The sequence below is a fragment of the Entelurus aequoreus genome, linkage group LG12 (assembly GCF_033978785.1).
Source record: "Entelurus aequoreus isolate RoL-2023_Sb linkage group LG12, RoL_Eaeq_v1.1, whole genome shotgun sequence".
NCBI classification, from domain to species: Eukaryota; Metazoa; Chordata; class Actinopteri; order Syngnathiformes; family Syngnathidae; genus Entelurus; species Entelurus aequoreus.
The window spans coordinates 61,407,930-61,469,789 of NC_084742.1; the positions used below are offsets into that span (position 1 = coordinate 61,407,930).

The 61,860-nt window shown below is 36.8% G+C and overlaps 3 protein-coding genes across 3 annotated transcripts; 2 read left to right on the forward strand and 1 right to left on the reverse strand.

Moving 5' to 3' along the window:
* The first annotated feature begins 2,617 nt into the window (after window positions 1–2,617).
* On the forward strand, window positions 2,618–22,603 carry optn (optineurin). Its single transcript, XM_062066351.1, has 13 exons — window positions 2,618–2,850; window positions 6,743–6,875; window positions 6,940–7,130; window positions 7,213–7,368; window positions 12,056–12,201; window positions 12,264–12,357; window positions 14,605–14,714; window positions 14,782–14,931; window positions 15,008–15,092; window positions 18,509–18,667; window positions 18,727–18,869; window positions 22,000–22,073; window positions 22,156–22,603. The coding sequence occupies exons 2-13, from the start codon at window positions 6,758–6,760 to the stop codon at window positions 22,266–22,268; spliced, it is 1,539 nt and encodes a 512-aa protein (XP_061922335.1). The 5' UTR covers window positions 2,618–2,850; window positions 6,743–6,757; the 3' UTR covers window positions 22,269–22,603.
* A 10,054-nt stretch (window positions 22,604–32,657) lies between these two features.
* LOC133661302 (CWF19-like protein 1) lies at window positions 32,658–50,263 on the reverse strand. Its single transcript, XM_062064433.1, is given in 15 exon segments — window positions 32,658–33,259; window positions 33,331–33,428; window positions 33,521–33,640; window positions 33,707–33,916; window positions 33,974–34,053; window positions 34,120–34,278; window positions 34,331–34,367; window positions 34,370–34,468; window positions 37,295–37,379; window positions 37,444–37,559; window positions 37,631–37,845; window positions 49,490–49,591; window positions 49,669–49,753; window positions 49,831–49,915; window positions 50,107–50,263. Coding segments are annotated over 15 exon segments (1,659 nt in total). The 5' UTR covers window positions 50,130–50,263; the 3' UTR covers window positions 32,658–33,114.
* Window positions 50,264–50,674: 411 nt separating this feature from the next.
* Window positions 50,675–59,870, forward strand: LOC133662910 (cyclin-D-binding Myb-like transcription factor 1). Its single transcript, XM_062067102.1, has 6 exons — window positions 50,675–50,757; window positions 59,074–59,189; window positions 59,259–59,342; window positions 59,417–59,502; window positions 59,587–59,692; window positions 59,779–59,870. Exons 2-6 carry the CDS (start codon window positions 59,081–59,083, stop codon window positions 59,868–59,870), a joined length of 477 nt encoding a protein of 158 aa, XP_061923086.1. The 5' UTR covers window positions 50,675–50,757; window positions 59,074–59,080.
* The last annotated feature ends 1,990 nt before the right edge of the window (window positions 59,871–61,860 follow it).

Sequence of the window (61,860 nt, forward strand, 5' to 3'; positions counted from 1 at the left end):
AATGTCATATCATTATTTTAACTAGTACCTCAGTGTTATTATAACTAGTACCTCAGTGTCATATCATTATTTTAACTAGTACCTCAGTGACATATCATTATGTTAACTAGTACCTCTGTGTTATTTCAACCAGTATCTCAGTGTTATGTTAACTAGTACATCAGTGTCATATCATTATTTTAACTAGTACCTCAGTGTTAGGTTAACTAGTACCTCAGTGTCATATAATTATTTTAACTAGTACCTCAGTGTCATATCATTATTTTAACTAGTACCTCAGTGTTATTTTAACTAGTACCTCAGTGTCATATCATTATTTTAACTAGTACCTCAGTGACATATCATTATGTTAACTAGTACCTCAGTGTTATTTTAACTAGTACATCAGTGTCATATCATTATTTTAACTAGTACCTCAGTGTCATATCATTATTTTAACTAGTACCTCAGTGCTATTTTAACTAGTACCTCAGTGTCATGTCATTATTTTAACTAGTACCTCAGTGACATATCATTATGTTAACTAGTACCTCAGTGTTATTTTAACCAGTATCTCAGTGTTATGTTAACTAGTACATCAGTGTCATATCATTATTTTAACTAGTACCTCAGTGTTAGGTTAACTAGTACCTCAGTGTCATATCATTATTTTAACTAGTACCTCAGTGTCATATCATTATTTTAACTAGTACCTCAGTGTTATTTTAACTAGTACCTCATTGTCATATCATTATGTTAACTAGTACCTTAGTGTTATTTTAACTAGTACCTCAGTGTTGTATCATTATTTTAACTAGTACGTCAGTGTCATAATCATTATGTTAACTAGTACCTCAGTGTTATTTTAAGTAGTACCTCAGTGTCATATCATTATTTTAACTAGTACCTCAGTGTTATTTTAACTAGTACCTCAGTGTCATATCATTATTTTAACTAGTACCTCAGTGACATATCATTATGTTAACTAGTACCTCAGTGTTATTTTAACCAGTATCTCAGTGTTATGTTAACTAGTACATCAGTGTCATATCATTATTTGAACTAGTACCTCAGTGTTAGGTTAACTAGTACCTCAGTGTCATATCATTATTTTAACTAGTACATCAGTGTTATTTTAACCAGTACCTCATTGTCATATCATTATTTTAACTAGTACCTCAGTGTCATATCATTATTTTAACTAGTACCTCAGTGACATATCATTATGTTAACTAGTACCTCAGTGTTATTTTAACTAGTATATCAGTCTTATGTTAACTAGTACCTCAGTGTCATATCATTATTGTAACTAGTACCTCAGTGTTATGTTAACTAGTACCTCAGTGTCATATAATTATTTTAACTAGTGCCTCAGTGTCATATCATTATTTTAACTTGTACCTCAGTGTCATATCATTATTTTAACTAGTACCTCAGTGTTATTTGAACTAGTACCTCAGTGTCATACCATTATTTTAACTAGTACCTAAGTGTCATATCATTATGTTAACTAGTACCTCAGTGTCGTATCATTATTTTTTAACTAGTATGTCAGTGTCATATCATTATGTTAACTAGTACCTCAATGTTATTATAACTAGTACCTCAGTGTCATATCATTATTTTAACTAGTACCTCAGTGACATATCATTATGTTAACTAGTACCTTAGTGTTATTTTAACCAGTATCTCAGTGTTATGTTAACTAGTACCTCAGTGTCATATCATTATTTTAACTAGTACCTCAGTGTCATATCATTATTTTAACTAGTACCTCAGTGTTATTTTAACTAGTACCTCAGTGTCATATCATTATCTTAACTAGTACCTCAGTGTTATTTTAACTAGTACCTCCGTGTCATATCATTATTTTAACTAGTACCTCAGTGACATATAATTATGTTAACTAGTACCTCAGTGTTATTTTAACTAGTACATCAGTGTCATATCATTATTTTAACTAGTACCTCAGCGTCATATCATTATTTTAACTAGTACCTCAGTGTTATTTGAACTAGTACCTCAGTGTCATACCATTATTTTAACTAGTACCTCAGTGTCATATCATTGTGTTAACTAGAACCTCAGTGTCGTATCATTATTTTTAACTAGTACGCCAGTGTCATATCATTATGTTAACTAGTACCTCAGTGTTATTATAACTAGTGTCATATCATTATTTTAACTAGTACCTCAGTGACATATCATTATGTTAAATAGTACCTCAGTGTTATTTTAACCAGCATCTCAGTGTTATGTTAACTAGTACATCTTGGTTCACATCATGTGGATGTGAACCAAGCACTAACTTATATATCATGTGGATGTGAAGCAAGCACTAACTTATACATCATGTGGATGTGAACCAAGCACTAACTTATACATCATGTGGATGTGAACCAAGCACTAACTTATACATCATGTGGATGTGAACCAAGCACTAACTTATATATCATGTGGATGTGAACCAAGCACTAACTTATATATCATGTGGATGTGAACCAAGCACTAACTTATACATCATGTGGATGTGAATCAGTATCACGGGTGTGTGTGTACAAGTCTGTTTCCTTATGACGTCATTTTAAGGAAATGGAAAGCCTATTTCACACCGGGCTGTGTTAGCACGGAAAACAAGCAAACATGCCTTCAAAATAAAACGTCAGAAGGATGGTTCGTACGACAGTGTTTTATTTTGAATTGGTTTCAAACCGGAAACGCTTTTTCTTTTCAAATGAGTCTTGAAGCTAACTGAGGAGCAGAAGCGGGCAGGTCGAGCTAGGTCTGTCAACATCAACAACAGCTCGTCGTCAATCCAACTAAAGTGCGCTTCTGTGTTGGAGACAAGACAAGATTGAGATCTCATCGCAGGTTGGTTCAAATCCCTCAAGTCGTTCCATGTTTTGTTGTGACGCAGTTTGGTGGAGATGTGAGTAGCTGGCTGGATCAAGGCAGAAAGAGAAAGTAAAGGTCATGTAAGGTGTTTAAAAAGACACAAACTACAATCACTTCTTCTGTGACGTGGCCTTCTGCTTTTTACTCGCTAAAGTCTCAACAATGTGAGTTGCTTTTACAGCGGCAACGTGTCATGTTGACGTAGAGTTCACCAATCAATTAAACAAAGTTACCTAAATCACGAGTGTCTCAAAGGGCTGCACAAGCCACAACCACATCCTGGGCTCAGATCCCACATCAGGGCAAGGAAAAACTCAACCCAATGGAATGTCAATGAGAAACCTTGGAGGGGACCACAGATGTGGGTGAGAAATGTTCAAACCGTGACAAATACAAACCCCGTTTCCATATGAGTTGGGAAATTGTGTTAGATGTAAATATAAACGGAATACAATGATTTGCAAATCCTTTTCAAGCCATATTCAGTTGAATATGCTACAAAGACAACATATTTGATGTTCAAACTCATAAACTTTATTTTTTTTTGCAAATAATAATGAAGTTAGAATTTCATGGCTGCAACACGTGCCAAAGTAGTCGAGAAAGGGCATGTTCACCACTGTGTCACATGGCCTTTCCTTTTAACAACACTCAGTAAAGGTTTGGGAACTGAGGAGACACATTTTTGAAGCTTCTCAGGTGGAATTCTTTCCCATTCTTGCTTGATGTACAGCTTAAGTTGTTCAACAGTCCGGGGGTCTCCCTTGTGCTATTTTATGCTTCATAATGCGCCACACATTTTCAATGTCTGGACTACAGGCAGGCCAGTCTAGTACCCGCACTCTTTTACTATGAAGCCACGTTGATGTAACACGTGGCTTGGCATTGTCTTGCTGAAATAAGCAGGGGCGTCCATGGTAACGTTGCTTGGATGGCAACATATGTTGCTCCAAAAGCTGCATGTACCTTTCAGCATTAATGGTGCCTTCACAGATGTGTAAGTTACCCATGTCTTGGGCACTAATACACCCCCATACCATCACACATGTTGCCTTTTACACTTTGCGCCTAGAACAATCCGGATGGTTCTTGTCCTCTTTGGTCCGGAGGACACGACTTTTACAGTTTCCAAAAACAATTTGAAATGTGGACTCGTCAGACCACAGAACCTTTTCCACTTTGTATCAGTCCATCTTAGATGAGCTCAGGCCCAGCGAAGCCGACGGCGTTTCTGGGTGTTGTTGATAAACAGTTTTCGCCTTGCATAGGAGAGTTTTAACTTGCACTTACAGATGTAGCGACCAACTGTAGTTACTGACAGTGGGTTTCTGAAGTGTTCCTGAGCCCATGTGGTGATATCCTTTACACACTGATGTGGCTTGTTGATGCAGTACAGCCTGAGGGATGGAAGGTCACGGGCTTAGCTGCTTACGTGCAGTGATTTCTCCAGATTCTCTGAACCCTTTGATGATATTACGGAGCGTAGATGGTGAAATCCCTAAATTCCTTGCAATAGCTGCTTGAGAAAGGTTTTTCTTAAACTGTTCAACAATTTGCTCAGGCATTTGTTGACAACGTGGTGACCCTCGCCTCATCCTTGTTTGTGAATGACTGAGCATTTCATGGAATCTACTTTTATACCCAATCATGGCACCCACCTGTTCCCAATTAGCCTGTTCACCTGTGGGATGTTCCAAATAAGTGTTTGATGAGCATTCCTCAACTTTATCAGTATTTATTGCCACCTTTCCCAACTTCTTTGTCACGTGTTGCTGGCATCAAATTCTAAAGTTAATGATTATTTGCACAAAAAAAAACGTTTATGAGTTTGAACATCAAATATGTTGTCTTTGTAGCATATTCAACTGAATATGGGTTGAAAATGATTTGCAAATCATTGTATTCCGTTTATATTTACATCTAACACAATTTCCCAACTCATATGGAAACGGGGTTTGTATATATGTCTATCTGCCATGAGGTGGACTCTTGTCCAGGGTGTACCCCGCCTTCCACCCCAGTGCAGCTGGATAGGCTCCAGCCCCACCCGTGACCCCAAAAGGGACAAGCTGTATAAAATGAATGGATGGATACATATACAGTGGTGGTCAAAAGTGTACATACACTAGTAAAGAACATCATGTCATGGCTGTCTTGAGTTTCCAATCATTTCTTTTTTTTTTTGTGATGTAGTGATTGGAGCACATACTTGTTCATATAAACATTAGAAAGGAATCATGCATGTTGCACCAGGTTCTACTCATACATAACAATGCCCAAGTTACGTCCAATGTCTTCAGATTAGCAAAATGCCACTTGGAAATATGCAAATTAGGGGTCTAGACACACCCAAAAATAAAAATGAGCATTCCAACACATTTTTAATTGTCAAAAACACATGAAATAGACAACAAGTTTACATTTGTAGCTCATCTGTTTCAAATGTTAGAGACAAAAGCTATTACAAGTGGCGGCCATATTTGATTGGCCGCTGTGGCGACCCCAAAGGTCACCAGCGGGGGCGCCCTAGCTAAATCATTTAAGTATGCCCTGAGCTACACCTGTGCCAAATTTGGCGCTTTTAGACAAAAGTGAACGAAAATATCCCTAAGGGCCTCCACTATACTGTTTTTTAGATGGCGTTAATTTGAGTTCTTCTCCAGTGTTGACACCTCATAGGTGGCGTTTTTCCTCATGTCCTCCGTTCTATGCCGTGTTTTGTTGTGTTATTGTCAATAGTGCTCTTTGTGTGTGTGTGTGTTTTCTTTTCTATTTTTTGTGTACTGCACTTTTTGTTTGCCACTTGCCTAAATAAGATAATGTGACAGACCAGAACTAGACTCCGACAAAGGAGAACCACAACAAAGATAATATGACAGACCAGAACTAGACTCCGACCAAGGAGAACCACAACAAAGATAATGTGACGGACCAGAACTAGACTCCGACAAAGGAGAACCACAACAAAGATAATATGACGGACCAGAACTAGACTGCGACCAAGGAGAACCACAACAAAGATAATATGACGGACCAGAACTAGACTGTGACCAAGTAGAACCACAACAAAGATAATATGACGGACCAGAACTAGACTCCGACCAAGGAGAACCACAACAAAGATAATGTGACAGACCAGAACTAGACTCCGACAAAGGAGAACCACAACAAAGATAATATGACGGACCAGAACTAGACTCCGACAAAGGAGAACCACAACAAAGATAATATGACGGACCAGAACTAGACTGAGACAAAGGAGAACCACAACAAAGATAATATGACGGACCAGAACTAGACTGAGACAAAGGAGAACCACAACAAAGATAATATGACGGACCAGAACTAGACTGAGACAAAGGAGAACCACAACAAAGATAATATGACGGACCAGAACTAGACTGAGACAAAGGAGGACCACAACAAAGATAATATGACGGACCAGAACTAGACTGCGACAAAGAAGAACCACAACAAAGATAATATGACGGACCAGAATGCGACCAAGGAGAACAACAACAAAGATAATATGACGGACCAGAACTAGACTGCGACCAAGGAGAACCACAACAAAGATAATATGACGGACCAGAACTAGACTGCGACCAAGGAGAACCACAACAAAGATAATATGACGGACCAGAACTAGACTGCGGCCAAGGAGAACCACTACAAAGATAATATGACGGACCAGAACTAGACTGCGACAAAGGAGAACCACAACAAAGATAATATGACGGACCAGAACTAGACTGCGACAAAGGAGAACCACAAGAAAGATAACATGAGACATTAATTAGTACCAGTACAACCCTAGTCCAGTGTGGGTGTGCTCCAAAGCTAAAATGTGTGTGAATTCTCCTGTCAGCATCAGCGCGTCCAGATGATGAACGGAGACGTCTCCAGTGGGGTCTCCAGTGGGGTCTCCAGTGGGGTGGACACGCTGGAGGAACCTCTGCAGCAGATGAAAGTCCTCATCCAAGAGAACAAAGATTTGAAAGGTGTGTCCCAGTAGACCTGTCCTATGAGTTCTGTGCACCCATTCACTTGTGTCCGTCCACCCAGAATCTTTACGTAAGACCAACCTGGTGATGAAAGAGCGTTTGGAGGGTCTGTCCACGTGGCGAGACAAGCAGCGGGAGGAGCACCAGCTCATGATCACCAGGCTGGAGGAGGCCGCGCTCCAAATGGAGGCCATGACGCTTCAAAACCAGGAACTGAGCCAGAAACTGGAGGAGGCGGGTGACGCCTCACAAGTGAGTGTGCTGGTGCCGTACTGGACCAGGTTCTGATTTAAACGTACTGGACCAGGTCCTGATTTAAACGTACTGAACACAGGTAGCCAGACCCAGTGCAGAGGCCGACGCCCTCCGTGCGCAGCTGGCCCGACTGCAGGCGGAGAAGAACGACCTGGTGGCTTTGAACTCTGAGCTGCAGCTGAAGGCCGACCACAACTCCCACGAGGACTCCTTCATCGAGGTCATCAAGGTGTCGGTGAGGAGGAAGTAGAAATCATCTTTCTGTACGGAGTTCACTTGCACATTTCAACTTGCTACATCAACATTCTAGTAGCTTCTACAGCAGGGGGGTCCAAACGCTTTGACTTGGGGGCCGCATCGGGCTCACAGATTGGCCGGGAGCCAAATACTTATTATATTTCATGAATATGATGGATGTATAATTATAGGATGGATGTATAATTATTATGATGGATATATTATGAATATGATGGATGTATAATTATAGGATGGATGTATAATTATAGGATTGATGTATAATTATAGGATGGATATATAATTATTATGATGGATATATTATGAATATGATGGATGTATAATTATAGGATGGATGTATAATTATAGGATTGATATATAATTATAGGATGGATATATAATTATTATGATGGATATATTATGAATATGATGGATATATTATGAGTATGATGGGTGTATAATTATAGGCTGGATGTATAATTATTTTGATGGATATATTATGAATATGATGGATGTATAATTATAGGATGGATGTATAATTATTATAATGGATATATTATGAATATAATGGATGTATAATTATAGGATGGATGTATAATTATTATGGTGGATATATTAATATGATGGATATATTATGAGTATGATGGGTGTATAATTATAGGATGGATGTATAATTATTATGATGGATATATAATGAATATGATGGATGTATAATTATAGTATGGATGTATAATTATTAGGATGGATATATAATTAATATGATGGATGTATTATGAATATGATGGATGTATAACTATAGGATGGATGTATAATTATTATGATGGATATATTATGAATATGATGGATGTATAATTATAGGATGGATGTATAATTATTATGATGGATATATTATGAATATGATGGATGTATAATTATAGGATGGATGTATAATTATAGGATTGATGTATAATTATAGGATGGATATATAATTATTATGATGGATATATTATGAATATGATGGATATATTATGAGTATGATGGGTGTATAATTATAGGCTGGATGTATAATTATTATGATGGATATATTATGAATATGATGTATGTATAATTATAGGATGGATGTATAATTATTATGATGTATATATAATTATTATGATGGATATATTATGAATATGATGTATGTATAATTATAGGATGGATGTATAATTATTATGATGTATATATAATTATTATGATGGATATATTATGAATATGATGGATGTATAATTATAGGATGGATGTATAATTATAGGATTGATGTATAATTATAGGATGGATATATAATTATTATGATGGATATATTATGAATATGATGGATATATTATGAGTATGATGGGTGTATAATTATAGGCTGGATGTATAATTATTATGATGGATATACTATGAATATGATGGATGTATAATTATAGGATGGATGTATAATTATTATGATGGATCTATTATGAATATGATGGATGTATAATTATAGGATGGATGTATAATTATTATGGTGGATATATTATTAATATGATGGATATATTATGAGTATGATGGGTGTATAATTATAGGATGGATGTATAATTATTATGATGATATATAATTAATTTGATGGATATATTATGAATATGATGGATGTACAATTATAGGATGGATATATTATGAGTATGATGGGTGTATAATTATAGGATGGATGTATAATTATTATGATGGATATGTAATTAATTTGATGGATATATTATGAATATGATGGATGTATAATTATAGGATGGATTTATAATTATTATGATGGATATATAATGAATATGGTGGATGTATAATTATTATGATGGATATATAATGAATATGATGGATATTTTATGAATATGATGGATGTATAATTATAGGATGGATGTATAATTATTATGATGAATATATAATGAATATGATGGATGTATAATTATAGTATGGATGTATAATTATTAGGATGGATATATTATGAATATGATGGATATATTATGAATATGATGGATGTATAACTATAGGATGGATGTATAATTATTATGGTGGATATATTATTAATATGATGGATATATTATGAGTATGATGGGTGTATAATTATAGGATGGATGTATAATTATTATGATGGATATATAATGAATATGATGGATGTATAATTATAGTATGGATGTATAATTATTATGATGGATATATTATGAATATGATGGATGTATAACTATAGGATGGATGTATAATTATTATGATGGATATATTATGAATATGATGGATGTATAATTATAGGATGGATGTATAAGTATTATGATGGATATATTATGAATATGATGGATGTATAATTATAGGATGGATGTATAATTATAGGATTGATGTATAATTATAGGATGGATGTATAATTATTATGATGGATATATTATGAATATGATGGATATATTATGAGTATGATGGGTGTATAATTATAGGCTGGATGTATAATTATTATGATGGATATATTATGAATATGATGGATGTATAATTATAGGATGGATGTATAATTATTATGATGTATATATAATTATTATGATGGATATATTATGAATATGATGGATGTATAATTATAGGATGGATGTATAATTATGAGGATGGATATATAATGAATATGATGGATATATTATGAATATGATGGATGTATAATTACAGGATGGATGTATAATTATTATGATGGATATATTATGAATATGATGGACATACTATGAATATGATGGATGTATAATTATAGGATGGATGTATAATTATTAGGATGGATATATAATGAATATGATGGATATATTATGAATATGATGAATTTATAATTATAGGATGGATGTATAATTATAGGATGGATGTATAATTATTATGATGGATATATAATGAATATGATGGATATATTATGAATATGATGGATATATAATTATAGGATGGATGTATAATTATTATGATGGATATATAATGAATATGATGGATATATTATGAATATGATGGATGTATAATTATAGGATGGATGTATAATTATGAGGATGGATATATAATGAATATGATGGATATATTATGAATATGATGGATGTATAATTACAGGATGGATGTATAATTATTATGATGGATATATTATGAATATGATGGATATACTATGAATATGATGGATGTATAATTATAGGATGGATGTATAATTATTATGATGGATATATAATGAATATGATGGATATATTATGAATATGATGAATTTATAATTATAGGATGGATGTATAATTATTATGATGGATATATTATGAATATGATGGATATACTATGAATATGATGGATGTATAATTATAGGATGGATGTATAATTATTATGATGGATATATAATGAATATGATGGATATATTATGAATATGATGAATGTATAATTATAGGATGGATGTATAATTATAGGATGGATGTATAATTATTATGATGGATATATAATGAATATGATGGATATATTATGAATATGATGGATGTATAATTATAGGATGGATGTATAATTACTATCATGGATATATAATTATTATGATGGATATATTATGAATATGATGAATATATTATGAGTATGATGGGTGTATAATTATAGGATGGATGTATAATTATTATGATGGATATATTATGAATATGATGGATATATTATGAATATGATGGATGTATAATTATAGGATGGATGTATAATTATTAGGATGGATATATAATGAATATGATGGATATATTATGAATATGATGGATGTATAATTGTAGGATTTATGTATAGTTATTATGATGGATATATTATGAATATGATGGATGTATAATTATAGGATTGATGTATGATTATTATGATGGATATATTATGAATATGATGGATGTATAATTATATGATGGATGTGTAATTATTATGATGGATTTATAATGAATATGATGGATATATAATTTAGAGTATCATTTTAAGAGTATGTGAAAGTTTGACTCCTACATTGTTTACTTCCCTGACAACTTCCTTAAAGTTTTGTAATCAATCATAAATATCAAGCAGCTAAAATGCACCAAACATGGATACGTGTGGAGAGTGTTTTGCATTTTTCCCATCATGCACTCCAATGGATTTAAATGGCTGTCATTCTGATGTTTTTATGGTGTTTGTACATTTTTCATAACCTCCACAATGTTCAGTGGGCAGGTTGTGTTATAAGTGAACATGTTTATTAGTGGCAGTTTTGTTTTTTTTGCGCCATGACTAGGGAAGGTTGTTTGGGTTGTGTCGTATAAGTAAATGCTGTGCTATGATATCAAAGTACTCTCCAGGGTCATTGATCTGATTTACTGACATTGTCCACAGCACATGTGTGGCATTCAGGGACCACCTGGAATTGAAAGTGAATGGTGCCAACTCATGACATGACGCCTTGTAGGCCAACTTGAAGGGACTTGAACTTTGGACACCCCTGATCTGTGATAACCAAGGGAACTCTGGAATGTTCTAATAATATCTGGACTGGATGTTAATTGGAAGAATTTGATCATTAGTTAATGGTGATTTGAAGACTTATTACAGTATAGGTAACAATTGAACTTGAATAGTGATTAGGAGTGGACATGAGAACTAAGCACTTTTTGTTTATTGCACTGGACAGAAGCCATGTTGCAATGCAGGTAAGGAGCCACCTGCCCAGGTGATGACTTGTCCATGACTTTCAGGACCAAGGTGTTGTCAGCAAACGCCCCGACGACGACACCCGGCTGGACAGCGAGGAGATGACGGTCAGCCACCTGCTGGCCTCCCTGCGGAGCGAGACGCAGCGGGCCGAGCGGCTGCAGGGCGAGCTGCAGGCCGCCATGGACAAGTAAAACTTACCCACAGACTCTGGCTTTTAGAGTACCCTGTCACGCTTTATACTCCCAACAGGAATACGGCGCTGGAGGAGAGCAGGAGTCTTGTTGCCGTAGCAACGCAGACATCCATGACCTCAGAGACCAGAGAGGATTCTGGGAAGGACAAGGTCAATTGTATTTTTATTGTGTATCTTTCAACGATTCCATCCCAGTCCTCGGGTGACGACGTGGCATAGGCCGTATAGGCAAATGCTAAGGGCGCCGTCCATCAGGGGGCGCCACGCCAGTGCCACAAATGTTGGAGAAAAAAAAAAAAAAAGTTGGTACTATTATTTCTAATTACAAAAAATAATCCCACGTTAATTAAAATGCAAAGTCAAGCCTATTTAATTGAAATATTATTTGTTACAACATTACGCCCCTTCCCCCCGCACGGTGCGCCCCCTCCCTTCCCGTATCATGACTCTTTTTGGATGTCACCACATCAAAAAATCAACACAAGATGTCAAAACGGCCAAAACTGTCAGGTGTCTAGGGAAGAAAAAAGAGAAAAGAAGAGGAGGAGAAACTAGAAAAAGACAGAGGTAGCAGGTAGGTAACGTTAGCCTACATGAAATTATTTGTCTGGTACAGAATGTGATAGTAACCTGGCTTTTTAGCATTAAGCTAATGTTACATGATTGGGCAATTGCTAATCAATAAATAGCTAGTTCTGTTTTAACGTCGTGTTAATATTGTGAAGGGGGCTAAATTGTTATGGAAAATAATAATGTAACGTTAGGTTATTACAGTACTCCCACCTTACATTCCTCAGGGACATTTGTATTAGATCTTTTAAGCAGGTGTTTTTTGTTTACATTGTTATTGCCTTCTGGTTAGCTAATGTTTGCCCTGCAGGTAATAGTCACTTTTCCACCCCTTTATATATTAGATATAGTTGTAAGCCTAGTTGTTAAAGTGCACATCATTAATGTTAATTAAGCAATATCATATGAGAGGGAATGCTGTTTTTTAATTTGAGCACTGCTGTGATTCGGTTAAAGATCATCATAACATAACATTCTCATATAATATGTTAATTTGCTTTCTTTAAGTAAAACAAAAGGTCAAAGACAAAGCTATTCGGTTTCTTGTGAGTATATACACTTCACTGCCGATGTGGGGGGGGGGGGGGGGGGGGCGCCACCTAAAATCTTGCCTAGGGCGCCAGATTGGTTAGGGCCAGGCCTGGGTGACGATCCGTTTCAGAAGTCATATTTGGTATCATAATTACAATGAAACCTTTAAAAAGCTCATTTAGGTTGCATGAAGATGGCCTCAAAAATGTTTTTTTAAATGGATTCTTAGGAAAGAAAACGTATTTTCTATTTGCGATAAAAAAAAAATCAAAATGATGAATCAATTTTGAATCAGGAAGAATAAAAATCCTCATTTTTTTGCTGCACCCCAAATTTTTAAGGCAGAAAAAAAATGTATTGCAGCTTTTTCTTTTTCATTTGTAACTTTGTATCCTCAACAAGATCAACCTACAATAACATGACTTTGTATTCTTATTTCAATTCTAAACATGTTTTGACCGACTTGAACCATTTGATACTGAAAAATAAAATAGATCAACTCCATCCATCCATTTTCTACCGCTTGTCCTTTCAATAAATAATCATACATTCAAATTCAAAAATAAGAATGAATAAAACAATTTTTGGGGATCAAAATGAAAAAGTCAGGACGAACGACTGCAATGAACACGTTTTGCTTTTTGAAGCATGTTCCCAGGGTCACACGCCCCAAAAACAAATGTCCACTGCAGAGGACACTGGTTCTCAGGAGCTGGGGTCAGTCAATATTTACAATATCTAAAACATAGAAAACTTATTTTAAAATATATAAGATAATCCTTTATTTACAGAAGGGAAGGGGTGAGAGGAAGAGGGTTTAATTAGTTGGCAATGCAGTTTGCCGAAAATAATGGAAAGCGCAAGTTGAAAAACCTATTGGGGTGTTACCATTTAGTGGTCAATTGTACGGAATATGTACTGTACTGTGCAATCTACTAATAAAAGTTTCAATCAAATAAAAAAAAAAAGCCACTCTACATATCCACTGTGGTCAGTTGAAATTTGCCACAAAACACATTTTAAGATATTGGACACTAGACTGCCATCTGGCGGCTTAAGTGGATGGTTGTCACGTTTCATGTGTCAGGTAAAAGGCGTGTAGATTGCAAACATAAGGTGAAGTAAATACACAAATGAAACAGAAATATAGTTAAAATTGTAAATATTGAAGAAAACATAATTGTTGTGAACACAGATGAGCGGAGAGCAAACGCGTGTAGTCAGCTTAACAGACATGAAGTGTTATTGAACATGAAGAACAATAGAAAGAAAGAGATGTGTGTACAAATACTGCAGGCTGAGTTGGAGAGCATGAAGTGTGGGATGAAGACGCTGGTTGAAGAGCTGCAGCAGGCTCAGAGCAAGCTGGATGAGGCAGAAGGCATGAAGAAGAACCTGCAAGACAGGTTGGCTGACATGGACGATGACGAGGCCGCACAAACCCTACCATGTTGTTGTCCCTGCCGTCTCCAGGTGCCAGCTGGCGGAGCACCACGTGGACACACTCAAGGCTCAGCTGGGGGACGATCAGGCGGTGCAGGCGGAGAACCATCGGCTGAAGCTGCAGCTGGAAAGCATGCAGGCGCTCACCTTGATGGAGCAGAGGAAGGCTGGGGAGGAGAGGTCGCTGCCTTCTTATCTACCTCCGTTTTGATCATGTGGAATCAACCACTAAACACTCTGCTTCTCTCCTCTTTAGAAGCAACCTGGCTCAACTGAAGGACGCCTACACGCAGCTGTTTGAAGACTACAACGAGCTCAAGGAGGACAAGAAGAAACGAGAGGTAATAGATAGAAATATTAGAGCAACGTGCTGATGTTTACATGCTAACAGTTGGAACGTGTCAAGTACCAAGTCATGTGACTATAAAGCGTACGCGTGTGAAATTTGCTAAAAAAAAAACAAAGCTAGTATGGTAATTAGGGATGTCCGATAATGGCTTTTTGCCGATATGCCGATATTGTCCAACTCTTTAATTACCGATACCGATATCAACCGATATATACAGTCGTGGAATTAACACATTATTATGCCTAATTTGGACAACCAGGTATGGTGAAGATAAGGTACTTTTAAAAAAAAAATGAATCAAATAAAATAAGATAAATAAATTAAAAACATTTTCTTGAATAAAAAAGAAAGTAAAACAATATAAAAACAGTTGCATAGAAACTAGTAATTAATGAAAATTTGTAAAATTAACTGTTAAAGGTTAGTATTATTAGTGGACCAGCAGCACGCACAATCATGTGTGCTTACGGACTGTATCCCTTGCAGACTGTATTGATATATAATGTAGGAAGCAGAATATTAATAACAGAAAGAAACAACACTTTTGTGTGAATGAGTGTAAATGGGGGAGGGAGTTTTTTTGGCTTGGTGCACTAATTGTAAGTGTATCTTGTGTTTTTTATGTGGATTTAATAAAAAAAATTAAAAAACGATACCGATAATTTCCGATATTACATTTTAACGCATTTATCGGCCGATAATATCGGTGGACATCTCTAATGGTAATGATAATGTTAGCATGCTAACAGTTAGCATGTGTCAAGTACAAGATGAACTGATGAATTGAATTAAGGTTTTCGGCTGTGAAATTGGCTAAAAAAGTTAGCATGAGGGCAGCACGGTGGCAGAGGGGTTAGTGCGTCTGCCTCACAATACGAAGGTCCTGAGCAGTCCTGGGTTCAATCCCGGGCTCTGGATCTTTCTGTGTGGAGTTTGCATGTTCTCCCCGTGACTGCCTGGGTTCCCTCCGGGTACTCCGGCTTCCTCCCACCTCCAAAGACATGCACCTGGGGATAGGTTGATTGGCAACACTAAATTGGCCGTAGTGTGTGAATGTGAGTGTGAATGTTGTCTGTCTATCTGTGTTGGCCCTGTGATGAGGTGGCGACTTGTCCAGGGTGTACCCCGCCTTCCGCCTGATTGTAGCTGAGATAGGCTCCAGCACCCCCCGCAACCCCATAAGGGATAAGCGGTAGAAAATGGATGGATGGGATGTAGGAAGCAGAATATTAATAACAGAAAGAAACAACACTTTTGTGTGAATGAGTGTAAATGGGGGAGGGAGTTTTTTTGGCTTGGTGCACTAATTGTAAGTGTATCTTGTGTTTTTTATGTGGATTTAATAAAAAAAATAAAAAAATAAAAAACGATACCGATAATTTCCGATATTACATTTTAACGCATTTATCGGCCGATAATATCGGCAGACCGATATTATCGGACATCTCTAATGGTAATGATAATGTTAGCATGCTAACAGTTAGCATGTGTCAAGTACAAGATGAATTGATGAATTGAATTAAGGTTTTCGGCTGTGAAATTGGCTAAAAAAGTTAGCATGACATCATGCTAACAGTAAGCATGTGCCAAGTGAGTCTGAGGTGTTGGGCTGCAAAAATTGGCTAAAAAAAAAGTCCCAAATGATATAAGTCTGAGGCATTGGGCTAGAAAGGTTAGCATGCTAATGCTAGTCATGCCGAGCCAATCGGTGCCCGTGATGCTAAAGTGTCTGATGGTTTGGTCAGGTGTGGTGGTTCATCTTTTTACTTCATGCAGACATTTGTATGTTTCATTTAGAAGCAAATGAGCTAGAATATGTTTAGTTAGCCATAGCACCAAGCTAAGATCTGGATGTTGTGTTGAGCTGAGCAACCATCTTGAATGTACACTATATTGCCAAAAGTATTTGGCCACCTGCCTTGACTCACATATGACCTTGAAGTGCCATCCCATGGAATTGTCCAAAATGTTTTGCTATCCTGGAGCATTCCAAGTTCCTTTCACTGGAACTAAGGGGCCAAGCCCCAACTCCTGGAAAACAACCCCACACCATAACTCCTCCTCCACCAAATTTCACATTCCGCACCACGCAGTCCAAAATGTAGCGTTCTCCTGGCAACCTCCAAAGCCAGACTGGTCCATCAGATGTAAAAGTGTGATTCATCAGTCCAGAGAAGGCGTCTCCACTGCTCTAGAGTCCAGTTGTGATGTCCTTTACACCACTGCATCCCACGCTTTGCATTGGGACTTGGTGATGTATGGCTTAGATGCAGCTGCTCGGCCATGGAAAGCCATTCCATGAAGCTCTCTGCGTACTGTACGTGGGCTATTTGGAAGGTGACATGGAGTTTAGAGCTGTGTAGCAAGTGACTGTGCAGAAAGTCTTTGCACTATGCCAGGGGTCGGCAACCCAAAATGTTGAAAGAGCCATATTGGACCAAAAATACAAAAACAAATCTGTCTGGAGCCGCAAAAAATTAAAAGCCATATTACATGAGATATAAATGTAATTAAGAGGACTTAAAGGAAACTAAATGACCTCAAATATAGCTACAAATGAGGCATATGCAATATGTACATATAGCTAGCCTAAATAGCATGTTAGCATCGATTAGCTTGCAGTCACGCAGTGACCAAATATGTCTGATTAGCACTCCACACAAGTCAATAACATCAACAAAACTCACCTTTGTGCACTCATGCCCAACGTTAAAAGTGTGGTGGACAAAATGAGATAGAAGAAGTGGCATAAAACACGTCCTAGAAAGTCGGAGAAAGTTATACATGGACACAAACTATACGGCGAGTTCAAGGACCGCCAAAATTAGTAGGACAAAACGGCGCTCGCCAAATACTCGAATCAGTGAAGCATGTTTAATATAAACAGTGTGATTTATAACAATTAGCGAGGTTTATGTCATGTTTGTCCTCCCACAGAAAACATTCTGAAACAAAAAAATTGATTTTTTTTCCCCTCATCTTTTTCCATTCTTCATACATTTTTGAAAAATCTCCAGAGAGCCACTAGGGCGGCGCTAAAGAGCCGCATGCGGCTCTAGAGCCGCGGGTTGCCGACCCCCGCACTATGCTGACCTCTCTGTCAGTTTACGTGGCCTACCACTTGGTGGCTGAGTTGCTGTTGTTCCCAAACTCTTCACTTTTCTTAGAATAAAGTTGACTTTGGAATATTTAGGAGCGAGGAAATTTCAGGACTGGATTTGTTGCCCAGGTGGCATCCTGTGACAGTTCCACGCTGGAAATCACTGAATACTTTGCCAAATACTTTTGGCAATATAGTGTATCAAAGCGGCGTCCTTCCATTTCCCTGGCTGGGAAGTTAGGACACGCCTGCTGTGAAGACAACCTCTCTGCTGGAAAGAGTCATCAATCCATGTTGTTTTTGGGCAGTCTCAGCTGGTGGACCCCAAAGTGGTGCAGGATCTTCAAGGTCAGCTGACTGCCGCCGAGGAGGCCCTGGCCTACAAGCAGGAGCACATCGACAGCCTGAAGCAGGAGGTCTTCCACAAGGAGAAGGAGCTGGAGACCATCTCCGTGTTGCAGGCGCAGGTGGGCGCTCTGCTCCCGGCTCCTCCCTCCGGCCCCCTGCTCAACTTCTCCTTCCGCAGGCCGAGGTCTACTCCTCCGACTTCTACGCCGAGCGGGCGGCGAGGGAGAAACTGCACGAGGAGCGAGAGCGTCTGTCTGTTCAGCTGGAGTATGTCAAGAAACAAAACAGCCACCTGCAGGAGGAGCTGGACTCCATGAGTCGGTAGGCCAAAAACCCCAATGAGTGTCCCGGGTCAGACAGCATGAAGACAGGAAGGTCAAGGCCACTATTTCACATCATGTATTTTGCACTGGATTATGCTGTAAGGCACACGGCTGATGAGCACGTCTATTCAGCGCTATTTTCAGACAAAAGGTGCACCGGCGTTAAAAAGGTCATATTATGGTTATTTTCTATATTTAAAGACTTGCTAGTGGTCTACATAACATGTCATGGTGGTCCAAATGTCTTCTGACGCTTTCTGACCCTCTCTTTAGTGGGCGCTCTTATTTACGTGCCTCCACTTCGACAGCCTCTTCTAGTAGTTTTTAGCGCTTCCATAGCGAGTCTACTGACAGATATAAGATGAATGCCCAATAACAAAAAGATAGAGAAAAAGGAGGAGCTTATTGACATTTTCCGGACTTATGCAGGTCCCAAATAATGTCTACTAATAGGTGCCATTTTGAGGTCCTTATACACACACCCTTATAATACTTGAAGCACAGTACGTCTGACTATGGTAGCCGTAACGCTCCAACAATCTAAATCTTGTGGCTTACCAAAGTGGTACTAAAACATTTTGACAGATTTTTAAACGCAGTGTGTAAAGTTCTATAGTCTCAATGAAACATCAAAGTTTTGGTCTTGCTTGCTAACCTGTACTTGCTAGCGTCATTTATAGAGCAGGCATCATTCTGCAGTCCACACGTATCTCTTATGTGTGACTGCCATCTACTGGTCACACTTATCATTACACCACGTACCAAATAAAATAGCTAGGAGGTGGATAAACACAACCAGGATTAATACGTACATGAGGTGCACTGGCCACACGTATCTCATGTGTGACTGCCATCTACTGGTCACACTTATCATTACACCACGAACCAAATAAAATAGCTTGGCGGTGGATAAACACAACCAGGATTAATACGTACATGAGGTGCACTGGCCACACGTATCTCTTATGTGTGACCGCCATCTACTGGTCACACTTATCATTACACCACATACCAAATAAAATAGCTTGGAGGTGGATAAACACAACCAGGATTAATACGTACATGAGGTGCACTGGGTTATAAGGTGCACTCTACATTTTTGAGAAAATGGAAGGATTTGAAGTGCGTGAAAAAGAAAGTAATTCTCAAAGGTGCCACAATATTGGGCTGGAAGTTTGTCAGGCCTAATGGAGACTGTGTGTATGTGCCTTTAAGAGACGCTATTGTGCACTCCTTTCCACATGATGCACTGTAAGTGTGCACTAGATGGCACACTTCCTTGTGCAGGGAAGACTCTTAGATGCTGTGTAAGTAGGAGGACAATACATGACTCTTTTATTCGGATTTGAATCGAGAATCCATTCTGAATTGAATCGTTATCCCAAGAATAGAATCGAATCACATAGTGCCCAAAGATTCACAGCCCTACTTTTCACACAAATGATAAAAGAAAAATCCCCACGTGGATAGCAGTGAACAACTCCAACAACAAGTTGTTTCTTTCTTTATTTTTTTTTTTAGTAGAAAAATGTTTTCATTAGAAATAAAAACAAAGAAGTTGTTTATTTTTGTTGGAGATTATTATCACACCTCAACATCTCTATCATGTGAATGCTGCCTCATGGCGAGGTCAGCAAATGAAAGTGTGTTCTTCATTTTCTTACCCTGGATAAATAAACACTAGGAAGTAAATGTGTATAAACTGCATGACAGGAACAGGAAGTAGGTTGAAGGAGGACGCCAATCGTGCCGTTTGATGAATAAATAGTTGATCTATTGTTTAATGTTGCTGTTCCTCCTTCTTCTATACAAGAAACAAACATCAATTAAAGCTGCAAGCAGCGTTGGTCGGGTCCGCATTTTGGCTGGTGCTAGTCCTAGGTGTCCCAATACTTTTGTCCAGTGGTAGTCCTGTGTGAGACCTACATAGCGGTTTTTGTTTCGTGTCTCTACGATATTCGTACTGGGAGTTAGAGGAAGTTGTGTCTGTGTTTTTTTCCAAGGTGTTGCGGCACAGTGGTTGTTTTCTTTGAAGGCGCGTAAAATCAAAACGGTAGCACGAATCACAACGCCGTCGTCAACTTTTAATCAGAAGGGTTCAATCTCTCTCCTGTAGTAGTTTGAAGCCGAAACGACAAACGCGCTCAGAGGAGATAATGTTTGATGTTTGGTGACCGGTTTTAACAAAAATTGTGTTTTGAAGGAGGGATTGCAAACTTCCTGTTGATTTTTGCTGAAGGATGTCAATCTATGAAATGTAGGAGGTATTTGTTTCATGTCTCTAAGACGTTCCTACCGGAAGTTACAAGCAGTTTTGTCCGAGTTTTCCTCTGAGGAGCAGTTTTTTCTCTGTTTTTTTCAAAAATTATGTAGAGCACAATTTTGAGTTTTGGGGTTCGGTTTTTTTTTAGATCGCAAATTCCAACTGTCCCAAAAGTTTGGTGAGTTTTGAAGTATTTTAAGGGAGTCAAATTAGAGGTCAAAGACGTAAAAAGGAGTGTTTTTAGTAAATGTTTGTCTTGAAGGGGAAATTGCCAACTTCCTGTTGGTTTTTGCCCGAGAATGTGAAATTATGAAATGTAGGTCTAAGTCAGACCTACATAGAGGTTTTTGTTTCATGTCTCTACGACCTTCCTAGTGGGAGTTAGAGGCAGTTTGTTTTTTTTTCCTAGGGGGCGCTATTGCGCAATTTTGAATTTTGGGGTTTGGTTTTTGACTAAAGTGTTCTCGGACACTTTTTGTATGTGTGCAAAAAATTTGGTGAGTTTTGAAGCATGTTAAGGGGGTCAAAGTATTGCGCAAAGGTGCGGAATAATAATAATAATAATAAACATTACAAATTCAATAGTGTCCTTTGTCCATGTACAAAGGACTCCCTGTGGGAGTCCTTTATACAGGGTACTAGCGGACCCTAATTATGGTCTGACAGTCAAATTGTGCGTTGGTGGCGTGAGACAAAGTTGCACGGCTGCAGGGAAAATGTGTCTTTCAAAACTTTATCCTTGCACATGCCTCATGGCCATTTATGCAAATTGTTGTCATTTGGAGCATCCCCCTAAAACCCAACATTGTGCGTGTGAATATTGTTTGTGACGATAAAACATGGCATGTGTTTGTTTGTGTCGCAGGCTGACACTGAGCGAGATGCAGAGGAAACATTTGGCAAAACCAAACGGACGAAGTCCAGCATTGGTCGGGAGAGGTTTGTTTTATTTTTTGCTCTGGATGCACGGCCTGACAGACCATGACGTCCAGACTTTAAAGCCCACTTTCCTGTCCTGCAGGTACTGACTGGCAGCATCACGGCAATATTCCTGAATACGTCTGTCCAAAATGCAACAACATCCTGCCAGATCTGGACTCCCTGCAGATCCACATCATGGACTGCATCAACTAGCCTCGCAGCATCTTTAGCTTTATTTGCACTTTAATCCCAAGTCTTCCTCTTCTTCTACTTCCCCTCTCATACAACCGAGAGTTTACTTTATATGCTTTGATGTTTGATGTCCTCTCACAAGGGTTTGTTCGGGCGTTTGTTGGCTCCACGTGTCTGAAATGTGAAAGGACTCAAATAGAGGCTTTAAAAGGTGTTTGCATCAAGTGGGGGCTTAATGGCTTGTATGTGAGGAAGCATATGTCATTGGATAGGATTTTATCCAGATAAGATTCATCCAAACTACAAAATATTCATTGTTTTAATTTCAAATAAAATGCAAATGTTTTTTGTGAAAACCTGGAAAGTTAATGAGCACCATTATTTGGGGTATAATATTTATTATATATGACTTTCACTGCAATTATGGATTTCTAAAAAACAAAAGGGGCAATGTTAAAAGGACGAGATAGTGTATAATTATGTGTTATATATTAGGCCTGTCAAAATGAACGTGTTAACTCATGTGATTAATCACAAGAAATATTGCATTAATCGTGAACACACTTACAATAATCATGCAATTTTTATTTTTATTTTTTAACCTTAACCGCCATACGGTCAGTGATCAGGGGCCGTACTTATCAAGCTTCTTAGAATTACTCCTAAGAAGTCTGCTAAGAGTTGACTTAAGAGTAAATAAATTCTTCGCTGAAAGCTGCACTTAAAAGTTAGTTATCAAGCGTCTTACTCACACTTTCAGCGAAGTGTAGGACTGAATCTTAAGTGTCACACTCAGAGCTGAATTACGACATTACTATGTGCCGTTAACGGAATTTTAGGTGACGTCATTTCTGTGTCCATAGAAATGACCAATCACGGAAGGGAATCCGTTGTCTAAGAATAAAGAAATATCTTGGAAATATTTAAGTGGACAATGGGAGTGTATATTTTGACAATAAACTACAAAATAATCCGCCGGCACTCACGCTACCGCTCCCTCTCTTCTCTCGCCCACACACTCACTGACGTCACTCACCTCACGGCCACACACATACGCTACTCTCATAAAATGTTCTTTCCAATTCATTAATTAGGCAACTAATTTGAAACTGGTGTGGGTGGCTCTATATATACTAGCCCACTGCAGCCACATGCAGAAATCAACAAGGAATCGAAAAGTATTAAATCTGTGACAAAAATAATACCCGCTCTGTCTAAACGATACCGTTTGATCAGCTGCTCGTCATCAAACAAATCCAGGACATCGTTCCGCTCTCTGAACGTTCGCGCACGTCTCTCTCGCCTCAGTGCCATCCCCTGCTGGCAACTCCTAACCTCTTAAGACACCTCTGAAGGTCTCTTTAAATATCGTGGAGAGTAGGAGTGATTCTTAGACTTAAGAACGTTGATAAAAAGCTTTTATTCTTAAGTTTGAGAGTAGGACTAAATTTCGCAAATTCTCAGGACTTAAGTGTAAAATGGCACTCTAAGAAGCTTGATAAGTACGGCCCCAGATCAATCATACGTCAGTACAACAACGAGTGAGGAGACTATACATGCTGACAGAACCTTAGATCAAACTGTTACCCAGTTTTGTGCAAATAAATGACAATAATTCAAGTAAATCATTGAAAAAAATTTCCTGGATGACATTCTGACAATAAAATTGCTTTTGTGTACAAATGTTTTTTTTCTTTCTCAAGCTAATTTTAATTATGCAAGTAAGTATTCACCTATGATTAATCATAATTATTCCAAATTTCAAAATGTGTTTAATATGATTTAAAAAAGTAATTTGACAGCCATCTTATGTATATAGTATTCATGTATATACTGTATGTAAGTGTATATACATACACACGTATATATACTGTATGTATATATGTATTAGTATATATATATATACTACAAACTTCCACCTTTTTAACTGTTTTCTACTTCTGCAATCAATGTATTCTTACATGATTTAATACAAGTCGCTTTGAGTCACTAGAGAAAAGCGCTATATAAATATAATTCACTTCACTTCACTATTGCAATAACATTTAGCACTGTGGCAATTTAGTAGTATTGCAATTTAACCCTATTGCATATACATTTAGCACTGTTGCAATTTAGTAATATTGCAATAACATTTAGCACTATTGCATGTACTCTAGCACTATTGCAATTTAGTATTGCAATTTAGCACTATTGCATTTACATTTAGCACTGTTGCAATTTAAGAATATTGCAATAACGGCAGTATTGTAATTTAGCACTATTGCATATACATTAGCACTGTTGCAATTTAAGAAGATCGCAATAACATTTAGCACTATTGCAATATAGTAGTATAGCAAATTTAGCACTATTGCTCATAGTTGGCACTATTGCATATACATTAGCACTATGCAAATATTAGTAATATTGCAATAACATTTAGCACTATTGCAATTTAGTATTGCAATTTAGCACTATTGCATTTACATTTAGCACTGTTGCAATTTAAGAATATTGCAATAACGGTAGTATTGTAATTTAGCACTATTGCATATACATTAGCACTGTTGCAATTTAAGAAGATCGCAATAACATTTAGCACTATTGCAATATAGTAGTATCGCAAATTTAGCACTATTGCTCATAGTTGGCACTATTGCATATACATTAGCACTATGCAAATATTAGTAATATTGCAATAACATTTAGCACTATTGCAATTTAGTATTGCAATTTAGCACTATTGCATTTACATTTAGCACTGTTGCAATTTAAGAATATTGCAATAACGGTAGTATTGTAATTTAGCACCATTGCATATACATTAGCACTGTTGCAATTTAAGAAGATCGCAATAACATTTAGCACTATTGCAATATAGTAGTATCGCAAATTTAGCACTATTGCTCATAGTTGGCACTATTGCATATACATTAGCACTATGCAAATATTAGTAATATTGCAATAACATTTAGCACTATTGCAATTTAGTATTGCAATTTAGCACTATTGCATTTACATTTAGCACTGTTGCAATTTAAGAATATTGCAATAACGGCAGTAATGTAATTTAGCACTATTGCATATACATTAGCACTGTTGCAATTTAAGAAGATCGCAATAACATTTAGCACTATTGCAATATAGTAGTATCGCAAATTTAGCACTATTGCTCATAGTTGGCACTATTGCATATACATTAGCACTATGCAAATATTAGTAATATTGCAATAACATTTAGCACTATTGCATGTACTCTAGCACTATTGCAATTTAGCACCATTGCATATACATTAGTATTACAATTTAGTAGTACTGCAATAACATTTAGCACTATTGCATATACATTAGCACTGTTGCAATTTAAGAAGATCGCAATAACATTTAGCACTATAGCAATATAGTAGTATCGCAAAATTAGCACTATTGCTTATAGTTGGCACTTCTGCGTATACATTAGCACTATTGCAGTTTCCTAGTATTGCATGTACTTTAGCACTATTGCACATTAGCACTATGCAAATTAGTAGTATTGCAATAACATTTAGCACTATTGCATGTAATCTAGTACTATTGCAATTTAGCACTATTGCATGTACTTTAGCACTGTTGCAATTTAAGAATATTGCAATAACATTTAGTAGTAGTGCAATTTAGCACTATTGCATATACATTAGCACTATGCAAATTAGTAGTTTTGCAATAACATTTAGCACTATTTCATGTACTCTAGCACTATTGCAATTTAGCACTATTGCATTTACATTTAGCACTGTTGCAATTTAAGAATATTGCAATAACATTTAGTAGTATTGCAGTAACATTTAGCACTATTGCATGTACTTTAACACTATGCAAATGAGTAGTTTTGCAATAACATTTAGCACTATTTCATGTACTCTAGCACTATTGCAATGTAGCACTATTGCATTTACATTTAGCACTGTTGCAATTTAAGAATATTGCAATAACATTTAGTAGTATTGCAATAACATTTAGCACTATTGCATGTACTTTAGCACTGTTGCAATTTAAGAATGTTGCAATAACATTTTGTAGTATTGCAATTTAGCACTATTGCATATACATTAGCACTATGCAAATTAGTAGTATTGCATTAACATTTAGCACTATTGCATGTACTTTAGCACTATTGCAATTTAGCACTATTTAATTTACATTTAGCACTGTTGCAATTTAAGAATATTGCAATAACATTTAGTAGTATTGCAATTTAGCACTATTGCATATGCATTAGCACTATGCAAATTAGTAGTATTGCAATAACATTTAGTAGTATTGCAATTTAGCACTATTGCATATGCATTAGCACTATGCAAATTAGTAGTATTGCAATAACATTTAGCACTATTGCATGTACTCTAGCACTATTGCAATTTAGCACTATTGCATTTACATTTAGCACTGTTGCAATTTAGCACTATTGCATGTACTCTAGCACTATTGCAATTTAGCACTATTGCATTTACATTTAGCACTGTTGCAATTTAAGAATATTGCAATAACATTTAGTAGTATTGCAGTTTAGCACTTCCATATACATTAGCATTATGCAAATTAGTATTGCAATAACATTTAGCACTATTGCATGTACTCTAGCACTATTGCTATTTAGCACTATTGCATTTACATTTAGCAATGTTGCAATTTAAGAATATTGCAGTAACATTTAGTAGTATTGCAATAACATTTAGCACTATTGCATGTACTTTAGCACTGTTGCAATTTAAGAATATTGCAATAACATTTAGTAGTAGTGCAATTTAGCACTATTGCATATACATTAGCACTATGCAAATATTAGTAATATTGCAATAACATTTAGCACTATTGCATGTACTCTAGCACTATTGCAATTTAGCATTATTGCATTTACATTTAGCACTGTTGCAATTTAAGAATGTTGCAATAACATTTAGTAGTATTGCAATTTAGCACTATTGCATATACATTAGTATTACAATTTAGTAGTATTGCAATAACATTTAGCACTATTGCATATACATTAGCACTGTTGCAATTTAAGAAGATCGCAATAACATTTAGCACTATTGCAATATAGTAGTATCGCAAATTTAGCACTATTGCTCATAGTTGGCACTATTGCATATACATTAGCACTATGCAAATATTAGTAATATTGCAATAACATTTAGCACTATTGCATGTACTCTAGCACTATTGCAATTTAGTATTGCAATTTAGCACCATTGCATATACATTAGTATTACAATTTAGTAGTACTGCAATAACATTTAGCACTATTGCATATACATTAGCACTGTTGCAATTTAAGAAGATCGCAATAACATTTAGCACTATAGCAATATAGTAGTATCGCAAAATTAGCACTATTGCTTATAGTTGGCACTTCTGCGTATACATTAGCACTATTGCAGTTTCCTAGTATTGCATGTACTTTAGCACTATTGCACATTAGCACTATGCAAATTAGTAGTATTGCAATAACATTTAGCACTATTGCATGTACTCTAGTACTATTACAATTTAGCACTATTGCATGTACTTTAGCACTGTTGCAATTGAAGAATATTGCAATAACATTTAGTAGTAGTGCAATTTAGCACTATTGCATAGACATTAGCACTATGCAAATTAGTAGTTTTGCAATAACATTTAGCACTATTTCATGTACTCTAGCACTATTGCAATTTAGCACTATTGCATGTACTTTAACACTATGCAAATGAGTAGTTTTGCAATAACATTTAGCACTATTTCATGTACTCTAGCACTATTGCAATGTAGCACTATTGCATTTACATTTAGCACTGTTGCAATTTAAGAATATTGCAATAACATTTAGTAGTATTGCAGTAACATTTAGCACTATTGCATGTACTTTAGCACTGTTGCAATTTAAGAATGTTGCAATAACATTTTGTAGTATTGCAATTTAGCACTATTGCATATACATTAGCACTATGCAAATTAGTAGTATTGCATTAACATTTAGCACTATTGCATGTACTTTAGCACTATTGCAATTTAGCACTATTTCATTTACATTTAGCACTGTTGCAATTTAAGAATATTGCAATAACATTTAGTAGTATTGCAATTTAGCACTATTGCATATGCATTAGCACTATGCAATTTAGTAGTATTGCAATAACATTTAGCACTATTGCATGTACTCTAGCACTATTGCAATTTAGCACTATTGCATTTACATTTAGCACTGTTGCAATTTAGCACTATTGCATGTACTCTAGCACTATTGCAATTTAGCACTATTGCATTTACATTTAGCACTGTTGCAATTTAAGAATATTGCAATAACATTTAGTAGTATTGCAGTTTAGCACTTCCATATACATTAGCATTATGCAAATTAGTATTGCAATAACATTTAGCACTATTGCATGTACTCTAGCACTATTGCAATTTAGCACTATTGCATTTACATTTAGCACTGTTGCAATTTAAGAATATTGCAATAACATTTAGTAGTATTGCAGTTTAGCACTTCCATATACATTAGCATTATGCAAATTAGTATTGCAATAACATTTAGCACTATTGCATGTACTCTAGCACTATTGCAATTTAGCACTATTGCATTTACATTTAGCAATGTTGCAATTTAAGAATATTGCAGTAACATTTAGTAGTATTGCAATAACATTTAGCACTATTGCATGTACTTTAGCACTGTTGCAATTTAAGAATATTGCAATAACATTTAGTGGTAGTGCAATTTAGCACTATTGCATATGCATTAGCACTATGCAAATTAGTAGTTTTGCAATAACATTTAGCACTATTTCATGTACTCTAGCACTATTGCAATTTAGCACTATTGCATATACATTAGCACTATGCAAATTAGTAGTATTGCAATAACATTTAGCACTATTGCATGTACTCTAGCACTATTGCAATTTAGCACTATTGCATTTACATTTAGCACTGTTGCAATTTAAGAATATTGCAATAACATTTAGTAGTATTGCAGTAACATTTAGCACTATTGCATGTACTTTAGCACTGTTGCAATTTAAGAATATTGCAATAACATTTAGTAGTATTGCAATAACATTTAGCACTATTGCATGTACTTTAGCACTGTTGCAATTTAAGAATGTTGCAATAACATTTTGTAGTATTGCAATTTAGCACTATTGCATATGCATTAGCACTATGCAAATTAGTAGTATTGCAATAACATTTAGCACTATTGCATGTACTCTAGCACTATTGCAATTTAGCACTATTGCATTTACATTTAGCACTGTTGCAATTCAGCACTATTGCATGTACTCTAGCACTATTGCAATTTAGCACTATTGCATTTACATTTAGCACTGTTGCAATTTAAGAATATTGCAATAACATTTAGTAGTATTGCAGTTTAGCACTTCCATATACATTAGCATTATGCAAATTAGTATTGCAATTTAGCACTATTGCATATGCATTAGCACTATGCAAATTAGTAGTATTGCAATAACATTTAGCACTATTGCATGTACTTTAACACTATGCAAATGAGTAGTTTTGCAATAACATTTAGCACTATTTCATGTACTCTAGCACTATTGCAATGTAGCACTATTGCATTTACATTTAGCACTGTTGCAATTTAAGAATATTGCAATAACATTTAGTAGTATTGCAATAACATTTAGCACTATTGCATGTACTTTAGCACTGTTGCAATTTAAGAATGTTGCAATAACATTTTGTAGTATTGCAATTTAGCACTATTGCATATACATTAGCACTATGCAAATTAGTAGTATTGCATTAACATTTAGCACTATTGCATGTACTTTAGCACTATTGCAATTTAGCACTATTTAATTTACATTTAGCACTGTTGCAATTTAAGAATATTGCAATAATATTTAGTAGTATTGCAATTTAGCACTATTGCATATGCATTAGCACTATGCAAATTAGTAGTATTGCAATAACATTTAGCACTATTGCATGTACTCTAGCACTATTGCAATTTAGCACTATTGCATTTACATTTAGCAATGTTGCAATTTAGCACTATTGCATTTACATTTAGCACTGTTGCAATTTAGCACTATTGCAATAACATTTAGTAGTATTGCAGTTTAGCACTTCCATATACATTAGCATTATGCAAATTAGTATTGCAATAACATTTAGCACTATTGCATGTACTCTAGCACTATTGCAATTTAGCACTATTGCATTTACATTTAGCAATGTTGCAATTTAAGAATATTGCAGTAACATTTAGTAGTATTGCAATAACATTTAGCACTATTGCATGTACTTTAGCACTGTTGCAATTTAAGAATATTGCAATAACATTTAGTAGTAGTGCAATTTAGCACTATTGCATATGCATTAGCACTATGCAAATTAGTAGTTTTGCAATAACATTTAGCACTATTTCATGTACTCTAGCACTATTGCAATTTAGCACTATTGCATATACATTAGCACTATGCAAATTAGTAGTATTGCAATAACATTTAGCACTATTGCATGTACTCTAGCACTATTGCAATTTAGCACTATTGCATTTACATTTAGCACTGTTGCAATTTAAGAATATTGCAATAACATTTAGTAGTATTGCAGTAACATTTAGCACTATTGCATGTACTTTAGCACTGTTGCAATTTAAGAATGTTGCAATAACATTTTGTAGTATTGCAATTTAGCACTATTGCATATACATTAGCACTATGCAAATTAGTAGTATTGCATTAACATTTAGCACTATTGCATGTACTTTAGCACTATTGCAATTTAGCACTATTTCATTTACATTTAGCACTGTTGCAATTTAAGAATATTGCAATAATATTTAGTAGTATTGCAATTTAGCACTATTGCATATGCATTAGCACTATGCAAATTAGTAGTATTGCAATAACATTTAGCACTATTGCATGTACTCTAGCACTATTGCAATTTAGCACTATTGCATTTACATTTAGCACTGTTGCAATTTAGCACTATTGCATGTACTCTAGCACTATTGCAATTTAGCACTATTGCATTTACATTTAGCACTGTTGCAATTTAAGAATATTGCAATAACATTTAGTAGTATTGCAGTTTAGCACTTCCATATACATTAGCATTATGCAAATTAGTATTGCAATAACATTTAGCACTATTGCATGTACTTTAGCACTGTTGCAATTTAAGAATGTTGCAATAACATTTTGTAGTATTGCAATTTAGCACTATTGCATATACATTAGCACTTTGCAAATTAGTAGTATTGCATTAACATTTAGCACTATTGCATGTACTCTAGCACTATTGCAATTTAGCACTATTTAATTTACATTTAGCACTGTTGCAATTTAAGAATATTGCAATAACATTTAGTAGTATTGCAATTTAGCACTATTGCATATGCATTAGCACTATGCAAATTAGTAGTATTGCAATAACATTTAGCACTATTGCATGTACTCTAGCACTATTGCAATTTAGCACTATTGCATTTACATTTAGCACTGTTGCAATTTAGCACTATTGCATGTACTCTAGCACTATTGCAATTTAGCACTATTGCATTTACATTTAGCACTGTTGCAATTTAAGAATATTGCAATAACATTTAGTAGTATTGCAGTTTAGCACTTCCATATACATTAGCATTATGCAAATTAGTATTGCAATAACATTTAGCACTATTGCATGTACTCTAGCACTATTGCAATTTAGCACTATTGCATTTACATTTAGCAATGTTGCAATTTAAGAATATTGCAGTAACATTTAGTAGTATTGCAATAACATTTAGCACTATTGCATGTACTTTAGCACTGTTGAAATTTAAGAATATTGCCATAACATTTAGTAGTAGTGCAATTTAGCACTATTTCATATGCATTAGCACTATGCAAATTAGTAGTTTTGCAATAACATTTAGCACTATTTCATGTACTCTAGCACTATTGCAATTTAGCACTATTGCATATACATTAGCACTATGCAAATTAGTAGTATTGCAATAACATTTAGCACTATTGCATGTACTCTAGCACTATTGCAATTTAGCACTATTGCATTTACATTTAGCACTGTTGCAATTTAATAGAATTGCAATAACATTTTGCGCTGTTAGAAGTTAGTATTGCGAATTTAGCACTTGTGTATATACAATGTAATAGTGCTAAAGTTAGCGCTATTGTTTATACATTTAGCACTATTGCAATTTAGTAGTATCACAAATACACATTTAGTAGTAAATACATTTATTACAATGCACTACAATACTTAATTATAGAAGAAAAGAGCTTCCGAGTGCACTGTCACTTATTTAATGTTGTCATGAGAACGTAGAGCATCGCTGATGTCCGTCTTTGTCGATTTAGAGCTGCCCGGCGGCCATTGACGAGGTGTTCAACAACAAGCTGCACATCATCGGCGGCGTGGGCATCGGTATCGGCGTCATCATGGTGAGTGGGAGGAGCTAACAGAACAATGGTATTCTTCTAATTAAATTTGACGATGAAATGTTTCCAGATCTTCGGGATGATCTTCAGCATGATGCTGTGCTGCGCCATCAAGAGGTCCAGAGACTTCGTTTAAACGTCAAGCTTACTCTCCTTCACTTTAGTAACATGTTTTTTTTAACTTGGCGACGCTCGGGTGCACTCAGGACGGCCATCTTGGACGTGTGAATGTGTGGCGCCTGAGCTTTTGAACTTTTTTTTTTTTTTTTTTTAGTTTTGAGCGCTAACGACGTCAAAGATGCTAATATTTAGCCCGTTTTATGTCGCTAACGTTGATGTTTAGTCTTCTTTTAAAACTTGTTTGTAAAATGCTTAATAAATCAACAAAGACTGGTTTTGTTTTGTTTTTTATTTACAAAAAGATCATTTCAAAATAAAGATCAGTCCTCAAGAGCAAAGTCGTACGGTTGGAATTGGTCTCGTAGCCGCGCGCACGCCGCTTCCTCTTCCTCGCGGCTTTGCTTGCACTCCTTCCAGTCGGCCCTAGTGGGGATGTTCAGCAGCGCCTCGCTGGCCAGAACCTCCCTGCAAACAAAAGATGGCGGATGTTCTGTAGGCTGGTGTCAAGTTCAAAATGTCACAACTGCACTCCTCACCTCCCAAACTGCAGCGGGAAATGTTTCTGGATGCGGTAGAAGAGCTTCTCGCCCGAATCCAGCTCCACGTAAAAGTACGGCGTCCCGGGCGGAGCGATCTGTGCGCGTTGGCGGTGTGACGTTGACGTTCAATATGGCGGCGTGATGTTGACGGACGTTCAACATGACGGTGTGTGTGTGTGTGTGTTACCTGTTTGAGGTCGCTGTGTTGTGGAATCTCCATCAGCTCCATCTGCTGCTCCTGAGCCTGGACCACGAAGGCCTCCTTGATGTCCTCAGTGGCGCAGCGGTCCAGCGGGACCGGGACCACCTGACCGTGCCAGCGACAATCAAAGTTCCGCACCGCTGCGTATTTTCCCAAAACCGTGGCTCGTACCTGAAGCTGCAGGTGCTGGCTCCTGTAGTTCCTCTCAAAGAGCACGCAGCGCTCCCCTCGGCTTTTGTAGAAGCTCCTGAGGGCCGCCTTGTACTTGTCCATCTCCGCCAGGACCTCCGAGGCCAAGTCCACCACGGACTGGTAGTGGCCGATGGGCAGGACCAACACGTGACCCGAGGTCAGCCCGCCTTTGGCCAGCGCTAAGTAGCACTGAGACGGAGGTCACGTGATAAGCCGCCGAGAAGGTTCTGGAAGTGTTTTACTCACGTGTGTTCCGATGCTGACCACCAGGTGTTTCTCCACCTGAGGGCTGGCCAGGCAGAACCAGCACGTTCCAGGCGGAAGAGCTACACGGGAACATTTCAATCAAATACCCCGCTGTGATGCGGTCGACCAAATGGAGGTCGCCTTACGGTGCCTGCGAGGGTGTTTGTGTCCCGATCCGCCGCGTCCTCCGTCCCAGTCCGGCCTCTTCCTGCCGCGGCCCCGCCCGCCGCGGCTCTGCCCGCTGCTGAGGTCGAAGAAGAACTGCGTGCTGGGCTCCTGCACAGACATCAGGGAAGCTGGGTGGTCTGCGCACACTCACGCCAATCATCACGCTCGCACCTCCTCATCCGCCGCCACGCCCAAGCTGCTTGTTAACGTCTCCTTCTTGTCCTTGGCCACGCGCCTGTAAGGGTTTTCCGTCACGTCCTGAGGCTGTTTGACCAGCTCCGTGTGGTCCATGGTCTTCATGGGAAGGATGTTGAAGGCGTACAGGTACTAACGTGCACAACAGGATACATACTTAGACGCTACCATGGCATACAACTAGAGATGTCCGATAAGGGCTTTTTTGCCGATATTCCGATATTGTCCAACTCTTAATTACCGATACCGATATATACAGTTGTGGAATTAACACATTATTATGCCTAATTTTGTTGTGATGCCCCGCTGGATGCATTAAACAATGTAAGAAGGTTTTCCAAAATAAATCAACTCAAGTTATAGAAAAAAATGTCAACGTGGCACTGCCATATTTATTATTGAAGTCACAAAGTGCATTATTTTTTTTAACATGCCTCAAAACAGCAGCTTGGAATTTGGGACATGCTCTCCCTGAGAGAGTATGAGCAGGTTGAGGTGGGCGGGGTTGAGGTGTGTGTGTGGGGGGGGTGTATATTGTAGCGTCCCGTAAGAGTTAGTGCTGCAAGGGGTTCTGGGTATGTGTTTATGTTGTGTTACGGTGCGGATGTTCTCCCGAAATGTGTTTGTCATTCTTGTTTGGTGTGGGTTCACAGTGTGGCGCATATTTGTAACAGTGTTAATGTTGTTTATACGGCCGCCCTCAGTGCACTGCAAAAACTGAAATCTAAGTAAGATGAAATATCTCAAATAAGGGTCAGTGTTTCCCACACATTCATTTATTTGTGGCGGCCCGCCACGAAAGAATTACGTCCGCCACAAATAAAATATATATATATATATATATATATATATATATATATATTTTTTTTTTTGTCCTGTCCAGCTTCTCAGGCAAATCATATAGTTGATGTAGATGCCCATATAGGCTGTTCAGATTTACTTTACAAAAGAGAAGTGTAGGATACTTCTCTTGTTGCCTTATTTGTATTTGACCACTACTGTTTTCTGTTTATTTGTTACTGACTGTGGCAGGACACCTCTGCCTCTGTTTCACTTTATGTTGCTGGTAAATAACATGGTTGTAGTAGTAGGCTAAAGTTAAATTATTTAGTATGCACTAATTAAAGGGGCAGAGCTTTAAGAGACCTTTTAGCTTTTATATTTTATAAGATATATTTTTTGTAAGAACCACAATTAATAAATATATTTCAGTGAATAACTTATTGTTCAAATCTGTATATAAATATGTACATAAAGTGTTGTAATTATATTGTAAAATGGATGAAAGGATGGACGTTTAAAACAAAACTGTTATTATTAATTAGTAAGTATACATTTTTTGAGCCTTTTTAGAGAAAATCATATCATTGTAGTAAATTATGCAAATTACTCGATGTCATGTTGACCACGCCCATAGCCACGCCCCCACCGCCACAGGTATCTTGGCAGTTTATGGGAAACACTGAGGGTGATATTTGCTTATTTTCTGTCTGATAAGATAATTCTTCTCACTAAGCAGATTTTATGCTAGTGTTTTACTTGTTTTAAGTGTTTTGGTCCTGAATGATCTCAGTAAGATATTTCAGCTTGTTGCTGAGATTTGATGACCTATATTGAGTAAAACATGCTTGAAACTAGAATATCAACTGTTGCAAAGCTGTGTCATCAACACTCACAAGTATAAAACTACATTTTTAAAGTAATAATTTCTTATTTGGGCTCTGTACCGAGGATGTCGTTGTGGCTTGTGGAGCCCTTTGAGACACTTGTGATTTAGGGCTATATAAATAAACATTGATTGATTGATTGGTTATTTCAAGCATGAAAAAAAAATCATGACTTTGACACAATTGTGTGTCATAATTAAAACAGATGACAGCCAAACGGACTTTGCTGTTTTATTTTCAATGAAACAAGAGAGAAGATGTACTCATATAGTAGTACAGTAAACTGACAGTTAATATTTAAACTTAACATGTGACATTTCTAACAATTTTGAACAGAAATAGCTCATGCACATTCAGGTAAATTCTTCAAAATTACAATTTAAAAAAAATGTTGGCCGGGCTGTATATATGCGCACTAATTGACTGAAAGAGCACGCACTTGGCGCCATGTTGTCGATGGAAAAATGCATTTTTAGACCATATGATTTGCCTGAGCGGCTAGGAGACCCCGAGAGTAACAAGCGGTTGCCTTGTTGCCTTTCCATTAAGAACAATTAATTAGTTTTTAGTATAAGTTTGCTGGTTTCAAGAAATGTAATGCTGAGCGCATATCATTATGTCAAGATAATGGCACTAGCATTTACTTCATTTAAGAATATTTTTCTACACATTGAGCAAAAAGGTCTCTTTTTTTTTCTACCAAAAAACTGCACTTGTTATTAGTGAAAATATACTTATTTTAAGGTATTTTTGGGTTCATTGAGGTTAGCTAATTTTACTTGTTTTGGAAAGTCTTGACAAGCCAAATTTTCTTGTTCTATTGGCAGATAATTTTGCTTAGTTCAAATAAAATACCCCTAATTTTTTTTTTTCTTCTTGTTTTTGAACACTGACTTTTTGCAGTGTGTGACCTGTATGGCTGTTGACCAAGTATGCCTTGCATTCACTTGTGTGAAAAGCCGTAGATAATATGTGATTGGGCCGGCACGCAAAGGCGGTGCCCCCGATATTGTTGTCTGGGGGGAAATCGGGAGAATGGTTGCCCCGGGAGATTTTCGGGAGGGGCACTGAAATTCGGGAGTCTCCCGGGAAAATCGGGAGGGTTGGCAAGTATGACTGGGAGACGCAACTACTCTGTACTTCTCCCTACGTCCGTACAGCGGCGCTCTAAAAAGTCATACATTTTACTTTTTGAAACCAATACCGATAATTTCCGATATTACATTTTAAAGCATTTATCGGACGATAATATCGGACATCTCTACATATAACACTAAACACATCTTTGCACCTTCTTCTTGGCGGGGTTGTTGACGGTTGCCAAGGCGATGAAGCGAGTGACATGCTGAGCGTTCTCCTGCAGAACCACGTGATTCCTGGAAAGGTGGAAATGCTGATGCTGCCCGTGCTCAATTTAAATCAACTCTTGTTTTGCCTCACCTGTAAGGTAGTCTCTCATAGTGAGCGCCCTCTAGTGCAGCAAAGTGGTACCTCGGCTTCACTTTGTCCGCCAGGTTGGCGATGGCGCCGCTCCCACAAGACTTTGTGTCCACTTCCTGTCACGGGAGCATCAATACGGACACATCCTCAGTCGGCTTCTGTACGTTCTGCGCTTTCCGATCCTTACCGGTTGGTTAGCAAAGCGCCACGCCCCCTTGGGCCACTGAGACGTCAGCAGAATGTCCACGCCTCGGAACTTGGAGCTGCCGGTCAGCGGAGCCACCAGGGCCGCTAGGTCTTTGGGCGTGAAGCAGTGGGCGGGCGCCGGCTCCTGCCGGGCCTCCTGACCGCTCACGTAGGCGATCTGCAGGCCCGACACACCAGTGAACACGCCACGGCGACCTGCAAAAAGTAAAACAAATTCATGGGAAATACATTTTTCAATTAAAGCTGCAAGCAGCGTTGGTCGGGTCCGCATTTTGGCAGGTGCTAGTCCTAGGTGTCTCAATACTTTTGTCCAGTGGTAGTCCTGAGTGAGACCTACATAGAGGTTTTTGTTTCGTGTCTCTACGATATTCGTACTGGGAGTTAGAGGAAGTTGTGTCTGTGTTTTTTTCCTAGGGGCTGCGGCACAGTGGTTGTTTTCTTTGAAGGCGCGTAAAATCACAGCAGCGGAGCAACTTTAGTGCTGCGGGTCTTTGAAGGCTCGTAAAATCAAAACGGTAGCACGTATCACAACGCCGTCCACAACTTTTAATCAGAAGGGTTCAATCTCTCTCCTGTAGCAGTTTGAAGCCGAAACAACAAACGCGCTCGGAGGAGATAATGTTTGATGTTTGGTGACCGGTTTTAACAAAAATGTTGTTTTGAAGGACGGATAGCAAACTTCGTGTTGATTTTTGCTGAAGGATGTCAATCTAAGAAATGTAGGTCTAGGTGAGACCTACATAGAGGTATTTGTTTCATGTCTCTAAGACGTTCCTACCGGAAGTTACAAGCAGTTTTGTCTGAGTTTTCCTCTGAGAAGCAGTTTTGTCTCTGTTTTATTCAAAAATTGCGCTAGAGCGCAATTTTGAGTTTTGGAGGTTTTTTTTAGATGGCAATTTCTACCAGTCCCGATGTGTGTGAGAAGTTTGGTGAGTTTTGAAGTATTTTAAGGGGGTCAAATTAGAGGTCAAAGAGGCAAAAATGAGTGTTTTTAGTCATTTTTTGTGTTGAAGGAGAAATTGCTAACTTCCTGTTGGTTTTTGCCCGAGGATGTGAAATTATGAAATGTAGGTCTAGGTCAGACCTACATAGAGGTTTTTGTTTCATGTCTCTACGACCTTCCTAGTGGGAGTTAGAGGCAGTTTTCTTCCTAGGGGGCGCTAGAGCGCAATTTTGATTTTTGGGGTTAGGTTTTTTTACTAAAGTGGGCTGTCACAGTTTTTCTATGTGTGTGTAAAATTTGGTGAGTTTTGAAGCATGTTAAGGGGGACAAAGTAGTGCGCAACGGTGCGGAAGAATAATAATAAACATTACAATTTCAATAGGGTCCTTTGTCCCTGTATAAAGGACTCCCTGTGGGAGTCCTTTATACAGGGTACAGGCGGACCCTAATAATTATTTTTTTGCACAAAATAAATTTAACCTAATTATTGCGACGTATGGATCCAAAAGTTCCTCCAACAGGCTGAGAAGAGGGTGGCTGACATTGATTAGGCGTTAGACTGATGTGGTGTGTTTCACACGAAATAGAAACAGGCACTTACTTTAACTAATAAAGATGACAGAAATGAGTAATACGCCAAAATGTTGGAAAATACTTTGACGTAGAAGACTGTCCACAGAAACTTTCTGTCCCAAACTCACCCTGCCATCATTATCCACGCCACCGCACTGCAGATGTACGCCCTTACTATCATAAAAACACCACGCTTACAGTGCGACCCGCAAACAATCAGTACAGTGCTCAGGTGGCCAATCACATACACGCACGACTCAGGAATTGCAAGTTTGGCCCCTACATTAATGGCCCCTGATTAATAATTACCAATCCCCATTATACTCCTAGGAGACAGACACCATGCAAGAAATACTTTTTACAAAAAGAGCCGATACTGCTGGAGTCCAATTTATATTCTGAATAATTCCAGAAGTCTCTCAGTAAATAAGTCCATGTCCATGTATATACTCCAAGGCTCCAGACTCCAGACTTTTGTGTTTGGTCTGTCCAAATAGCTGGTCTTCCTTTTAATCCTTATTAAGTCCATTTGTTTAAAACTCTTGCAGGAATCCATGATTCTTCTTCTACGTTTGCCACAAACTGCTGGTAGTCCAATGATTCCTCCAGCCTCTGACCTCTTGCTAAGTCTTGCTAAGTCTTTGAGTTCTTTCCAGTGGTCAAGAAACTGGGACAGTCTTTGCAGGATCTCCTCTTGGCCAATGGTGTTATCAAACGGTTTATTTCAAGTATCCAGTACTGACTTTATAGCTGGCTCGTGGGCTCCCAGCTGAGCTTCAAGCCACTTAGGTTTCTTCCTGAGGTTCTGCACTCTAATCAAGTCATGTCTATAATCCTCCGAACTCGGGCTGGCCGATAACGACCCAAAATCATTCCTCGATATAGTTTAGCTGAATATTGATATACGATATCCATCCATCCATCCATTTTCTACCGCGGGGGGTGTTGGAGCCTTTCTCAGCTGCACACTAGACAAGTCGCCACCTCATCACAGGGCCAACACAGATAAACAGACAACATTGATATATGATATATATAACTCTCACTACAGCCCGCTACTGTGTGCTGTGATCTAGCGTCCTCCTAATTATAACACACACTTTATAAATGACTTTTCTGAATTTTTGTCCAGTGTAGTACCTAAATATGACAGACTTTTAATTGTTGGAGACCTCAACGTTCATGTCTGCTGTCCTCTGAAGCCGCCCTCTAAATAATTTTTACATATGTTGGACTTTTTTAATTTTGTGCAACATGTTGCTGGTCCCACACAAGAACAGGGGCACCCACTGGATCTTGTAATGGCACATAATATTGATATACTTCAAATATGTGATGCTACCTTTTCTGACCATATGCCCGTGTTGTTTGAGCCCGTGCCGCGTAATTAAAACATCTACTGCTACTAAGTTCTCCTCTGCATTGTATTCCACCCTGGACACCCTGCCCTCTCTCTCTTTAAAGGCCTACTGAAATGAATTTTTTTTATTTAAACGGGAATAGCAGATCCATTCTGTGTGTCATACTTGATCATTTCGCGATATTGCCATATTTTTGCTGAAAGGATTTAGTAGAGAAAATCGACGATAAATTTCGCAACTTTTGCTCGCTGATAAAAAAGCCTTGCCTGTACCGGAAGTAGCGTGACATCACAGGAGGTAATATTCCTCACAATTTTCCTTTGTTTACAATGGAGCGAGAGAGATTCGGAGCAACAAAGCGACGATTACCCCATTAATTTGAGCGAGGATGAAAGATTCGTGGATGAGGAACGTTAGAGTGAAGAACTAGAGGCAGTGCAGGGCGTATCTTTTTTCGCTCTGACCGTAACTTAGGTACAAGCTGGCTCATTGGATTCCACCCTCTCTCCTTTATCTATTGTGGATCACGGATTTGTATTTTAAACCACCTCGGATACTATATCCTCTTGAAAATGAGAGTCGAGCACGCGAAATGGACATTCACAGTGACTTTTATCTCCACGACAATACATCGGTGACACACTTAGCTACTGAGCTAACGTGATAGCATCGTTCTCAAATGCAGATAGAAACAAAATACATAAATCCCTGACTGGAAGGATAGACAGAAGATCAACAATACTATTAAACCATGTACATGTAACTACACGGTTAATAGATCTCAGCCTGGTAAAGCTTAACAATGCTGTTGCTAACGACGCTAAGGCTAACTTAACAACCAGACCTCACAGAGCTATGATAAAAACATTAGCGCTCCACCTACGCCAGCCAGCCCTCATCTGCTCCTCAACAGCCGTGCTCACCTGCGTTCCAGCGATCGACGGCGCGACGAAGGACTTCATCCGTGGGTTTGGCGGCTAGCATCGGCTAGGCGTCTGCTATCAGGGTAAGTAGTCCTTGTTGTGTTGTTACAGCCAGCCGCTAATACACCGATCCCACCTACAACGTTCTTCTTTGCAGCCTCCATTGTTCATTAAACAAATTGCAAAAGATTCACCAACACAGATGTCCAGAATACTGTGGAATTATGAAATGAAAACAGAGCTTTTTCTACGGGCTCCGAATACTTCCCTTGCCCTTGTGACGTCACACGCATACGTCAGCATAATAAAACGTTTTTAACCGGAAGTGTGGCGGGAAATTTAGAATTGCACTTTATAAGTTAACCCGGCCGTATTGGCATGTGTTGCAATGTTAAGATTTCATCATTGATATATAAACTATCAGACTGCGTGGTCGGTAGTAGTGGCTTTCAGTAGGCCTTTAAACACAGAAGATTTGATGTCCCGCTTTCAAACTTGTGGTTGTCAAGTTCTTGATTCCGTAGCTCCTTTTAAATCCATGCGCCCTAAGGCTAAAGGTGAGCCATGGTTAAATGACGTCACAAGAGAGGCCAGGCGTCAGTGCAGACAGGCAGAGCGTAAATGGAACAAGGACAAGCTTCATGCTTCCTATGCCATCATTAAAGACTCGTGGAAAGTGTATCAAAACATTCTGAGGGTAGAAAACATCAAGCACTTTTCTGACATAATTACAAGTAATTTTAACAACCCACGTGTTTTATTTCAAAAAATTTATTATATTTTAAATGTTCCCCAATCCATATGTTTGGAAGCTTCGACGGAGGTCTGTGGAAAATTTCTCGACTATTTTATTGATAAGGTTAACACAATTAGGGCAAACATTTCTCTCCCATTTGTTGACCCTTCTATTCTTGTCACCTGTCCATTCACCTTCCAACAGTTTGAGCCCCTGTCCCTGTCCTCACTCAACAAAATTGTATCACAGTTCAAACCTGCAGCATGTTCCACAGACTTAATGCCACCTCGTCTGTTCAAAGACGTCTGGGATGTCGTTGCCCCTCATGTCCAAGAAATAATTAACAGCAGTCTTGCTTCAGGGACTGTCTCAAATTGTTTTAAGCAAGCTGTTGTGGAACCTCTGCTAAAGAAGCCAAATTTAGATCCTTCTTTTTTTATCAAATTTTAGACCCATATCGAAGCTTCCTTTTGTATCAAAGATTTTAGAGAGAGTTGTGCTTCTACAAGGACAGTTTTATCTTGATTTGCACGCTATTCTTGATGTTTTTCAGTCTGGTTTTAAAGCCTTTCATAGCACCGAATCTGCACTTTTAAGGGTCTTTAACGACCTTTTAATATCCACTGATTCTAGCGATCCTGCAATTTTAATTTTTTTAGATCTAACTGCTGCATTCGACGCAGTGGATCACACAACTCTCATCAGTCGCTTAGAACAATGAGGGGGTTTAAAAGGCACACCACTTGAAATGGTTCAGGTCATATCTGACAAACGGAACTTTTAAGATCCAAATTGATGATTTGGCTTCGGCCTATGCTCCCTTGTCCTGTGGTGTCCCTCAGGGTTCAATCCTAGGACCAATCCTGTTTACATCCTGCCCATTCCAACACATTTAAAAAAGTATATAATATATAATTTCATCTTTATGCGGATGATACGCAAATCTATGTCCCTTTAAAAAAGGAAAGTGACACAAGTTTAAAAGCATGGTTGGCGGTAAACTTTCTAAACTTAAATGAGAACAAGACGGAAATTATTTCATTTGACTCAAAAGTAAAACAGACTGCTCCCCCCAGTGACCTGGAACCCCTGATGCCTTATTTAAAACCAACAGTCGCAAATCTTGGATTTAAGTTCGACAAAGATTTTAAACTGCAGCAGCAGGTTAACGATCTAGTTTAGTTTTTATCATCTAAGACTTTTAGCAAAAATTAAATCAGTTTTATCTTTTAACGACTTTGAGCGGGTAATCCATGCTTTTATTTCATCACGTTTGGACTACTGCAACTCCCTCTACGTTGGAATGAACCAGGCCTCAATCGCTCGATTGCAGTTGGTCCAAAATGCTGCTGCTCGCCTTTTAACTGGCACTAAAAAACATGAACACATTACCCCCATTTTAGAATCCGTTCACTGGCTCCCAGGTCATTTTAGAATTCATTTTAAAATATTGTTTGTTTTTAAATCTCTTAAAGGATTAGCGGCCTTTTAGACTTTTTAAAAAATGTACACCCCCACAAGGTCTCTGAGGTCAGCTGATCAGTTTCTTCTTGTCGTCCCAAAAACCTGTTTAAAATCCAGAGGTGATTGTGCATTTTCTGCTGTGGCTCCAAAACTTTGGAACAATATCCCTATTGTTATTCGGACGGCTCCCTCTTTAATGACTTTTAAATCACGTCTTAAAACAAATGTTTACTCTTTGGCTTTTTAAACCAGCATGAGAGTTGTGTGATTTTAGTCTATTTTATTTTCTCTGATGGGTTTTATGTATTTACTATTTTATAGTTGGGTGTTTTGTACTGCTGACTCTTCTAGTATGTATGTCTCAACTTCTGTGCAGCACTTTGTGAAACGTCTATTTTTTTTTTTTTAAATGTACTATATAAATAAAGTGGATTGGATTGGATAACAATATTTTTTCCGGAAAGTGAATTTAGACAAAGTTAAACCCAAAAATGCTTTGCATGGCGGCTGGCCTCCTCATTTTTAATTTTGATGAAACGTCCATTGACGGTGTGTCATGCTTAGAAATTTGGAAATGAAAAACCGGTTCTTGTTTAGAACCGGCTCCCACTTGATCAATTCCTTGGATTCGCTTTCCAATTTTTCAAATGCTTCCCTGAAAGATCCCAGCGGGTGGGAATGCTGTCATTACACAACGTAGAATGATATACACGATGGTGAGGTACAATACAGGCCAAAAGTTTGGACACACCTTCTCATTCAATGCGTTTTTCTTTATTTTCATGACTATTTACAAAACTATGAATGAACACGTGTGGAGTTATGTAGTCACCTTAAATGGTTTTCACTACACAGGTGTCAGTTTTGATGCCTTCAGTGACAATTTACAAGGTAATTAGTCTTGGAAATAAATAAAACGCATTGAAATGAGAAGGTCTGTCCAAACCTTTGGCCTGTACTGTACGTACCACACCCTACCATCACAATAGTCTAGCTGGTCAGCAAGAACTTTCTCCGCATAGCTATTGTAATCAGAACAGAAGGATAGGTCTTTATCCAGTCTCCTTTTTAAACCGCTTTTGTGGTTTGGCATCTTGAGGTGGCATTGTCCTAATGGCAAATCAATGTTGTAATGACTGTTTAATAGCTTGGATGTTTCTGAGACTCGCTCCATAAAGAGCCTTTCCTCCCTTCAGAGTCCAGCTATTTCATCCTGTGCAGTTTCAGGGAAGTCCACTGAGCTGCTTCTCCCAAAGCTCATCAGGTCTCACCACAGAAGTACAATTTACAGTTACATGTGACCACGAACAATGCTCACTAATGTGGCAATCTCCTTTGAGAGGACCATTAACTGTCCAACCCAAGATGGTCTTTACAACATACCGGCCTCCATTAACAGCGTGAACCACTTCCTATTCCTCACGCTTCAATACTTCAGGAACATTAGTACTAATTAGAAGGTCAACATCTGCATAAATTTCTGCCATTTTTTAGATGTCTGAGGTGTAGCCATTTTTGAAGATCTTTGATATGAGGTATATTGCCTCGATGAACTGGAATGCTCTTTTGTGTAAAGATCTCAGAGAGGTCACAAAAGAGGTCTGAGTCCGATCCAACCACATCCAGGCCCTGATATCATGTTGCTGTCCACTACTCTCTCCTGTCACATTGTTCTGAGGAGCATTCCTTATTTCCTTGCTTTCGGTTTCAGCTTATTCATAAGGCTCTCAGTACAAAATGAGGGTGTACTTCATGGGTGCCCACACTTTCTTTGCAGGCGAGCTACTTTTCAATTGATCAACTCGAGAGGATCTACCTAATTCATATATATAATTTATATTTATTTATTTATGAAAGATACGTTTTTGTTAACAAGTTAAAGGTGTTTAATGATAAAACAAGCATATTTAACACATATAGATTCATTTGTTTCATGAAGACAAGAATATAAGTTGGTGTATTAGCTGATTCTGATGACTTGCATTGATTGGAATCAGACAGTAGTGATGATAACATCCTCGTTTGCAAACGGAGGAGAAAAAAAGTCCTCCTTTCTGTCCAAAACCACATGAAAGTGGTTGCTTTTTGGCATCTTATTTTTCCAGCTTCCATACTCCTTTTTATACACATTACGAGAAGTACATCGGCGGCAAACTCCGTAGCTTGCTAGCTTGTGCACGCCGGCTTTCTGAGACTCTTATTTTCAAGATTCAAGATTTTATTAGCGCAGGCAGGATGAAGCAGCGCTTTTATTGTGAAGGTAGGAACTGTGCAGTCTTTAGAGTTTTGACGGCAGGTACGGCACGAAAGTCTGTTGAAATAAAAAGTGTTTCTTGCCTTCCTGTCTGTCATTTTTTCTTAATAATGAGCTCGCAGCATCCAGCGTCATCTCACAAGACCCTCGGGTGCCGTGAATGTCAATCAAGTGGCGAAAGTGACGTCTCGGTGAAGATTGATGATCGTTAATTTTTAGGTCTATTTTTTTAATGCCTGGCTAACAAAGTCAATGAACATATACTGATGAAGCTTACTTGGATGTTTTTTTTGTTTGTTTGTTTGTTGTTGTTGTTTATCGTGCTGTGTTTGCTCGTTTTTCTTGTATTATCTTTTAACCTGCCTATTGTACAGCACTTTGGCTACCCCTGTGGTAACTTTTAAATGTGCTCTATAAATAAAGTTGATTTGATTTGATTTGGATGAGAGGCGAAACGTCTTGTAAGACAAACCAAACAGTCCAGTTGCGATCCCCTCCTGCTCCGTTTAGGCTGCACCAAACATTACATAAATCAATTTAACAAAGTCAAATACAAATAAGGCAACGAGAGAAGTATGGCACACTTCTCTTATGTAAAGTAAATCTGTAAAGCAGATATGGGCATCTCCATCAACAATATGATTTGCCGGAAAAGCTGAACAGGACAAAATAAAATACAAATAAAAAGGTAATCTAGAAACATCCTAGCAGTCTGCATCCTAATGACAGCAGACCTTGCACACTAAGTGATTTTGTATTATTTGTTTGTTATTATCATTTTTTATTCAATAGTGTTATTTCTATTGGTATTTTTATTGCTCCATTTGTAGTGCAATAATGTTCATTGTCATTTATGTGTTATTACCATCTACTTCAGTAACTGCTTCTTTGCTATCATTTTTTGTATCATATTTGTACATATCGTATTTGCTGATGTTGTTTTGTTGATGTCTCTCTGTCTCTGTCTTCTTGTTCCTGCAATTTTCCCCTCTGTCTTCCTGTTTTTCTTCTTTCTATCGCCTCCTGCTGCGTGCAGGCTGCACCAAACATTAAATAAACCAATTTAACAAAGTCATAAAACACAAATAAGGCAATGAGAGAACTATCGTACACTTGTCTTATGTAAAGTAAATCTGTATAGCAGATATGGGTATCTCAATTAACTATATGATTTGCCTGAGGAGCTGAACAGGACAAAATAAAATAAAAATAAAAAGGGAATATATAAACATCCTAGCAGTCGGCATCCAAATGACAACAGACCTTGCACTGTGAGTGATTTTTTATTATTTGTTTGTTGGCTCTGATGAAGTCTGTAGTGAGTAATAATCAGTGATGAAGAAAAAAACAAGCAAATGTGATGCGTTTTTTTAAAAATGAATGCGCCACATATGCTTAAAATTATCATTACATTACATACAGTACAGGCCAAACGTTTGGACAAACCTTCTCATTCAATGCGTTTTCTTTATTTTCATGACTATTTACATTGTAGATTGTCACTGAAGGCATCAAAACTATGAATGAACACATGTGGAGTTATGCACTTAACAAAAAAAAAAGGTGAAATAACTGAAAACATGTTTTATAATCCAGTTTCTTCAAAATAGCCATTCTTTGTTCTGATTACTGTTTTGCACACTCTTGGCATTCTCTCGGTGAGCTTCAAGAGGTAGTCACCTGAAAGGGTTTTCACTTGACAGGTGTCATAGTTTTGATGCCTTCAGTGACAATCTACAATGTAAATAGTGATGAAAATAAAGAGTCAGTAATCAGAGCAAAGGGTGGCTATTTTGAAGAAACTAGAATATAAAACATGTTTTCAGTTATTTCACCTTTTTTATGTTAAGTAAATAACTCCACGTGTTCATTAAAAGTTTTGATGCCTTCAGTGACAATCTACAATGTAAATAGTAGGGATGATGTTTGATAAGAAATGATTGAGTTCGAGCCTATTATCGAATCCTCTTATCGAACCGATTCCTTATCGATTCTCTTATCTAGTCCAGATAAGAAAAAAATAAAATCTAATAAATAAATAAATATTGACTGTTGCCCCCCAAAAAAATAAAATAATATTGACTGTTGTTACCTAAAGTATATTAAGTGGGATTTTTCAGAAAAACAAATATAAACAGTAACACAAAAACAACCTGTCTCTGTGATCACTACAGATGTATAAATAATAATAGTGTTAAATAAAATCAGTCCCTTGGGCACAAAACTGAAAATAATACAGCTCTCCAAAAAGTGCACTTCTGCTGCTATTTGACATAACTGTTTGTTATGATGCTTTGACATTTTTGCACTTCATTTCTTTATTGAAAGAAAATTCTATGAAGAGAAAAGTTGTTTGCAAATGTGGTTACAATGCTAAAAAATGAAAAGTTAAAGCTAAAAACAGAAATACACTTTATTGAGTTAACATTATTTCTTTATAGGGGGAAAGCTGTGATGTTATGAGCTAGGGAATATAACAACTAAGCATCTAACGGGAGTGACGAGCATGCGCGGTAGCCCCGAAAAGTGTTGTTGCATGTCGTCACCCGGCAGCTAAGAATGAGGTTATGAGCACGCTGTGAAAGTAAACGTCAAGAACTCAGCCAAGACGCCTCGTCTGCATTATTTATAATTAGACAGACAACACATATACAGTGTGATTTTGTTTTGTTTACAAGGAAAGAAAAACAAAAGTTAAAAAAGGGAGATTGTCATATATTTTTGTATATATATATGTATGTGCTGTGGTTCCTTTAAGAACGTTGCGACAGCTGCCGCAAAGGAGGTGCGTTGCTAGCCTGGTTGCTATGTTTCCGGTTGGTCGTAAAAGTGTTGGTCATGTGTTTGTACCCTGCTCAAATCTTTCAATAAAGTTATTCATTGGACTATACCTTTTGTTTTTAACTTTATTACACCTTGGAGCGCTTTTTACGGTCCATTTTTTTCCTGCTTTCGCTATCTGCGCCTAATGACTGAGCTACGTGACGTAATTTCTTGTGATGTCCCACGGGGCATTTCTAGTCGGGACGGGATTGGTCCCAGGGATTCGAATGAAGAACCAACTCTTTTTCTTTACTATAGTGGTCTCGATAACGGGTACCGGTTCTCAAAAAGGGATTCGAGTCCGAGGACTCGGTTCTTTTCTTATCGAACAACCGGGAAAACCGGTTTCGAGTATCATCCCTAGTAAATAGTCATCAAAATAAAGAAAACCCATTGAATGAGAAGGTGTGTCCAAACTTTTGGCCTGTACTGTATGTAATGATCATTTTAAGCATACGTGGCGCATTCATTTTAAAAAACGCATCACAATTGCTGTTTTTTTCTTCATTCATGTATATAAAACCTCAGTGGAGGTGTTTAGGTGTTTTTCACGGGCTTTATAGGCAGAATAGAGCGCCAGCTGACTTTTGATCACATTTATTTAATGTTTAGAATGCAAAAAATAATAAAAACATCCATCGTCATGTCTCTCAAAATCATTGAACGATATGCACAATTCTAAAAAAGTGCAGTTCTTCTTAATGTGATATTTTACATGTGCCTATTCATGCAAAACGTGAAAGGCGTGACAGGGTTTCTTACCCAAATATGTGATGTTGTCAGCCAGCTCACAGCCGTCTGCGCTGGGGAACTTCTTCGCCGTTTCCTGGCTTCCTGCGCCCAGGATGTATGTGTGGATGGGAGCTGGGGAAGCGCCAGAGTGTGAATTATGCCTTTTTTTTCTCTCTTTTTTTTTTTTAAAGCTCAAGTGTTCTTTGCACCTTTCTTTGCTCCACTTTTGTACTGCTGCCACTCTTCCTCCGCTTCTGGTGTCGACCCGAAGAATTCTCCCACACACAGCAGCAGCTTTGGGAAAGTTTAAAGGTCAACTTGCTTTCTTGGAGCAGTGATGTGTTTTACCCATGACTGTGAAAAAGACTCACATCAAACTGTCCTGTCTTCTTCTGGATTGTCTGCACTCTGCTGAACACAGCACCAATCCTGCCGTGCACGTCTCCACACACCAAGCTGCACAATCATAAAACTTTCAGGGAACTTCAACGAAGGAACTTACAGACAACCAAAATAGCATTGGACAAACACATTGAACGTGCAGATTTTGTCAAAGTAGTTCACAAAAGGTAATGTTCAACGTTGTTGGATCTTGTCTCATAAAATAAGAACAGCTTCACTTGAAGTAGTTTGGTGGTTTAACTTACACTCTTACCGGACTTTCTCCCATTTCTTGACAGTTTAAAGCAAACAATTGTCTGCTTCTCTCTGTTGGCGTTGTGGAACTTGAATGTTCCGTACGTCTTAAAGCAAACAATTGTCTGCTTCTCTCTGTTGGCGTTGTGGAACTTGAATGTTCCGTACGTCTTAAGTTCCGCCACAAACAAAAGCGGAACCATACTTGTATACGCAATTCCCGTTGCTTGAGTGGGGTTTGCATTGTATTTTTTATTTTATTTCTAAAATAATCCATATTATTTTAAATTTTATTACAAATTAACATTTTTGTCTCGCGTAAATTAGAGACAAATTCGGATTTGCGAGGGGAAATATTTTCAGGCGGACAACGTGGTTGCCAAAGGTAATAACCCCTCAAAATAAAAAAAATACTAACTAGACTGTTATCAAGCTATTTATTTCATACTAAAATATATTTATAACATCATAGAGGTGTTCATGGTATACAGTAACTGTTATTCAAAAGTGACCATGCATTTTATTTGACTACGACGCCCGCACTAATGGAGGTTTTTGTTGATTGTCTGGCAACCGACTAGCCCGCAGACAGCCTGGCCGTCCTCCATCCTGGCACTTCGCTTCATCCTGGTACCTGCAAGTCCCCGGACTAAAAACAGGAAGTAAGTAGTCAATTCGGCGGTAAAAACTAGCGTCTTGCGTTTCGTCGGCGACACCGTGAGACGCATCGGAGCGCTTAAAGCCGCAAAAATGTCGACATGTTAGAAAAGAAAGGCTTATACCACTGCGGCACGCCATTAGCTTCTCCTGGGCGACTAAAATGGCGCCGTAGCTTTTTTCCTCTTTTTCTGTCAGACGCACAATCAAACTTTGTTTTCCATGCAACACATGTCAGTGTAAAGTCAATATCATGGTGTATTCACCCTGCAATGCGATGAAGAAGAAAAAAAACACTTCACAGTTTGGGAAAACTAAATATTTAATGTATTTGTCCATTGAATGGACTGTTCCAGGCGTGACCAGCAGAGGGTAGCAGTGGATAGTTTGACTCAGAACTAATGAATGACGTCATCTTACCAAGAATAAGGCAATTAACAATTAACATGCCACGATAAACGTATCTGACAGTTCCTTCGGTTCTTCTGCGACAAAATGGTACTGGTTTTGTGATTGTTAGTATTACTATAAATCCAGCACACGTGCTGTTAAACCTTTGTGAAGAAAGTGTTCAGTTTGAGTGGAAAAAACACAACTTTAGTATTTTGTTTGTTGCTTCAGGGGATTTGGAGAAAAATAAGTGAACTGCTGTCCAGACCAGTGTTTTTAAACCTTTTTTGAGCCAAAGCACATTTTTTGCGTTGAAAAAATGCAGAGGCACACCACCAGCAGAAATCATTAAAAAACTAAACTCAGTTGACAGTAAAAAGTTGTTGTCACAATTGTTGGATATGACTTTAAAGCATAACCAAGCATTCATCAATATAGCTCTTGTCTCAAAGTAGGTGTACTGTCACCACCTGTCACATCACGCCCTGACTTATTTTGAGTTTATTGCTGTTTTCTTGTGTGTAGTGTTTTACTTCTTGTCTTGCGCTCCTATTTTGGTGTCTTTTTTTGGTATTTTCCCGTAGCAGTTTCATGTCTTCCTTTGAGCGATATTTCCCGCATCTACTTTGTTTTAGCAATCAAGAATATTTCAGTTGTTTTTATCCTTCTTTGTGACATTGTTGATTGTCATGTCATGTTCGGATGTACATTGTGAACGCCGTCTTTGCTCCACAGTAAGTCTTTGCTGCCGTCCAGCATTCTGTTTTTGTTTACTTTGTAAGCCAGTTCAGTTTTAGTTTTGTTCTGCATAGCCTTCCCTAAGCTTCAATGCCTTTTCTTAGGGGCACTCACCTTTTGTTTATTTTTGGTTTAAGCATTAGACACCTTTTTACATACACGCTGCCTCCCGCTGTTTCGGACATCAACAAAGCATTTAGCTAGTGGCTGCCGCCTACTGATATGGAAGAGTATTACACGGTTACTCTGCCGATCTCCAGACCGTACAGAAACTCAACAACAACACATCATTTGCAGACTATAATTACTGGTTGGCAAAAAATAGTTTTAACCCAAATAGGTGAAACTAGGTAATCTCCCACGGCACACCAGACTGTATCTCACGGCACACCAGTATTCCGCAGCACAGTGGTTGAAAAACACTGGTCTCGACTATTAATAATAAAAATACTGTATATCTAACGTGAAAAGCCGAAGGGTTTTATCTTTTCTTACTATATGTATTTGTTATTTCCATTTTGACAGAAAACATACATGTATTGCATGTAATTGCATATATTTTAAACTTTAATATTATGTGATAATGCAACAAATATACTATCATGTATTTAACAATTTTTTTGAGTTAAAATTGATGTAATTAATATCTGCTTGACTTATGATTTCAAAGCAAGTTATCCATCCAATTGTACATTGTAACCCTGAATAATTTATGACTAATAATAATAGTAATATTAAATAATTATCTATTATATATTTTTACATAGACGATCATTTTTGGGGGATTTTGCAGTTGCAGTACAAAAAAACTGGCAGCTCAGTCGCCACAATTTTACTGTAAAATTCACTAGTTTTTTTTTTTTGTTTTTTTACAGCATATTACTGTAATTGTAATAACGGTAAAATTGTGTATTTTACTGTTGAATCCGTTGTAACCCTGAATAATTTATGACTAATAATAACAATAATAATATTAAATAATTATCCATTATATCTTTTTACATAGACAATATTTTTATTTTGCATTCGCAGTAGAAAAAAACTGGCAGCTCAGTCGCCACAATTTTACTGTAAAATTCACAGTGTTTTTTTTTTTTACAGTATATTACTGAAATTGGAAAAACAGTACAATTGGGTTTTCTTTACCAATAAATCCCTTGTAACCCTGAATAATTTATGACTAATAATAATAATAATATTAAATGATTGTCCATTATTTATTTATCATTATATCTTTAGATGATAATTATTTTTTGATTTTGCAGTTGCAGTTGCAGTAGAAAAAAACTGGTAGCTCAGTCACCACAATTTTACTGTAAAATTCACAGTGGTTTTTATACAGCATATTACTGTAATTGTAAAAACGGTACAATTGGGGTTTTTTTTACCGTTAAATCAGGTTTAACCCTGAATAATGTATGACTAATAATAACAATAATAATATTAAATAATTGTGTATTATATCTTTTTACATAGACAATTTTTAATTTTTTTTTGCAGTTACAGTAGAAAAAAACTGGCATATAGGTCACCAAAATTTTACTGTAAAATTCAGTGTTGTTGTTTTTTACAGCATATTACTGTAATTGGAAAAAAACTATACATTTGTTGTTGTTTTTTACTGTTAAATCCCTTGTAACCCTGAATAATTTATGACTAATAATAATGATAATATTAAATACTTGTCTGATATATTTTTACATAGACCATATATATTTTTTTTATTTTGCAGTTGCAGTAGAAAAAAACTGGCAGCTCAGTCGCCACAATTTTACTGTAATATAATTTACAGCATATTACTGTAATTGGAAAAACGGTACAATTGTTTTTTTTTTACCGTTAAATCCCTTGTAAGCCTGAATTATTTATGACTAATAATAATGATAATATTAAATAATTGTCTGATATATTTTTACATAGACAATATATGTATTTTTTATTTTGCAGTTGCTGCAGAAAAAAACTGGCTGCTCAGTCGCCACAATTTTACTGTAAAATTCACAGTGGGGTTTTTTTCCCAGCATATTACTGTAATTTGAAAAACGATACAATTGGTTTTTTTCACCGTAAATCCCTTGTAACCCTGAATAATTTATGAATAATAATAATGATAATATTAAATAATTGTCTGATATATTTTTACATAGACAATATATGTATTTTTTATTTTGCAGTTGCAGTAGAAAAAAACTGCCAGCTCAGTCGCCACAATTTTACTGTAATATAATTTACAGCATATTACTGTAATTGGAAAAACGGTACAATTGTTTTTTTTACCGTTAAATCCCTTGTAAGCCTGAATAATTTATGACTAATAATGATAATATTAAATAATTGTCTGATATATTTTTACATAGACCATATATTTTATTTTTATTTTGCAGTTGCAGTAGAAAAAAACTGGCAGCTCAGTCGCCACAATTTTACTGTAATATAATTTACAGCATATTACTGTAATTGGAAAAACGGTACAATTGTTTTTTTTTACCGTTAAATCCCTTGTAAGCCTGAATAATTTATGACTAATAATAATGATAACATTTAATAATTGTCTGATATATTTTTACATAGACAATTTTTTATTTTTTTATTTTGCAGTTGCTGCAGAAAAAAACTGGCTGCTCAGTCGCCACAATTTTACTGTAAAATTCACAGTGGGGGTTTTTTCCCAGCATATTACTGTAATTTGAAAAACGATACAATTGTTTTTTTTCACCGTAAATCCCTTGTAACCCTGAATAATTTATGAATAATAATAATGATAATATTAAATAATTGTCTGATATATTTTTACATAGACAATATATGTATTTTTTATTTTGCAGTTGCAGTAGAAAAAAACTGGCAGATCAGTCGCCACAATTTTACTGTAAAATTCACAGTGTTTTTTTCCCACAGCATATTACTGTAATTGGAAAAACGATACAATTTGTTTTTTTTACCATTAAATCCCTTGTAATCCTGAATAATTTATGACTAATAATAATGATAATATTAATTAATTGTCTGATGTATTTTTACATAGACAATATATATATTTTTTAATTTGCAGTTGCAGTAGAAAAAAACTGGCAGCTCAGTCGACACAATTTTACTGTAAAATTCACAGTGTTTTTTTTCTTTCTACAGCATATACTGTTATTGGAAAAACGGTACAATTGTTGTTGTTTTTTACCGTTAAATCCGTCGTAACCCTGAATAATTTATGACTAATAATAATAACAAATAATATGAAATAATTGTCTATTATATCTTTTAACTGGCAGCTCAGTCGCCACAATTTTACTGTAAATTCAGTGTTTTTGTTTTACAGCATATTACTGTAATTGGAAAAACGGTACAATTGTTTTTTTTACCGTTAAATCCCTTGTAACCCTGAATAATTTATGACTAATAATAATGATAATATTAAATAATTGTCTGATATATTTTTACATGGACAATATATTTATTTTGCAGTTGCAGTAGAAAAAAACTGGCAGCTCATTCGCCACAATTTTACTGTAAAAATCAGTGGGTTTTTTTTGTTTTTTTACAGCATATTACTGTAATTGGAAAAAAACTGTACAATTATTGTTGTTTTTTTACTGTTAAATCCCTTTTAAACCTGAATAATTTATGACTAATAATAATGATAATATTAAATAATTGTCTGATATATTTTTACATAGACCATATATATATTTTTTATTTTGCAGTTGCAGTAGAAAAAAACTGGCAGCTCAGTCGCCACAATTTTACTGTAATATTTTTACAGCATATTACTGTAATTGGAAAAACGATACAATTTGTTTTTTTTACCATTAAATCCCTTGTAATCCTGAATAATTTATGACTAATAATAATGATAATATTAAATAATTGTCTGATTTATTTTTACATAGACAATATATATATTTTTTAATTTGCAGTTGCAGTAGAAAAAACTGGCAGCTCAATCGACACAATTTTACGGTAAAATTCACAGTGTTTTGTTTTTTTCTACAGCATATACTGTTATTGGAAAAACGGTACAATTGTTGTTGTTTTTTACCGTTAAATCCGTTGTAACCCTGAATAATTTATGACTAATAATAATAACAAATAATATGAAATAATTGTCTATTATATCTTTTAACTGGCAGCTCAGTCGCCACAATTTTACTGTAAATTCAGTGTTTTTTTTTACAGCATATTACTGTAATTGGAAAAACGGTACAATTGTTTTTTTTACCGTTAAATCCCTTGTAACCCTGAATAATTTATGACTAATAATAATGATAATATTAAATAATTGTCTGATATATTTTTACATGGACAATATATTTATTTTGCAGTTGCAGTAGAAAAAAACTGGCAGCTCATTCGCCACAATTTTACTGTAAAAATCAGTGGGGTTTTTTTGTTTTTTTACAGCATATTACTGTAATTGGAAAAAAACTGTACAATTGTTGTTGTTTTTTTACTGTTAAATCCCTTTTAAACCTGAATAATTTATGACTAATAATAATGATAATATTAAATAATTGTCTGATATATTTTTACATAGACCATATACATAGTTTTTATTTTGCAGTTGCAGTAGAAAAAAACTGGCAGCTCAGTCGCCACAATTTTACTGTAATATTTTTACAGCATATTACTGTAATTGGAAAAACGATACAATTTGTTTTTTTTTTACCATTAAATCCCTTGTAATCCTGAATAATTTATGACTAATAATAATGATAATATTAAATAATTGTCTGATGTATTTTTACATAGACAATATACATATTTTTTAATTTGCAGTTGCAGTAGAAAAAAACTGGCAGCTCAGTCGACACAATTTTACTGTAAAATTCAGTGTTTTTTTTTTTTTCTACAGCATATACTGTTATTGGAAAAACGGTACAATTGTTGTTGTTTTTTACCGTTAAATCCGTTGTAACCCTGAATAATTTATGACTAATAATAATAACAAATAATATGAAATAATTGTCTATTATATCTTTTAACTGGCAGCTCAGTCGCCACAATTTTACTGTAAATTCAGTGTTTTTTTTTACAGCAAATTACTGTAATTGGAAAAACGGTACAATTGTTTTTTTTTACCGTTAAATCCCTTGTAACCCTGAATAATTTATGACTAATAATAATGATAATATTAAATAATTGTCTGATATATTTTTACATGGACAATATATTTATTTTGCAGTTGCAGTAGAAAAAAACTGGCAGCTCATTCGCCACAATTTTACTGTAAAAATCAGTGGGGTTTTTTTGTTTTTTTACAGCATATTACTGTAATTGGAAAAAAACTACAATTGTTGTTGTTTTTTTTACTGTTAAATCCCTTTTAAACCTGAATAATTTATGACTAATAATAATGATAATATTAAATAATTGTCTGATATATTTTTACATAGACCATATATATATTTTTTATTTTGCAGTTGCAGTAGAAAAAAACTGGCAGCTCAGTCGCCACAATTTTACTGTAATATTTTTACAGCATATTACTGTAATTGGAAAAACGATACAATTTGTTTTTTTTACCGTTAAATCCCTTGTAAGCCTGAATAATTTATGACTAATAATAATGATAACATTAAATAATTGTCTGATATATTTTTACATAGACAATTTTTTATTTTTTTATTTTGCAGTTGCAGCAGAAAAAAACTGGCTGCTCAGTCGCCACAATTTTACTGTAAAATTCACAGTGGGGGTTTTTTCCCAGCATATTACTGTAATTTGAAAAACGATACAATTGTTTTTTTTCACCGTAAATCCCTTGTAACCCTGAATAATTTATGAATAATAATAATGATAATATTAAATAATTGTCTGATATATTTTTACATAGACCATATATATATTTTTTATTTTGCAGTTGCAGTAGAAAAAAACTGGCAGCTCAGTCGCCACAATTTTACTGTAATATTTTTACAGCATATTACTGTAATTGGAAAAACGATACAATTTGTTTTTTTTACCATTAAATCCCTTGTAATCCTGAATAATTTATGACTAATAATAATGATAATATTAAATAATTGTCTGATATATTTTTACATAGACAATATATGTATTTTTTATTTTGCAGTTGCAGTAGAAAAAAACTGGCAGATCAGTCGCCACAATTTTACTGTAAAATTCACAGTGTTTTTTCCCCACAGCATATTACTGTAATTGGAAAAACGATACAATTTGTTTTTTTTACCATTAAATCCCTTGTAATCCTGAATAATTTATGACTAATAATAATGATAATATTAAATAATTGTCTGATGTATTTTTACATAGACAATATATATATTTTTTAATTTGCAGTTGCAGTAGAAAAAACTGGCAGCTCAGTCGACACAATTTTACTGTAAAATTCACAGTGTTTTTTTTCTTTCTACAGCATATACTGTTATTGGAAAAACGGTACAATTGTTGTTGTTTTTTACCGTTAAATCCGTTGTAACCCTGAATAATTTATGACTAATAATAATAACAAATAATATGAAATAATTGTCTATTATATCTTTTAACTGGCAGCTCAGTCACCACAATTTTACTGTAAATTCAGTGTTTTTTTTTACAGCATATTACTGTAATTGGAAAAACGGTACAATTGTTTTTTTTACCGTTAAATCCCTTGTAACCCTGAATAATTTATGACTAATAATAATGATAATATTAAATAATTGTCTGATATATTTTTACATGGACAATATATTTATTTTGCAGTTGCAGTAGAAAAAAACTGGCAGCTCATTCGCCACAATTTTACTGTAAAAATCAGTGTTTTTTTTTTGTTTTTTTACAGCATATTACTGTAATTGGAAAAAAACTGTACAATTGTTGTCGTTTTTTTACTGTTAAATCCCTTTTAAACCTGAATAATTTATGACTAATAATAATGATAATATTAAATAATTGTCTGATATATTTTTACATAGACCATATATATATTTTTTATTTTGCAGTTGCAGTAGAAAAAAACTGGCAGCTCAGTCGCCACAATTTTACTGTAATATTTTTACAGCATATTACTGTAATTGGAAAAAAACGGTACAATTGTTTTTTTTTACCGTTAGATCTGTTGTCATTTTTACAAAGGGCCTTCTCGGGGCAGCCATAACTGCAGTGGAGACAAGTTTGATGTTATAGTGTTTAGAAACCAGATTTAGATGAATAAAATAAACAGTTCAGTTGTTACTAATTATTATCATTACTTGCAGGCGAGTGATGAGCGCCGCCGAAGAGGAGCGTGATGGCGACACGCTGGAAACGGTCGAGTCGGTCACACTGACGCACGACGACGACGATGGCGTCGCATTACACTCCCCCCCTAACGGTGCGTCACCCTCAATCCTCGACCCATGCCCTTTGTGTGCTGACCACGTGTGTTTGTGTGTGTGCGCAGATGACGACTGTGAGCCCCCTGCCAAAAAAGTGTGTGTCGCCCCAGAGGACTCAGACTCGTCCTTTTCTGTGGTGGCGGTGCCCAGTGAGCAAACACAATCAAATAATTAGTCGCTGATCAATTCATACCAAGTTAATGTGGTCTTCCTGGGTCCTCAGTGGCCGACGACCACGAGCGCTTTGAGGTCACCATGACAACCACGGCGGAGGGCGGCCTCTCTCAGGAGGGCGTGGCTCACATTCAGGTAGGCCGCCCCCCCCCCCCCCCCCCCCCCACACCACACCCCGGCGACTTGCAGGTCACAGTGGACTCACAGGCGTGTGCGCAGGTCCTGCGTGAGGAGGCGCTGTCGGCCAATGAGAAGGCGGAGGTGTCGGCCGTCAGCCAGGCGTGGTTCACCACCAAAGAAGACAAAGACTCGCTGACCAACAAAGGTCAGGACGCCATTTTTTTGCGAGCACCTTGCTAATAGCGAGGAGCTCACCGAGTGTCTTTTTTTTTTTTTGTCCTTTGCCGCCAGGTCACAAGTGGAAACAAGGGATGTGGTCCAAAGAGGAGATCGACGTTCTCATGAGTAACATCAAGCAGTACGTCAAGGTGGGTTCAGTCTAGCCCGATAGTCGTCCCTAGTTTAATATGAAGTCTGGCTAGCAGCATCTACCTCAAAGAACTACTCACCCCCAAATCCTCCACACGAAACCTCCGCTCCGAACAGGCTAACCTCATCCAACCTCAGAGGACAAAGCTACGAACAATGGGGGACCGGGCTTTCTGCTTTGCCGCTCCCAGTCTGTGGAACGCTCTCCCTGACCACCTGAGGGCACCACAGACTGTGGATGCTTTTAAAAAAGGCTTAAAAACCCTTCTTTTTAAAAAAAGCCTTTTTTTTAGATACATGCATACTAGATTTAGCTATTTGGCTGTTCTAGTTTTTCTTTTTTTATTTATTATCTTTTTATTTTATTTTTGTTTTTTTTAATACACTGTAGCACTTTGAGGTTGTTTACTCATTGTAAAGTGCTTTTTACAAATAAAATCTATTATTATTATTATTATTATTATTATCATGTATTAAACCTTATTTTAAATATTTTATAGTCTAATGCTGCAAATATGCCACTATCTTGCGGACAAAATTGGCGATTTTTGTTCAATGACCATGAATTTTATATTGAAGTGGCATGAGCATAGCATCAATTTATACGACCCAATCCAAACAACCTTTCCCCATACAATGATTTGCAAATCCTTTTCAACTTATGTTTAATTGAATAGACTGCAAATAAAATATATTTATTGTTACAACTGAGAAACTACATTTTTTTTGCAAATAATCATTAACTTAAAATTTAATGGCAGCAACACATTGCAAAAAAGTTGTCACAAGGGCATTGTGTTACATGGCCTTTCTTTTTAACAACACTCAGTAAACATTTGGGAACTGAGGAGACACATTTTTGAAGCTTTTCAGGTGGAATTATTTCCCATTCTTGCTTGATGTACAGCTTAAGTTGTTCAACAGTCCGGGGGTCTCCGTTTTAGGCCTCTTAATGTGCCACACATTTTCAATGGGAGACAGGTCTGGACTACAGGCAGGCCAGTCTAGTACCCGCACTCTTTTACTATGAAGCCACGCTGTTGTAACATGTGCAGAATGAGGCTTGGCATTGTCTTGCTGAAATAAGCAGGGGCGTCCATGAAAAAAACGTTGCTTGGATGGCAACATATGTTGCTCCAAAACCTGTATGTACCTTTCAGCATTAATGGTGCCTTCACGGATGTGTAAGTTACCCATGCCTTGGCCACTAATACACCCCCATACCATCACAGATGCTGGCTTTAGAACTTTGCGCCTATAACAGTCTGGATGGTTCTTTTCCTTTTTGGTCCGTAGGACACGACGTCCACAGTTTCCAAAAACAATTTGAAATATGGACTCGTCAGACCACAGAACACTTTTCCACTTTGCATCAGTCCATCTTAGATGACAACACCCAGAAAGCTGGCGACGTTTCTGGGTGTTGTTGATAAATGGCTTTCGTTTTGCATAGTAGAGTTTTAACCTGCACTTACAGATGTAGCGACGAACTGTAGTTACTGATAGTGGTTTTCTGAAGTGTTCCTGAGCCCATGTGGTGATATCCTTTACACACTGACGGCGGTTTTTGATGCAGTACCGCCTGAGGGATCGAAGGTCCGTAATATCATCGCTTACGTGCAGTGATTTCTCCAGATTCTCTGAACCTTTTGATGATATTACGGACCGCAGATGGTGAAATTCCTAAATTCCTTGCAATAGCTGGTTGAGAAATGTTGTTCTTAAACAATTTGCTCAGGCATTTGTTGACAAAGTGGTGACCCTCGCCCCATCCTTGTTTGTGAATGACTGAGCATTTCATGGAAGCTGCTTTTATACCCAATCATGGCGCCCACCTGTTCCCAATTAGCCTGTTCACCTGTGGGATGTTCCAAATAAGTGTTTGATGAGCATTCCTCAACTTTATCAGTCTTTTTTGCCACTTGTGCCAGCTTTTTTGAAACATGTTGCAGGCATCAAATTCCAAATGAGCTAATATTTGCAGAAAATAACAAAGTTTACCAG

What these genes read in the sequence shown, in the direction of transcription:
- optn (XM_062066351.1), top strand. Translation starts at nt 6,758, where the DNA reads ATGATGAACGGAGACGTCTCCAGTGGGGTCTCCAGTGGGGTCTCCAGT. An exon ending in TCTCCGTGTTGCAGGCGCAG is followed by an intron (nt 18,668 to 18,726) that starts GTGGGCGCTCTG and finishes CTCCTTCCGCAG; the next exon opens with GCCGAGGTCTACTCCTCCGA. An exon ending in TCCAGCATTGGTCGGGAGAG is followed by an intron (nt 22,074 to 22,155) that starts GTTTGTTTTATT and finishes CCTGTCCTGCAG; the next exon opens with GTACTGACTGGCAGCATCAC.
- LOC133662910 (XM_062067102.1), top strand. Translation starts at nt 59,081, where the DNA reads ATGAGCGCCGCCGAAGAGGAGCGTGATGGCGACACGCTGGAAACGGTC. An exon ending in ATTACACTCCCCCCCTAACG is followed by an intron (nt 59,190 to 59,258) that starts GTGCGTCACCCT and finishes GTGTGTGCGCAG; the next exon opens with ATGACGACTGTGAGCCCCCT. An exon ending in TTCTGTGGTGGCGGTGCCCA is followed by an intron (nt 59,343 to 59,416) that starts GTGAGCAAACAC and finishes CTGGGTCCTCAG; the next exon opens with TGGCCGACGACCACGAGCGC.